The sequence below is a fragment of the Trachurus trachurus genome, assembly GCF_905171665.1.
Source record: "Trachurus trachurus genome assembly, chromosome: 18".
Lineage (NCBI taxonomy): Eukaryota > Metazoa > Chordata > Actinopteri > Carangiformes > Carangidae > Trachurus > Trachurus trachurus.
This window is the reverse complement of record NC_139909.1, coordinates 12,471,879-12,536,462: the sequence shown is the minus strand read 5'-3', so window position 1 is coordinate 12,536,462 and position 64,584 is coordinate 12,471,879. Positions and strand designations below refer to the sequence as shown.

At 41.8% G+C, this 64,584-nt stretch overlaps 2 protein-coding genes across 2 annotated transcripts; one reads left to right on the top strand and one right to left on the bottom strand.

The window, feature by feature from the left end:
* Positions 1-17,790: 17,790 nt before the first annotated feature.
* On the top strand, positions 17,791-55,765 carry pde5ab (phosphodiesterase 5A, cGMP-specific, b; the record flags this gene model as incomplete). Its single annotated transcript, XM_083992672.1, has 22 exons — positions 17,791-17,888; positions 21,096-21,630; positions 22,830-23,003; positions 26,998-27,087; positions 27,780-27,851; positions 28,117-28,206; positions 28,296-28,433; positions 31,397-31,464; positions 38,300-38,408; positions 38,508-38,589; positions 39,601-39,776; positions 41,883-41,942; positions 43,402-43,548; positions 44,607-44,732; positions 45,879-45,973; positions 46,097-46,184; positions 49,003-49,103; positions 50,664-50,741; positions 50,894-50,957; positions 54,735-54,809; positions 55,037-55,120; positions 55,319-55,765. 22 exons carry the CDS (start codon positions 17,791-17,793, stop codon positions 55,436-55,438), a joined length of 2,670 nt encoding a protein of 889 aa, XP_083848798.1. The 3' UTR covers positions 55,439-55,765.
* A 2,789-nt stretch (positions 55,766-58,554) lies between these two features.
* mad2l1 (MAD2 mitotic arrest deficient-like 1 (yeast)) lies at positions 58,555-61,952 on the bottom strand. Its single transcript, XM_083992758.1, has 5 exons — positions 61,819-61,952; positions 60,148-60,294; positions 59,232-59,352; positions 59,012-59,115; positions 58,555-58,924 (listed from the first exon to the last, which is right to left on the bottom strand). Exons 1-5 carry the CDS (start codon positions 61,880-61,882, stop codon positions 58,752-58,754), a joined length of 609 nt encoding a protein of 202 aa, XP_083848884.1. The 5' UTR covers positions 61,883-61,952; the 3' UTR covers positions 58,555-58,751.
* Between the last annotated feature and the right edge of the window lie 2,632 nt (positions 61,953-64,584).

The following is a 64,584-nucleotide window of genomic DNA, read 5'->3' as shown; positions in this document are numbered from 1 at the left end:
TTGCAAAAGGCAGAACTTTTGGTTACATGTGCAGGAAATGAAGTTTACTAAACTAACACATCACATCCAACCAAAGTCACATTAAAGAAATACATTCACATAGAACTACCTGAGGTGTTTCTGAGGACTGTGAAACTGCACTGCACTCTTCAAGATACAGTCACAAAACGTCACAGCTCATTGGTTCATACATGCAGCGTAACTACATGGTTCAGTTTTGGCCACCTGGTGGCAGTGTTGGTCAAGTTTACTCTGTAACCAGCACCAGTCTGTATGAATGTTATCTATTATTTCATGATCTATCAGTCAGTGATTGGTGATTCAGATATCACACATGGAGCCTCCATTCATCTGCTTATTATTGTCAGTGAGCTGAAACAGAATCACATTCATCACATTAATGCCACATTTTAATCATTTTGGTACCACTTGATTATAATGAAGGCTCTACTGTGTGTTTCCATGTTTCCATGGTGAATTGTTGAATCAGAGATTTATTAATGATGGTTTGCGGACATATGGTTGATTGAATGAACTCGGATCGACTTTTCTAGATCTGAAAACTTTCTAGTTTTCCGGTTTTTTAAGTCCAGTTCTGAGTTAAAGTCAGACTTAGTTAACTCTCTGAAACAGACCCCAGGTTGTGTTGATATTACAACAGTTACGGTCAAACTGAAGTAGACATTGGTTTCCCTATAGTGCACACACCCCTACACACACAGTGTATGACATGTTCCAGTGAAACAGTGGGTGTCTTATAAAGAAGACAGATGGATATACAGAACATCCTGCCAGGATCATGTGCTGTATATGTTCATGGTGATAGTGAAAAAGACAGATTCATGGACACATGAGCTCTTCCAGTCATGTTTACCTCCTAGTCTGAACGGTGAAGGCAACCAGACACAGAAACACTTACTGCTCTGGTATTTACGCTGACTGAATTTTAAACTTTTACTTTGAAGGTATGTTACTGTCTGGTGCAGCTTGTCTTTGAAATCTTTGAAAGTGACTTTGCAAAAATGTGTTTCTTAAAAAAAGAAGAAGAAACTATTGCATTTTGAACTTAATAAGTTGCACATTTCTGTTTGCTTCTGATGTTAAGTATTGAAAATGACGCCACCTACAGTTAACTGGGTGATGGAAGAAAGCTGCACTGGTGTGTTGACAGATGTTTCAATAGAAATTCATCACTTAAGATATGCAAATGTTATTGATGATTAAAAAGTTAGGCCTATGTTTCTATGAGGATTTTTAAGTTAGGACATGGTTTGAAATAATGCTAATCTAGCTAGCTAAAGTTAATGTAAGTTAGCATTGTGAGCTGCTACCCTTAACATTAGTATTTGCTCTTTGATGTCCTTCTTGGTGGCAGTTAACTGAAAATATCTTCTCAATGTACTCATTCAATTGTATATTGGAAGTATTGTTTTGTATAGTGTTAGTCGTTGGCTTGCTTCTCCAATTAGGCAATTATCAAAGTCAGACTCACTGCTTTGTGTCTATCTAAGAGTAGGCTACTGCATGGTAGATGCATGACAGATGGAGACAAAGAGTTAACCAGTCCAGTCGGCCAATCTGGGTCATCCATCCATCCATCCATTGGCCATCTCCCCAGCTACATGTTTCCAGACCAGATGAAACATATAACTCTCTAGTGTGTTGGGTTTACTCTGATGCTTCCTACCAGTTGGACACAACTAGAAGACCTCCAATAGAAGCTAACCAGAGGAGGACATCCTGACCAGATGCATGAACCAGATGCCCCATCTCATCTATTCCTGGTGCCTCGTTGCTGAAGAGCTCCTCGACTACCTCGTTGACCTCTGCTAAGGATATGAAGCACCCATCCATCGTCTACAGACTCTGCAACACTAAAAATGTCCTGGAAAGATACAGTATCAATCCTCAGGTAATCTATAAATCTTCCATCATATCCACCAAAACCATGTTATAAAGTGATAAATTTGTGTTTCTTCTGGCCAAAGAGAACATGAGGTGTTCAATCATCAAATTGCAACACCTTTGTGAAACAGTTTCAAGATCTTTCAAATTCATGCAAATCAAGAACTCAGGGAAAGATTAAAAACACCCAAGAGAAACAAACAAACAAAAAAGATAGGAGAGAATAATAATTTTTAGGAAAAAAAAATCAGGAAGGAAACAAAAGCAGGAAATTCATGCACAAGGAGGTGAAGGAGCAGCAGAGCATTTAAAGATGCTGAGAACTGATGTGTGATTCAAATGCTAAGCAGGTGGAGAGGGCTGACAGCTTTCCTCCCTATGAAATGGAAATGAGCACAGAGAGATGGAAAGTAGGGGGAAAATATAATTACTTGAAAAATGTGGAAGATTTGATTTTCTCTCTCTCTCTCTCTGCTGAATCTTATACAAACACCTCAACACAGTGGGCCAAAGTGGAATAATACAGGACTATACTGTAGATTAACTCACTGTATCAATACTGCTACCTTCCTATTCTACAAAACAACAGTCAGTGATTAGTTTTCTCATCACAATCTGCTCATGCTGAGTCAAATTAAGAGTGGAGACCTGTACATGTTAAAAACAGTTTGTTGACAAGGTAATACCAAACTGTAAGGAGGCTCAATCAGCTGCTACAGTCTCTATCTTATCTGCATTTAGAGGTTGTATTCTTTGACATTTTTATTGTGTCGTGATTGAAAACCAACCCTGGAGAAGTATTTACATTTAAGGTGGATCAAAACTCTTCAAAGAAAGGTGGAGGCAGCAGAACAAAGAAAAGATTTGTGTAGACAGTAATGGCAGTAATGGTAGTGTGGATATTGGTCTAAACAAACTGGTACAAACAGGTGATGGTCGATCAGGTACACGTCTTCTGGACTCGTTCTTCTGGTCTGGGTTCTCTGGAGGGATGGACTTGATCATGTCAAGATTACTCTTGTAACATCCCAACATTCATATTCCAAATGGGCTCAGTAAAGAGGGTGAGCAGGAAGTAAAAGACAAACAGTTGTAATGCTGCCTCTTTATCAGCACTGTCAAAACATGGAAGAATTTCGTATAATTGTGATGATGTCAGTCCTGAGGCCGCGGACAGTGTTGCTGAGTCATGCTCTTGAGGCTCATGTGCATCTATTCACATGTGAAGCTAAAACTGTGGTGTCCAACTGTGAAACCTCCAATGTGACACTATAATTGGGTTATATCGCATAAAGTATCCAATCCAATCCACTTTATTTATATAGCACATTTTAAAAACAACAAGGTTACTAAAGTGCCGCACAACAGATACAAAACAGTAAAATAAAGAAAGTTAGAATTAAATACAATAAATTAAAAGCGTAAAGTACACAGGTTTCCGATCAGCAACAAAGATTTGACTGTTGGTTAAGGTGAAATAGTTAATGATCAGACCAGACCAGTGACGGGCAGAGGCGTTGCAACAGGGTGGGCAATCCAAGCAATTGCCTATAGTGCCTCTGTGCTGGAAGGGGCCCCCCAGAGAAATGGCTGGCATTGGTCCGTATCAATGACAGTATAGCCGTGTTTCCACTGCAGGAACTTCGGGGTAATTTTACGGGGCCAGCCCCGTTGGTGCGTATTTCCACTGCAGGAACCTCCCCCACAGGGCCATTTACAGGAACTTTTACGGGGGCCAACGGAGTACCTACTCCAGGGTAGGTACTCCGTTCGGCCCTGAAAAGCTCCTGGGTGGGGCTCGAGGTTAACCCGGCACTGATTGGCTAAAGCTAGAGCAGGCTCTGACGCCACCAGAAAGCACCAAAACAACCGGCATTTTTAAAAGGGGGAGCAGAAGGGGAGCATTAGCCTAGCAGACACCGCTGTAAACAACAAGAAAACAGCAGGAAGATGTACACAAATGGACCGACGGTGATGTGCAGACATTGATTGCAGTCTACAGCACCGAGGAGATTCAGAGGGGGTTTGAGTCATCGCGGCGAAATGAAAATATCAGCGCACCTCGACACACTGGGGATCCATCACACCGCAAAACAATGCCGTCAAAAGTAAAAAAAAAAAAAAAAAACTCAAGCAGGATTACAATCAACCGCCATGTGCACACACAAACCAGAAACGCGGCTACCACCTCAGCTCCTTCCATCCTTCTTCGTTGTTGTTATGATTTTTGTGCATGTGCTTGTGATCTGCCTGGGTGACGTCATGGTCGAAACTGTCGCACAGCGATTAAGCGGTGATCGAAACTCATGACGTCACCGCGGGGTCCGACTCTGCAGTGGAAACACGGCCACTGAGAGGGCCGAGTGAGAGGACGGTTCTTGTAGAAGTTCCTACCCCCTCCCTTTACCAGGAACTCCTGCAGTGGAAACACGGCTTATGATGTTGCCAATGGCGAACATTATGCAAAAAAAGAATCATCAATGGTTTTGGATTAATTAAAGGGATACTTCACCCAAAATCGCTAATTCACCAATTTTCTACTCACCGTTGCCAGCCCCCTGGAACTCCAAAAGTGTTTTGATAACTCAGAAAGTTCTCCAAACCCTTCTTTGACATGGCGGTGAGTAGAAAATTGGGTGAAGTATCCCTTTAATAGTTAATGTTTGTGGCTTTAGTTGGGGGGGCGTCCAAGGTGCCTCTTGCCTGGGGCCTCCAGAGTGTCTAGAAACGCCCCTGGTGACCGGAGTTGGGTGAAATCAGTTCTGATACAAGCTTTACCGTCTTGACTGTAGACCATGCTCATGACAGTCTGCACATAGAGACGTCAATACCTGTTATTTGGGACTTATGAGGTTTGAAAGATCTAATTTACAATGGAAAGCTTAAGGACACATTTAGACAACTACACTGTATTCCCAGTTGAACTATTTAGTTTTCCTGGATCTGAGATCCAATTTTAGACCGCCGTCCATCTGGGACGTGAGTGGAGAGGCTTGTGATCCCTGAGGTTTGACCCAGCCTCACGTCACACCATGATAACCTTAAAGGGAACATGGTTGATTGGAGATGAGATTGTTTTTGATCCCTGTTGTGGGACAGAGGGAGCAATTAATATTATGGTCTGACCCCTCTCTTTTTTCCCTTACTCTGTTTCAAATTTGTTTTTTGTTTTTTTCTTTCCCTTCCAGTTCCAAAAAAGGATACCAGTGGAGCCGGGGGCAGGAGGGTGAGGGGTAAAAAAAAAAAAAAAAAAAAAACCCAGAGAGGAGAGAAACCTCAAGAAGGAAACCCCCTTTGGTGGAGTCCATCAGTGTCTGTTTGCCGAGGCTGCCGAGGTGACAGCAGAGCCTGGAGGACTTTCCATCAGCCATGGGGTGAGTAGTCGATGGAGGATGTGGAGGTGGAGGGGGATTTGGACCGACCGCAACCTCGTTTTCCCAATGTGTGTGTGTGTGTGTGTGTGTGTTTGTCTTAAGTAGATCGAAGCGGTTTTTGTGTACGATTCTCACAAACTGGAACTACCCAGAAACAGTCTATGTGTGTGTGTGTGTGTGTGTGTGTGTTATTGGAGCAGATCTGTTACTGTAATTGTTGACATCATGGAACAATCCAAGTGTAATTCCTTCTTGGTGACTTTCACACACCGCACTGACAGCTGAGGAGGATTGCTGCTGTTAGTGCTGGCAAAAAAAAAAAAAAGAAAGAAAGTCTCTTGTTTTTCCTCCAGTTGTGTCCAGACTGTTTATATCTCCCAGTAGCACAGCTTCATTACTCTCACACTTTTACCCAATTCCTCCTCTGGGTTGATTTTTTTCTTCTCTCTCTCTCGTGTCGCCGTTGCCGCCCACAGAGGCTAACATAAATACACACATGCCATCACTTCGAGAAAGAAAGAAAAAAAAAAACAGAAAGGGGTCCGTGCAGATCCCACCACACTCTCTGGCACCGTGCGGATCCAGTCCCATCAGGGTCGTGGGACTTGTGGGCTGAATCTGGAACCAGGTCCAGGAACTTAGGAGAATCTGGATCGTGATCCGGTCAGTTTTTTTTTCTTTTGTGTGTTGTTGTTGTATTTATCGTCTATCCCCCTGTGCTTGTGGCTTATGGTTAGGGATTAGGGTTTCTTTTTTTTTCTTCTTTTTTTTTAACCTGTCATCTGTTTCCCTGACACAACTTTCCATATAAACATCATGGTTTTCTTCCTCCGAGCGGAGGATTGTTGACACTCTCTTCCTCGGCTCATCAGTCCTGGTTGCTCATCAGGAAGTCCTAGAGAGGTCAACAGCATCACGAGTCGTTGTCTACCTGCTGCCTGAGGATGAGTTTGTTCTGTCTGAGCTCTTTTGCTTTTTTCTGCTCCTCAGTCTGAATTGATTGTGGCCTGTTTAACATAGAAATATCTGGAGGGACCTGTTTGCCTATTCTATCTGCAGAGCTCCTCTTAAATGATGTGGGAGGTGGATGTTGTAGCTCTGAGCCGTGATATGTGCATGATGGAGGATTTGTAGGTTTTTGGTGGGAAATTAATATTATATTTTTATCAGAGCATCAATGGATTGCCAATGAAAGTCTACAGTTTGTGTGGTGCAATCGCACTGGTGCTTTTTTGCTTATGGTTTAAGATAAAAAGCTCTAATCAACATTTTTACATATAATATTTTGTATTACCAATAAATCAACAACTCTGCAGGTCTTTGTAAGTTTCTAAATGAACTTTTTAGCCTCTTGTATAGACCAATGCTTTGGTTTTTCAAGCCAAAAGAATACTTTCCAGCAGACAGCAGCTTTCTGAGATGATCCCACTGGACAGCAACAAGAGCTCAGTCGGGACCGGTCTGGTCAGGACAGTGGAACATCTACGTAGCAGATACTGATGCTGGTGATGGCAAGAAACATTAGTACTAAGGCCAGGATTTTAGAAATGCTAAAGTCATTGATTCAGGACTCTTGAATTGTTTCTTTATGCAGCTAAACTTGCATTTATCAGACTTGTATTTTCTTATAAATCGATGGAGCTACACCTTGTGGAAGCTGAAAGTCCACTTTCCTTTCATTTCTCTGGAGAGAGGTAAAAATAGCATCTGAAGTAGTATCTCTCCAGACCGTCACTATAACTTTCTCTGCTGATGATGAAAGTTTCAAGACCTAATGAACCTAAACAGTAAAGTTAAGAGCTGTCAAACCAAAACAATGAGCTAAAAGAGACTACAAAGCCTTACAGAGCTGAGGTCTTTGTATATTTGTGACTTAGAGTGACATATTCACATTATACAGAGTAATTTCTTCCATTTAAAAGATAAAAATACCCCGGGCGGGACTTCCATCTTCTCAGCACATAACAATTTCATAAAGTATGATGTTATATTTTCAGCTTATTTCACTGTTCCCAACACACTGACTGACTGCAGCTATTTCGGTCGGGGATAAAAAGGTTACCTTTGGCATCTCAAACATCCATCCTTTACAAATACACTCGTCTGTTTCTACTACGAGCGGGACAGCGCTACATCCCCAACCCCTGACTGCTGCGTATAAACACTGTGGACCGTGGACAGTCGGGTCTGTTTATATAAGGTTATATTTTCTCTGTCTCTGTAGCGGTATAAAAACCCTCTGGGGTGTAACGGTTTGATTAATGGCCTCTCTCTTCGGCTCGATTTGGATTATGCCTCTGAAACCTGCTTGGAAGTTATTACTTTATAATGGGAACATTTATGCAAACGCCATGTGCTTTCCATCACTCTGGGAACGACAGTTGCGTAATGAGAAGAGAAAAGAGGATGTGCGGAGATGTTCGTGAGATGTTTGGATTCGGACAAGTGTCCACATGGGTAACAACCCCAGCCCCAATCCCAAACATCAGCCTTCAAGCCCTTTACTTACTTTCCTTTTTCCCTCTTGCATCTTTTGGTGTGGCTGCAATCACGTCTCTTATAGAGTTACATGAGTCACTTGTCCACCCCCCCCTCCGGGCTGTGACAGTGATGGAGCTAAGTTCCCAATATTTCCATTTCAGGATGCGAGTCATTCCAAGCCGTATTCGGTTAAAAATAACCCTTAAAAAAATGTAGAGATGTTGCAGAAAAATGGTGATCCAGTGGAGAGAGAGAGAGGGAAGAGAAGGAGGAGGAGGAGGAGGGGGGACGAGCAGGATGAAGCGAACAGATGTGGAAAAGCTGTTTTATGCTTCGTTTAGCTCTTCAAGATATCAGGCCAAATGAATGTGGCAGACTCTGGCGGTCTATAGACTCCCAAAGTATAGACCTTCATCTCCACATCAAGATAGAGTTCACTTTGCCTTTTATTAAACACTTCTGGCAAGTTTAGACATCAGTTCCAGAGAAAGGCCGTGTCTAAAATATATGACTTATACACTGAACAGACGGCTCTGTCCGTAGTTCCTATCAGGAGATATAATAGCAGGATAGAGCTGGCTAATGTGAAGAAACTAGGACACGTTTCCGCTGCAGAAGTGAGACGTCGGCCAGCTTACACTTCGCTCTGTTTATGTGAGCTGGGAAACTGGTTCAATAAATCTGTGAATGGGTGAGAAAAGGCAGAATTAAGGGCCGTGGGAGGACGTTTGGGTCATTTTTTTTGTTTTGTTTTGTTTTTTGGGTTTTTTTCCAGCTATTACCAGAGTTGGTGGATGGGTGCACCTGACCAGACACCAGATACCAATAAGATTTTGACTTTTTCCCCCAACTTTAAAAATGATATAGCTGTCCTGAACTTAAATTGACTAAAGTAAGACAACATTAAGCTTTTGCAGAACCAATCAGTATCAATCTTCTACCTTCTGGTCTGGTTATAGGTGATTGGACTGAACAGGTCCAGAAAAGTCCCCTAAAAGTTTCCAAAATCCTTGACTGTTCAGGTTCAGGTTCAGGTTACTCAATTATACCCATAGGTAAACTTGTTTTGCAATGAAAGTGTTAAGCTTAGCTATCTCCACTATGAAAGATCCCATACAATATAAAGGTAGATACCGCGGTACCCATGTCTTGTTTGATTATAAAGCAGCTCAAGGTTCTGTACACTGTTAAAAGTATCAAAGCCTCAGTTCACAGATCCTTAGTGTTTTCACGAGTCTTAACACAACCCCATCAGGACTTCTGTCTTCTTCCCTGGAAAATATGATCACACACAACTGTTTGTCTGGTTTATAACTTTGTCCATCAACACCAACGATAGTTTTAAACCCACATGGTTGGTTTCTGCCCAGCTCTCCACCGCTTAGAGCCAGCCGTACTCAGCACCAGCATCCAGAGCACAGACCTCCCCGGGCAGTGATGATTATGATGGATGATCGGGACCCGCTCCCCCCGCTCCAACATGTTACTTAACACCTACCGCTGCCTATTCATCATGGGGCTGCCACACGGGGGGTAATGCAGTTAACAGAGCAGACATGGAGCAGAGTGTTTGGGTGTAAATTTTCACCTAATAAAATGCCACTGACGCGTCGCTGCAGTGATACGTCAGTGGACTTTCTCCACGAAGCAACACCTGACATATTATTTATCTCAGAACCAGGGTTTTCTAGCTTGTTTATGGAGGATTGAGTTTGCCACTTGAGGCAGCATGAGTTGATTTTACAGTTCAAACTCTATTAAGTCGAGGTGATAGGAACAATGATGGACACATCAAGTTAAAGTTTGTCTAAAATCAGAGTTTCAGAATTATTTCGACGTATCATTGACTTGTAACAGGGAGAACGGTCTCGGCCGCTGACACAGCGCCCCCTGCTGGTCTGCTAGTGCACTGTTTAACTTTGAATGAACTTACTGTATGTGATGATATGAGAACACCAAGCCTCTTTTCCTTTCCTTCGCTTTCTTCTAATAACTGTTCATAATCGAATCGAGTGGCTATTTCTGGAAGTACATTTATCATTGTAAAGTTTGTTATACCTTATATCAACACTCACGTACTGCCTTGGTTGGAACTACCTGTTCTATAAACATATTCCCATATTCACTACTGTTTCTTTAGTATTTCATATTGCTAATGAATATAAAGTAAAGCTGTGGCTGATGGTTCATTCAATGGTTGACAAGCAAATTTATCAAAGAGTAAAAATGTCAACCTGATGGTGGCAGCAGGAAAAAGTGAGTACGACTCATCCTCTGGGGAGTTTGTACAAAACCTAAAGCCAAATCTTATAGTATTTGTTGAGGTATTTCAATTTGTCCTTAAACCTGCAGCTAAATATTCTCCACTCCAGATCCTTGGTGTTCATAGATGGTATTTAACTAAGAGTAGAGGAAGAAATGTTGATTCATTTTAGCCCCCATCATAGTATGAGACCAAAAAAATAAAAAAAAAATAAAATAAAGATAAAGCAAATACAGAGCAGTGAAGCTTTTCGCCTTATTGCTTTTTGTAGATAGAGAAAGAAAATCACACTATTTTCTTTTCTATAGATCCAAATCAACAGGAAGGCAGCAGTTGATGATAAATAATAATAACTCTCTCTCTTATTCGTCTACCTGTCTATTGTGTGAGGTCGCTCGTGCAAGTATAAAGAATTACCCCATGGAAACACCGTGGGGGGTGGAGGGGGATCAGTGAGTGGAAACACAGTCATTAAAGATGTTTGTGTAGGAGTGTGAGTGTGTTGTGTGTGTGATGCCCCAGGGTTGTGCTCAGATGTTGTTTGGTTACTAGCAAACACACGTGTGCTGTACACACATAGACACACACACACACACACACACACTGCGTCCCATGATGCACTTGTGTCCGCACAGGCCTGATCCGTACAAACGACTCATCCACATGGTCCCTGGTCAATAATCACAGTAGATGAGTCACGCTGAAGGAGGGAAACACTGTCAGACGTCAAAAGAGGAATATAATCTGATTATATAACTTTGGTTATAAAAACAGTGATGATGTCATGACCTCCATCTATTGTATTTCAAAGATGTAGTAAAATGAAAATGGTAATCGTGGTTTTTACTAAACTTTTGGCTGGTGGTGGCTCAGCAGGTGGAGCAGAAGGTCAGAGGTTTGATCTCCAGCCGGATATGATCCATATGACAAGATACGATACAATCTAATACAATAGGACAAGATATGATACGATATGATAGCACAAGATACGGTACGATACGACAAGGTATGATATGATACCATAGGACAACATATGATACCATAGGACAAGTTACAATCGGACAAGATACAATACGATAGTACAAGTTACGATAGGACAAGGTACGCTACAATAGGACAAGTTACGATAGGACAACATACGATACGGTAGGACAAGATACGATACGACAAGATATGATACGATAGGACAAGTTACGATACAGTAGGACAAGTTGACAAGTTACGATAGGACAAGATACGATACAATAGGACAAGTTACGGTAGGACAAGGTACGATGCAATAGGACAAGTTACGGTAGGACAAGATACGATGCAATAGGACAAGTTACGGTAGGACAAGATACGATAGGACAAGTTACGGTAGGACAAGATACGATGCAATAGGAGAATTTATGATACGACAAGATACGATACGATACGATATTTGTATATGATAGATGACTGTTGATGTAGATGTAGGTAGAAGCTCTGTGTGAGTGGATAAATGTGACGATTAGCATGAAGCACTTTCAGCGGTTGTTGAGACTAGAAAAGCACAATATAAATACAAGTTACCATCTAGTAATAACATCTGGTCGACTTCAAGTGGCATAAATGGACAGGGGCAACAGTGCTAAACATCATCACATTGCCTCTCAGCAACAAAGTTCTGGGCATGAGTTCTTCCTGGGTAGAGTTTTCATGTTCTCCTTGTTAGGTTTAATGACTCAAATTGATCAGTGTGTGAGGTTATTTGTCTCGATAAGTCGACCATTTCATGGATTGGAGTCCCGTCCAGGTGGGTTTGGCTCCAGCCCTTGCGACTCTGTATGGATAGAAGATGTAGACGATGGGTGGATGAATGGACTTTTGCATTATACAACGGAGAAGCTGTGTAAAAACTGCTGCCTTTGTTCCAGGACCAGTGGGTTGAGAAGCTGCTTCCTCCCTCAGCCGTCGACCCTGCTGAACTCGGCATCACATGTCTCCACCGCTGTGATTATATCAGACCCACAGTGGACACACACATCCATACTGCTGGTTCAATATAATTAAGATTCACCACAGTTGGACATGTGTGTAGACAGATAGGCATTGTCTGCTGCTGTGGGGAGGACGGTTGGTGTCGCCTGAGGCTGCACCATCAGAAACTGCCCTCCACCCCTGTTATTTCTACTCGAGTTGCACTAACTTTTGACCCGGTCTTGTTCTCCAGCACTGTCACTGTACTTGTGTTTTCACAGGGAAGTCACTTGTGTCACCCACTTATGAGATTTATTCCTGTCGTCCCCGCTCGTCGCTGACGCTGTGCAGACACGCGTCTGTGTTTCCTCAAACATTTGCTGGATGAAGGGAAGCCATTAAACATGTCTGCTCACAAACAGCTCTGTTTTCAAGATCCAGGGTGATGCTGAGAAGAACGCTTTTGTCTCCTCCGCTGTGTGTGTGTGTGTGTGTGTGTGTGTGTGTGTGTGTGTGTGTGTGTGTGTGTGTGTGTGTGTGTGTGTGTGTGTATGTGTGTGTGTGTCTGTTTGCGTTTGATACACTACATTAGGCACATCATCGCTTTACATAATGCATGGATGTTAATAGGTGGAGGAGACAGTGGGGTCCAAAGTCTCAGAGCACTTTTCTCATTTATGTGAATGTGGAGTTGATTTATTTGGTAGATTTCACAGCAGTTTATGGATTAAAATCACAAACAGGCAGGGACTAGGTTAAAGGGATAGTTCAACATGTTGGCAAATTGACCCATTGCCATAATATAGCCTATAGTTTGAGGAGTAGGTTCATTGCGTTTAATTGTTGGTGCAAGCCATTTTTAGAATGGCGGAGCAGAGCTGCAAGTTAATAATGTAACATTACGAGACGGAGTTGTTTTTGAGGTAAATGCAGAGACTGCTTGCTGTTTTGCATGAATTTACCTCTAAAACAACTCTGTCTCGTAACGTTATTGTATAGCGTGGTGAAGTCCACCAGAGCGTTTTGGAGTTGTTGGATTGTGTGTTTGATGAGTTTGATGAGGGAAACCAAGAAATCCCATCAGCCTCCGTAGCGTAGCTCTAAGCAGCTCGCGGCTCTGCTCCGCCGTTCTAAAAATAGCTTGCACCGACAATTAAAGGTAACGAACCTACTGCTATGACTATAGGGATTATGGCAATGGGCCAATTTTTCAAAATGTTGAAGGAAAAATCTATAAAATGAGCAGGGTCAAAGGGTTAAAGCTTCTGCAGAGAAACTGCTGAACTGAAACTGAAATTAAAGAGTAGGACCAGTGAGATGAGGTGAGTGGGTCGTAGACTCTGCACCAGTTGGTGAATGAAGGACTGCAGTACTGTGGAGAGTTGATAAGTAAATGAGCAACAGGCGAGCAGGTGAATCAGTAGGAGGAGGAATACCATGTCACACAGGAGTGAGGAGGGCAAAGGACACGCAAAACACACAGTTACACAAGTTTATGTCCGGCCCGTGAGATTATTGTGATGATCTATAGGAAGAAAACCAGATGTCTCAGATAAGTTTCTTGACAAACCTAGTTGACATCCATGTATCCATCAATGTCACATCATGGGATTTATCAGTTTGTAAATTAAGTGAGATTTGTGATTTATTTTTCCATTGATTAAGAACTTTTTTCCCCCTTTTTAAAAAAATAAATTACAGATAACCTAGCTGTGGATCAATTCCCAAAGATAAGGTTAAAACAATACACTTTAAAAAAATTAAAAATAAAATAAAGCAAATTTTATAGTTTCTTCATCACTCTTAACTTGTCACATTCAACAGTCAATAACATGTGGTGATGAGAACTATTATATATAGGAGTCATAATCAGCCAAATCATAATCTAGTTGAACAGCAGACCCAACACGTTAAACACGTTATAGATGATCAATTTTATTACCTACAATATAACATAAACAACCAGAGAATGACAGTTAGAAACTGAGGTTGGTCTAATTGGCCAGCATAAGAATCAAACTGTAAGCTCTGGTTTCACTAACCAAGGTAACACACAGCCTACAGAGGGGGCTAGTAGCAAGCTATAGAGGTATCAGGTTTTCATATGGGAGCCACAGGAAAATAACAGTAAAGACACTGATGGTGATAGATCGGCTGAATGCACTACAGATGGCATGGACACTGTATTACCACACAACAACATACCCTGGATCAATGAGCAACACAATGAGCTCCTTCTGAACACAACCCAAGACCAAGGAGATAGTGATCAGCTTCAGGAGGTTGAAGCTCAATCTTTAAACCAGTGAACAACACTGAGGTCGTGCACACGCATAATGTTCACCTGGATTACACAGATGTTATCTAAAGGAAGGGTCAGAGCTGCTCCCTTTCCCTCAGGAAGCCCAGCTCCTTTGACGTCTACACATGTTTTATCAGTCAGTGGTCAGTCAAAATATCCCACATTCATGGTTCCCAGAAGATGTATCCCACAGTATATTGATTATTAAAGCGGAACTATGCAATATTTTAACCTTAATTAAACAGCTTCAGAGTAATTGTGATGGTTAGATGACTTGTTACAGGGAGAATGGAGGCTCTCTGCCTTCCATATAGCGACTCTTGGCCGAAAACCAGCCTTGCAAGATCAGAGCCTCCGAACCAGTGCCCCAGATCTCGTCATGGCAGCACCACGACACAAACACACCCTGCAACCTGTAATCTCTTGTTTATGACTGATAAAACTACAAAATATACACATAATAACGCATACATAATATATAACATCATAGCCTGCTCCATGGATTGCTTTCTCACCGGTTTTGTTGACAACAAATTAGCAAAACAGCAGAAAAACTACTTGCATGGTTCCCATTTAAAGGAGACATATCATGCCCCTTTTCCACAAATTTAAATACTTCCCAGGTGTCTTAAAGAAATACCCCAAGGATCAAACATCACACCACATTTTTCATCCTCTCAAAACAGCCCTGTTCAGAACGGCTGGTTTCAGTGCCTGTCCCTTTAAATGCAAATGAACCACAGCTTGCCCCGCCCCTTCTACCGGTACCAGGTAGGGGTGGTTTTATGCAAATTCAAAAACTAATGACATCATTGTCAGACAACTGAGAGAACAGTTTGTAAAACCACATGGGTTAATTTTCACATTTTTGGGGGCCAAGTCAAATACCCAGATATGTTAAAGAGCCTTCAAAACGTGATATTTCTATATGTCCCCTTTAAGCTCTTGAGCTGTAGGACAAGGTCAAAAAATACACAAAGACACAATGAAGCATCATGGGAAGACTGTAATATGATTGGCTGTCTGTGCTGAGGAAGTTATGGGAGAGGGGGGGTGGGGATGTGACCCACCACCAGCAGCAGCAGCAGCATCCCCAACCCCAACCCCAACCCCCCTATCCGGGGGGAACGACCAGCCACCATCTGCTGGTAAGGTAACACCACTGGTGGGACCCAAGTGTCCAGCTGGGAGGACACTGGAGACCAGAGGAGCAGAGCGTGGCTGAAAGCCATTAGACTCCATCAATAAAAATCCTCCAAGCTCCTCCGGCTACGTGGTGATTCACAGGTTTATTTGCGAATGGCACATGAGGAATCGGCCGCTTTAATCACAGCAACACAGGGCCGAGGTCACACACTGAAGAAATGAATGATTTGAGGGAGGAAGAATTTGCCCTAACAGAGGAATTCCTCCAATTTCCTCTATAAACATCCACCTGTTAAAAAGCTGCGAGCTGCAGACGACCATGTGAATGAATTCAGAAACAATCTGCGACGAATTCAATACAGGATCTGACATTTTATTCGTCGGTTATAATTTGTTTTGTTTGTATCTGCTACTTATTGGAATGTGAGGAGCCATCTGCGTCTCTTTTCTCGTGGGGGGAAGTCATTACAGCAGATGTTTTGCAGCTGCAGTAAATCAACGTTGTATAAACCGAACATCCAAACAGAAATGAATGAAAAAGGAAAAACCTGTTTTTGTTTTTTCTTTTGAGCCCCTGAAGAAAATGATGCATTGTTGGTGTAAAAGTCAAGGAAAATCCACAGTGGACCATCGTGGACCATCAGTTTGATGATGATGATGATGGTGGTGGTGGTGGTGGGAAGGCCGGAAGAGTGAGGTCGTTTTAGGCCGTAAACTCTCGATGCCCCTGCCCTGAACTCTTTAATTGGTGGAGACTGATGCCAGACCGCGGTTGCACGCCACTCTGCTACATATAATCTTTGCGTTATGTCCTTTATTGTCTCAATAGAGACTTTGATGTAACTCGATTATGACTTTAATTTACTGCAGCCGAGCGAGGTTCCTACAGTCGGGGCCCATTAGGTTGTTTTAGGCCTAAATTTATAGCTTGTCCTTCTATCTGACAGGTGACTCTGAGGCCGAACGGTTGCTGTAAAGAGTTAATGTAAATCTTTGACCACGAGACTGATTCCAGAGGCAGAAGGAGGCGGAGAGAGATAAGACAGTTATGATGCAACAGCTACTGGGAGTTGTACAAGTCAGACGGAGCTTCTGGGAAGACCTGTCACTGGGGTTTCTACTAATGATTAAAATAAGAGATAATTAGATAATACGAGTTTTAAGACAATTAACTGTTATTAATTGTAACATGAAATTCATTGTACAAGGGCGCTCTGTTGAACTGCATTATGGGAAATCTGGGGGCCAGTGTTTTGGGAGCTATAGACCAGACTAAACTCAGGATGTTATACTCATATATATTTGTGTATACTAAATTGTATATCCTATAAGTCCGGGTCTACCTTCCCTAGAGTTCCCATAATGCTGTTCAACTGAGTGTCCTTTTTAGAGCTCTATCTATCTATCTATCTATCTATCTATCTATCTATCTATCTATCTATCTATCTATCTATCTATCTATCTATCTATCTATCTATCTATCTATCTATCTATCTTGTAAACTGTAAACTTCGTAACATCTAGCCTACTGCACGTCTGCCCTACGGGGGTCAGAGGTCAGAGGATGTTATGATGGTGTGTAAAACCTTTTGAGACAAACTGTTTGTAAAAACAGGCCATATGCTACAAATCTATCTATCTATCTATCTTGGATTTATACAGCGCTTTTGCCTAGAAAAGCGCTAAATCCAAGCCATTATTATTATTAAGCCATCTATCTATCTATCTATCTATCTATCTATCTATCTATCTATCTATCTATCTATCTATCTATCTATCTATCTATCTATCTATCTGATTGATTCCTGAGTCATTCAAATCAGTAGAAGCACTCCACACTTTTTTTAAAAACTAAATTGGCACTTTGAAAAGTCACGTGACCAGTAGCCTACTGTAACACTGATAAGAGTCAAAAATGATGAAATTGTTTTAAATTAATTTTCTTGCACAAATGTTTCATCATTGTTGCCTTTAATTCATCAGTGCTCATCTTCATATATCAACTACAGCATGTGTTTTTCTTTTTGCTTTTATTATCATCTCACCTACATAATGCGCGCGCGCGTGTGTTGTGTGTATATTTGTGGCTCTTTATCATAGGCGAATGAGAGAGAGGGTGTAACTCTCTCTCTCTCTCTCTCTCTCTCTCTCTCTCTCTCTCTCTCTCTCTAATCGTCCAACAGTTGCTTCACCAAGTAGGAAGAGCAGAGCACAGTCCCGCTTTACGATCCGCGAGCTGCACTCTCTCTCCCTCTCTCTCTGTCTCCGTACGCGTCGGTCGGTACCGGGTCCTCGGTGTCTTCATGGAGCCGGTAACCGGAGCTGCTGCACAGTAGGAGCTTCTGTTGTCGCCTCTTTTTTTTCTTTTTTTTTGCGCCATGGAGGAGTGCTGCTCCCCGGAAAGCGAGAGGATGGAAGCGTGGCTGGACGACCACTTGGAGTTCACCCACTCCTACTTTATCAGGAAGGCGTCAAGGTAAAAGGTGGAGGAGGAGGAGGAGGGGGGGGGGTAGAGGTAGGGGGTAGGGGGGGTCTGCATGTTTCTCCGGTGTGGACACGAAACATTAAACCTCAATTACTGTGTTTATGTGCAGTCTCGTGCGCGTGAGTGTCTAGTTTCCAGTGGGATTTCTCAAGTAAATAAACTCAGTTTGCCTCCATTTCCTGTGTTTTGGTTTACACTGAGGTTTTTTTTTTTCTTTTTTAATACAGGTATCACCTTACCTCTCTATTAAAGACAGGAAGTGAGTGAAACCCTGCACACATCTTCTCCTAATTGTAACCACAACCTCCTCCTCCTCCTCCTCCTCCTCTTCCTCATCCTGCCTGGTGGAGCTACCTGCAGATTCACACCATATGTCATCTGGCACTAGTTTCACTTGTATCATTCCAGCCGTTCCCTTCATAACGCCTCAGTAACAGCTCTGAGCGTTGCACCGGGCCTTTTAAACATTAACTTTTACTGCTGTTTAATACCCAGCGTTCAGTCGAATAGGTCCTCGGTGATAATTATACAGGCTGCCGCCATAAATCCAACTACTTTGCTCTGTTGCAACCTCCACCTCCTTCTCCCCTGAACGCATTTCTGAAGCTAATTAGCCAGTTAATTTGTTAAGCAAACATAAATTGCAAATAAGTCTCTCTAAAGCAGTTGCAGTGGGGGTTTTTTTTCTTCCCCAGAAGCCATATCTGGGCATTTCATCAACCCTTGGCAGCATTTCATCAGGTCCCTCAAGTTCTGTTTGTTTTAGTGAAAAACCTCCTCAGACCCATTTATCCACTTAAAGAACCATCTTCATCTTTGGATCCAGGCACAATGACGGAACAGATACAAACTCTCCATCTTGAAACCAGGCTCCATAAAAAGCGTTGTCACTGAGGAGATGTTTGGGTTTTTGTGTTTTTTGACCGCATGACTAAAGGAGAAGTTGATGGGCTCGGGCTCGGGCTCGCGCTCGGGCGGCGAGCGAGAGGTTTGCACACATCAGCCATTCTGCTATTCTGGTTGAGAGGCATTTCTTAGAGAGGTATTGATTTAGCCACACCCCCCTCCCCACCTCCCCCCCTTCCCTCTCTCTCTCTCCCCTGGATACATTAGGGTCGGCTCTGTAGGGAGGCCGGCTGCTCGATTGTGGGAGATGGAGAGTGAGTGAGTGAGTGAGTGAGTGAGTGAGTGAGTGAGGAAGGACTGAACCCGACTGGCTCCGACCCACGGTGCGTTCAGATAACAGCCCTTCTCTGTGGCTCTCCCAGGTTTTTATTTGCCTGGCTCGGGGCCTAAGATACCACGGTTAATTTCATGGCCCGTGCCTTTTACCGTCCTCTCCCAGGTTTGGGTTGCACTCAGGTTGAACAGAGCCCTTTGACAGAAAGGAAGTCACGTGACCCCCTCGGTGAAGGTTTGAAAAAAAAAAAAAGTGGAGCCGGAGCTCGAGGTTGTTGAGACAGTTTGTTGACTGATCAGAGAGCTTCTCTGTAATCGTATCCAATTTACTGCTCCCACACACACACAGACACACACCCTGTCTGACACAAACAAACACACTCCCACAGTAGATTTGTGCTGGTAAATTATCCACACAAAGGTTCATCCCAGAGACCATCCCTTTCATTATCTCTGCTCTCTCACATTTTATCTGCAAAAATGATATTTCTAGGTCAATTATCTCAACAATCACAGGCCATGTTCACTGTAGCACTGAGATGTTATCTGATGTTTCTGTGGAACATCATGTGAACCAACATCTCTGCAACAAGGGACCCATTCCTAAATTCCTGATAACTTCTCACTTTTTTAGTTTTAATCTTAGCAAATAAAAATGGTCAAAGTGAAGGGATGTTTGGTTTATTATGGCCACAGGATGCTGTTAAATTGTTTTCCACCTGTCAAAGCCCTTGAGAAGCAGGTCACCTTTTCCTGGTGCTGCATGTTCCTCTGTTTTGAGCAACATGAAGATCTTGCACATGCGAAGAGAAGGTCTTGTTGGACCCATCGATCCTCTGTGACTTCCTTTGACCTCACTTTCAGTCTGATGTAAACTGTTGTAGTGCTGCACTTCAGCCTCTTGTGGCTAAGACGAACACTACAAAAACAAACACTTGAAGACGTCATGTGACCGTGACAAAGGAGTTTAAGGGGTTTTAAGGGTGAGGGAAAGTTCTCCCAGATATTCAAGCCAGTTGTCTTACCACCTACCGCTACCACCCTGACCCTGTTTTATCTTCGGCTATAAACTTAGAGCGAAAATATGTCACTGCCATAAATTCCTCAAGTCATATGCAACAAATTCTTCCTATCTTCAAAGACTTGTTGGTCAGTGGTCAGTGGCTAGTGTCGGTTAATGTTTTCAAAGTTTGGATCGATTCTGTTTGAAACAAATATCGTATGAATCATTAATGAAATATTGTCATTGTTATAGATTTGGGAAATCCGGAAACTTAAGATTGTATTGCCCTTCTAGTAATATGAAGAGTCACTTCAGACTTTGACAATGTGTTCACTCCTTCTGTAATGATTGTATTTGATTGATGACGTCTTTAAAGCAACTTACTTGGGAATGAAGCTAAAATCTTACCATTGTGGCCTTTGCACCTTGTGGTTGAGGAAATATCGGTACCACTTTAAAGGCCACACATTAACATTGTTGGATCAATGTATCACAACTGATTGGACCGTTTGGTTCAGGGTCAGGTGGTGTTGAGAGAGTTCATCATGGATAAATTCATGCAGATTGTTTTCTGTTGGAACCAGTTGCTGCCTGTTTGGATATTTCACACAACTAGAGTTGGGACCATTGAGATCAAGTGTGAGTTTTTTGATGTCTGAAAATGTTGTCGATTATTTCATAATTCAGTTGATTGGTTTTCATGAAGCTGATTCACCTGCTGTTCTTGTTGCCCATGTCCTTTTCACTGTGTCGTCCAAATTTAGCTTCTTTAATCAGTCACTGCTGGTTGTAGTTTAAATGATCAAAGCGTGATGGATGTTTGTACTTGTCTTGGTAGTAAATGTTCTTTTCTCCCAGGAATAGACGTTCTTTGTATCTAGAAACTCTTCTTATCTAAGGGGTCTTCCATGGTAAGGCCTTCTAGAGATGAATCAGAGAGTTTACCCTACGCTACATCAGTGCAGATGAAGTATCTTCTATAGTGCATCTGATGCAGTTTCTTCTCCTTCGGACAGGGAGATGGTTAATGCCTGGTTCGCTGAGCGTGTCCACACCATCCAACCATCTGCCTCCAAAGAAAACCCTCCACAACAACGGGCCTCCCAGTCCTCGACAGACGTTGGTCCTACCGCCACCATCCTCCCACCCTCCATCAGCCTCCTGGACAGCCGCTGCCCCTCCCCGGCCTCGGTCAACAGCCCGGCGCCGGGCACCCCGACCCGCAAGATCTCAGCATCGGAGTTCGACCGCCCGCTCAGACCCATCGTGGTCAAAGACTCTGAGGGCTCGCTGACGTTTCTTAGCGACACGGACCGAGAGACTGTTCCGCTCCGGGGCTCGGTGATGGGCGAGGGCGGTGTCGTCGTCGGGAGCGGTGGTGGTAGTGGTGGAAGTGGCGGTAACGGCGGTGGACGTGGCGGTGACCGCTGTGCCAGGCTGCTGGAGCTGGTGAAGGACGTGTCGAGTCATCTGGACGTGACGGCGCTCTGCCACAAGATCTTCCTCCACATCAATGAGCTCATCGCTGCCGACCGATACTCACTGTTCCTGGTACGAGTCCAGAGAGAGGAGGGGGGGGGGGGGGGGGGCAAGTTGTAACTCAGAGAGCAGAGCAAGGAGTCTCTGAAAGCTTCTGATGTAAAAAGCTCCAGATGTTTAGTGTGGATAACTTGGTCTGTCTTGGTACCTTTCTGACCGGACTAGAAGAAAAGAACGTATTTACTCAGTCCAGTGTTACAAAAGTAGGTTAGATTAGATCATGCAAAACTATAGAAACTGCACGCACATCCACCAAATCTAAAAAACTGGGTGTCAGACAAAAGGCAGGCAAAACAAAAGGTCCCCACACCAGAAGCAGCTCCAAGGTTGTTCTTTATTATCACCTTTTTGTGTGACGTTTCGGGTACAACCCTTCTTTAGACATGAACCAGGTGAACAAACATATGAGTATACCCAAATAGGAGGTCACCTGACAAACCATGTGATACAAAAACAATGCTCTTTAAAGATAAGTACAGGTAATGTAACAGAACACTGTTTTTGTATCAAATTGATTTGTCAGGCAAAAAATAAAGAATAGCCTAACCTTGCAGCTGCTTCTGGTGTGCGGACCTTGTGTTGTTTTGCCTGGATTAGATCATGTCCAACAGATTTTTTTTCTCCCTCCGAGGCAGAATTCATTGATTTTTTTTATTGATGATTATGAAGCTATGTGTTAGCGTGTTAGCAAACAGCTGCTAATTTACCAGCTAATATAAAGAGGCTGTGTAGAGCTCAGGGACCTGAAGGGTTTGCTGCTGGTGTTTGCTGCACCTTATAATAGTAATTCTATCAAATCTATCAATTGATCATGCATATGATATATTTTAGCGCATATTTGTATATCATTATGTATATCATTTAGGATTTTTCTTATATTGGATCCTTAAATGATCTAAACCTGCAGCTGCTGGAAATAAGCCATAATTCTCTCTGAACAGGTTTTTATTACACATAGAGCCTTGATCAAGTGTTAATATAGATTATTGATTAGTGACGCTTTAATTTACCTAGTATTATTTTATTTTTTTATGTCAGGAACAAAACCTGGAACCATGACTCAGTGTAGTATATAATAGTGAGTCTCATAGTCTTTGAAACAGATTTATTCGTTCTTCAACCTATTGTCTTAACTCAGAAACTTTACTTTACACAATAAGAAGCACAATTAAGTGTATAACAATTCATTGTGTGTGTGTGTGTGGTCCCAGGTGGGTGAGGACAGCTCCAACAGGAAGTTCTTGGTCAGCCGGCTGTTTGACGTGGCCGAAGGATCCACATTGGAGGAATCGTCCAGTAGCTGCATCCGGCTGGAGTGGAACAAGGGCATTGTGGGACACGTGGCTGCGACGGGCCAGGCGCTCAACATCAAGAACGCATATGAGGTTTGGATTGTTCACGTCGGTCTCTGTCTCTGTTTCTTTGTGTTACCAGTAACGTTGTGCAGGTGCAGCTGCTGCTGCTGCTGCTGCTGCTGCTGCTGCCTCTGATCGGTGTGTTGAATCAGACTGGTGTTTGCTCTGAGGTGTATGTGATGGCTCATGCTGACAGAGCAGACTGGAGGGGGTGAGAGGGGCTTCAAAGGAGGGCAAGTGGGTCGCACACACACACACACACACACACACACACACACACACACACACACACACACACACACACACACACACACACACACACACACACACACACACACACACACACACTCGCCGCGGTCTCTGGTGACATTTTGACCCCTGACGTTTCTAGTGTATCGACCAGGTTTCAACATGAAACCTCTCTCCCACTTCAATCAATGATCAAACTCGGCAAGATGAGAATTTAAAGGAAGATGAAATACACTTTACTTTTTTTTATTTTTTTTTTCTAATATGGAAAAACACATTTTTGAAGTCTCATAATTCGTCTCATCTCCACTGTGTTTGATGTATTGTAAACACACTTCCAGGTGTTTACACATGTGTGCTGCCGCCCAGCATCAATAACTGACCGGTGGCCTTTAGAGAGCTATTTATAAACCAGCCGTTTGTTAACACCACCAGGTATTTTGTCATTGATCTCTGCGGTGTTTAGAGCTGTTACATCTCAACTGTCGGCACCCGGTTTTATCACTTATTTACATTTATGAATATTGATCTTTTTGTTTATATGATTATTTGTATGGGAATTACAGTGAAGTTATATCAGTGATTTAACAGTTCATAGTAGTGGATGCCATGACCTCAGATATTGATGTTACGGAGTATTGATATGGTTAAATATTCTGACAGGTAAATGTGACTTTAAATTATTCTAACCTTTATTTAAACTTGGAAATATATTGAGGAGCAACCTCATTTGCAATGTAGCCGAGACAAAACAGTACACAAAACATTTGAGGACAAGACACAACACGAAACGTTTGAAGCATACAAAGCATAGTCCGAAATCCGAAATACCAAAAAGTAAAGTGGCAAAGATAAATTGAGAAGTCTAATTAAAAACAGGAGCAGTTGGAGGTAAAATAAGATGCAGTTATGGATTTAAATTGTCCTAATGATAAAGGTGTGGTAAGTTTCAGATGGTTTTGCAGATTGTTCCAGGTTGCAGGTGCACAGTAAGAAAAACTGGACTTTCCAAATTCAGTATGTTGTAAATTTCTTGGATTTGTCATTAAAAACTGCTGTCCTGGATTGACACTACATTTCTCTCACAAATATTACAAGTGTGTGCATGGGCCTTCAGCTGGATATGGGTGTAGACAGTCTGTAGCTTTGGGATCACATCACACATATCAAATATATTTTACTCCAGCTACAAGCTTGTGTTCATAAATAGACTCTTTGTTTGCTCCCGTGAAGATAGTAAAAGAAAAAAAGAATGATTCAAGTTTATAATGGAAACAGTTTGTTTTCTGCAGCATCATCTGCACCGGTGTGGTTTATCATACGTGTGTGAGTTCATGCTGTGGAGCTTTCTGCTTTTGATGGCACCGCTCTGAGAGCTTCATTTGTATGTGTGTGTTTGTGTGTTGGCACCTTGTGAGTGCACTTGAGGATTCAAGTGTTTCTTGAGTGCGTGAGTGAATATGTATGTCTTTGCATGTGCATGTGTGTAATTAATGCCTATTAACGTATGAATATTAATGTGTTTGTGTGTGTTTTTCTACATAGAGTGTATGGATGTCTCGCTTTATTTGTATGTATGTATGTGTTTAGCTCTGTTATTGTGTGTATTTTCTGTGCACACAAAAATGCACATAAATTAAAACACGTGTTTAAATCAATATTAATGCATGGTTAAGTATGTGTGTGTGTGTCATGCTGTTTACTAATTGATTCAGTTAATGCACAATTATCTGAGTGAATATGCTGCAGGCTATTTGTGCAAGTGTGTATGTATGCGTGTGTGTGTGTGTGTGTGTGTGTGTGTGTGTGTGTGTGTGTGTGTGTGCGGCTGCAGAACCTGATACTGCTCCCAGGAAGTCAATCTGCGTCATCTGAGGGACTCCCCAGCTCTCTGATTGGATCTTTAACTCCCCATTAGTGTGCTCAGGATTACATTGATTTCAGCAGCGCAGTGACAGACACGCCCCCATCTGCCTGTTTACATCAGTGTAACCCACAGTGGGCCGGACTCAGTCAGCTGTTACCAGCGCCTTCACTGTGCTGCATCAGAAATAAACTCTTTGTTCGGATTTCACCTGAACTCACCAAACGTTTTTTTTTTTAGAGTCCCGAAAATAACTGTGTGTAAATTTAGTCTGGGTCTAAAGTGAGATCTGCTGTGGTGACATCCTGTAGTGGTCTGTTGCTAAGGATCGTTAGCTAACACTAGACCCTGAGAACAACCAGGACCTAAGTGAAAAAAAGAACAAGCCGCTGATTTTTGATGAAGAACAGAAGCTACAACCTTTCATAAAAATACTTTACGGTCTGTTTGTGCAGAACAATCTACAGTTTCACTTTCTGTTGCCTCAAGCTACCAATGCTGTTGACCACACTTCAATTCCAATGGGTCACACAAGTTTATTTGCTATTGGGACGATGCAGGTGCTGAATGGGAATGAGACGGTTGCATTGGATTGAAACTAGCCAAGATACTTGTGCTTTTGCTTTGTGTCATGTCATATCTTATAATGTCCCCAGGACTTTTATGAACTTCACTTCGTTCACAGTTGACGTTTATGGACTTGTTGCCAAACCAAACTGATTTTTTTCTGGCTTCTTGTCCCATGTTTTCTGGTGTAGCCTACTCGGTCTGTCCACGAGAATTCGAGAACATACGTTGTGTAAATGTATGTCCCTGATACGGCTTGGCATTGGGTAAAGTGGTAGGAAATGTACAAAATAAGCCCTTCTGACCCACGGCCAGAAGCGGTAATTAGCCGAGTCCGGGCGTTGTGGTATATGTCAGTCACAGTTGTGGCTTGTTGGACTTCCACTTCATCTGTGTATCACCCAGAGAACTGAATCTTTGCCAGAGTCCAGGAAAGTCTGTCTTTCCTGTGGACGTCCGTACTGATTGTTTTTGTTCTGGCAATTTAGATTGCATGGACTGACGCAATTTGGCCAGCTTCTATGGCCTTATGTTGGACTTGTGGGACAGTATATACTATGATAACGGTATCATCTTTCTATTTTCCCCCTGTTTCCATATCCCGAAGATTTATGCAGTGTTCCAATGGTATTACTTTGTTTTTTAGTTCAGGGTTTCTTCTCCGTAGTTCATGCAGAACCAGTGTGTGTATGAGTTCAGAGTTTGAGGTTGTTAATGCGTCCTGTGTTCTCGCTGTAAAGTAAATCTGGGACATGTTAGTTAAAGTTAGACCTTTGTTTGCAGCAGTATCTGGAGACCTTGAGGAGCCCAGTCAGTGTGGAGTTGGGGGGAGGGGCAATGATAAAGGTCTGTCTAAAACGTGAGCTTGTGTCTCAGGACTCTACAGTGTGTTGAGAACCCTGGAATACTAGGAACCCTGCCACGATAGATTCATTACAAGCTGATCTGACCTCTGAAAAACCAAAACTCAGTGTAATGCTGCTTACATGTTTGTTGTGTTTGATTTTATACACATAGAGACATTGTCCCCTTGAGTTTATGAAAGAGTCTACTGGTCAACAGAGAGATGACGAGTGTTTAAAGGTCAGCTGGTGGGTGGGCGAACAGCACACTGAACAAAACATCTCTACATCCATCAGGCCTTAAAGGACCAGTGTGTAATTACCTGAATCAAAGGACTCATTGTGTTTCAATTCTGAATATTTTGTTCATATGTTTGGCCTCAGTTTGAATTATTTGGTGTTGCAACAAGAATACTGCAACTATATCAACTGTTGGTCTACCACTGCTATTTGGTTGGTTGGGTTACTGGCCCTGAAATGTGTTTATGCTCTGCTTCCCCAGGACTCCAGGTTCAACGCCGAGGTCGACCTGATCACAGGTTACAAAACCCAGAGTATCCTTTGTCTGCCAATCAAGAACCACAGAGACGAGGTAAGACAAGACTTCTCAGAGCTGAGTGAATCCTACCATACCAGATCATCTGTACCAGATATCACACAGGGGCCCTTAAGACCTGACAACATCAATACCTAATTAATCAAGACACGTGTTGGGGCCCCTATAATGTCAGCTGATGTTATAATTCAGTGGTATGGTAGATACCAGGCTGCCTTCTCCAGAGAAATGCTTGTTTCGTTGATGGGAGCAGTTGGGATTGGGCAGCCCCCCCACAACCATACATGAATAAGTCATTTAGCCGATGGATGGATGGATGGATGGATGGATGGATGGATGGAAGGATGGAAGGATGGATTGATTGATTGATTGATTGATTGATTGATTGATTGATTGATTGATGGATGGATGGATGGATGGATGGACGGATGGATGGATGGACAGAAGGATGGACGGATGGATGGATGGATGGATTGATGGACAGAAGGATGGATGGATGGATGGATGGACAGAAGGATGGATGGATGGACGGATGGATTGATGGATGGATAGACGGATGGATGGATGGATGGGCGGACGGACGGACGGATGGATGGATGGATGGATGGACAGAAGGACGGATGGATGGATGGACGGATGTTTGATGGACAAAAAGCCAGGAGATCCAGCAGTAGAGATGGATCCATCAAATCACCTCTGTCTTTGTTTTTCTGTTTTATCCATCTCAGGTGGTCGGAGTAGCTCAGGCCATCAACAAGAAATGTGGGGAGGACGGTGCCTTCACTGAACAGGATGAAAAGGTGAGTAACGTTCAGTTTCACTCACTCTGGACAACGTTCTGTTAATGTTTAAAAAACCCAGAAACTTGTTAGCAAGATACTTGAGATACTTGAGTACTGGACTCCACCTATCCTTCCTCCTATCATCCATCATCTCTCCACCTTCGCTTCCTTTCTCTCCTCTGCCCCCCTTTTTTTCGCTGATTTATCTTTTTTCCACCCGGTAGTCCAGTTTCGTATCGTGTCTGTCCTTCCTCTCAGACGTTGCTCTGCTCTTCCCTCGCAGGACTTCTCGTCCTACTTGGCCTTTTCGGGCATCGTCCTGCACAACGCTCAGTTGTATGAGACGTTGCAGCTGGAGAACAGACGCAATCAGGTGAGTGTCGATGTGTGTGCCTGAAGGTTTGTGTATGCATACAGACATACACACACACATCTTATTTGTGTATGTGTGTGTGCGCACAGGTGCTGTTGGACCTGGCCAGTCTGATCTTTGAGGAACAGCAGTGTCTGGAGGTTTTACTGAGGAAGATCGCGGGAACCATTATGTCCTTCATGCAGGCCCAGGCTTGTACCGTCTTCATTGTTGATGAGGACTCAATGGTCAGTACACAAACACACACACCCATGTATACAGATGTCACTTTAAAGGTGTTAAACATCTGTGAGGTCTTTATTGGTGTTTGAAAAGAGCACGTTATGCTCATGAGCTGCTGTATTTCAAACTGGACATCCATGTGTCGGCTCTAACCTGTTAACATGGAGGCTGAAATGAAAACCAAGGCTGTGGTACACAATGACATTAGCTTTTTTAATCTATTGGTTGCTTTTTAGGTAAATAATATGTTGAACTAACTTTCTTGAACTGAAAACACACCAAAAATCAAAGGTCTGACTCCCTGTGTAGGATTGATAAGTGGGCGTTAATCATTTGGCAACCACTCCGATAAAACCTACCCTGCTTTATCGTCTATTAACTTTTATATGGGACTATAATTTGAAACAATTAACATCATATTCCACCGGTGGAAACTTCAAAGTAGTGATTAAAATCATAAACCCATTGGGAAAATGTTTATCAAGGCAGTAAATCAATTGAGATAAAGGATAATTTTCTTCTATAGACTCTAATACAACCAGTGGTGTCGCCCCCTGATGGCCATTAGAGAGAATGCAGCTTTAAAGCATTTCTGCATTTGCTTCATTTTCCAGACCTGCAGTCAACGACCATTTTTATATACCATCTACTTTGTGTTCATACTGTATGTCTATGGTTCAACATTTACTCTCAGACTTTTACAGGCCTTTTTCCACCATGCGGCCCCTTCAGGGTCAAATGTCTGTAGCTTCTCAGGCTGGACCCACGGCTCTGTGGACGTGAACATAACTTCACTCTTTCCTGTAGAAAAGTCTAGTAAATGACTGAGCCGGTCTTCACTGACCCCCAGCAACAATAACACAGGAGTTTTTTAAGACATTTGCCTGCGTTGGCTCACTTCAGTTTACTGCAGCGTGTGGCATCTGTTTGAAAACAGCGTTGTGTGTCCTTACCCAGTATCCTCTGTATCTTTGAGTGCGCTGACATTTTTGTGGCGTGTGTGCAGGGAAATATATTTCTATTGTGTGTGTGAGTGTGGTAGAGAGAGAAAGAGAGAGGGAGGGAGATGATGATAGGATCTGGCATGTGGCCTGACACTGGGAGTGTTTTGCTCTTCTGTGTTGTTTAACTCCCAGCAGAAATACAGTAAATCTGGAATTGGCTGCAGATTTCCTGAAACATATTAGTCAGTGTGTGTGTGTGTATCTCTGTGCGAGTGTTTGAGTTTACGTTCTGTTCATTTCTTACTATACTTGTTAAACAATCTGGATTTTTCCACAAGAACCAGAGCATTTCCACTGGCAAAAATAATCAAGTATTGTGTTGTTATATGTGAATATTTTAAATACGCCATTATGCAGATAATCATGAACTATTTGTTACCTAATGATTAATTGATATCTGTCTGTTCTTTAGTTACTCAGTATTATCTAACCTGTAGTTGTCAATTCAGGAACTAGTACGACTATTAATGGTTCATTATTTATCAGATCATCCCTGATCCTTTAAGATTTCATTTACTCCTTACACATACAGTTAAGACAGATGGGAATGGTTTCAATCTGAAGTATGACTATAAAATGAGAGTTATTACTAGTCATCATTTGGGGAACATGACAGTCTGTATCAGATTTCATTGGACCAAAGTTATTGGGATTCCGTCTCTGAGTGTTTTTACCAAATTTAAACCAACCCATGTTCAGAGAAACCTTTGACTTGTCGGTGGCACTAGATGAAAAGTCAGGGAACCATGAGGTCCATCACTGACTCACGGTTCTTCCTCCGTGGATTTTGACCAAATTTCACTTGAGTAAATCTCAGAGTTGCTGATGTGTTTCAGTCTGACCAACTCAGTAACACATTAGATGCATAATGTTGGCTGAAAGTACCAGATTGCAGTCATTGTTAAAATGATTGTACAATGCTATAATAATACAGTTCTGCAGGAATGAGTTCAAAGACCCAGAAAGTTAAAGATTTATTGTACTACACAAAAATACTCCAGTCCTGGGTTCTTTGAGCTGCTATGTCATCCCCTCTCTCACTGTCCCTATTGAATTAAAGGCAAAAACGACCTTTTTTTCAGTCAAACAAACAGTCAGCATCATAAACTATTGGCATTTTATAAAATTTTCTTCATAAAGGGGCATAGCCTGATGTTAACTGCAACTCCATACGTCCCCACGTCTTTGTAACTTAGAGATGATGTGTAACTGGATGTGAAAACCCAGAGCACCGTCCCTTTGTCCCACTTCCAGAGAACAGAAGACGACAGGTTTGTTTGAATATGCATTACCCAGTCTTCAACCTTGCCCCCCCCTTTCAAGAGACCCCAATAAATGTCATGACCTCCTCCCTTATATGTTTAGAGCAGCTTTATTACCCTCCCTGCCCCTGGATAGATCACTGATGCTACAGAATAAACTGGTGTGTATGTGCATGCGAGAGCAGGGGGAGGAAATGTTTCCAAAACGAAGAAGCCTTGTCTATCTTTAACATCCTGTCCCCACCTCTTAAAAATGGAAAAAGGATCCTTTGCGAGTTTTTTTTTTTTTTTTTTTTTTTTTTTTGCGAGAGCAGATTGTAGAGAAAACAAGTCCCTATAAGGGGGGAAAGAGGAAAAGAGCACTGGAATTTGGAAATAAACACTCCTCCTGGCGAAGGCTGGATAGGTAATAGATCAACCTTCCTCTCCTCATGCTGCATGGGCGGCGGGGGTTTGCAGCAGTGTGCACAGTCTCTCAATGCCCAACTGGGTTAGGCTTAATTGGAGTGAACGAGGAACCTGAACACAACACGAGATGAACCTCAACCAAACCTGTTTGTCTGAGTTCAATCAATGTAGACAGAACTAAACTCCTGTACGTGTTCTGGTTTCTAAGAACGGTTGCTAAGCTAATGTCACCTCCATCCACACACCTCACAGTCAAACCCACTCTTTCTCTTTCTTTTTTCTTGTTTTTTGCAGAACTCCTTCTCCAGTGTCTTTCACATGGAATACGAGGAGCTGGGTGAAGTCCTAGACGCTCCCAAAAGGTAAGGCCCCTCCCACCTCCCCCACTCTGTTTCAGATGAACTGGTATTAGATTAAAAAGTCTTACTCCAGATATCTCCACCGGTTATTGGTGCTGATGTTTCCTTGGGTTTGCAAACTGCCCTTCTTTTTCCTCTGAGATGACGTTTGCACAAAGATGAATTATCATAAGGAACAGAGAGTGAAAAGACAGTGTTTAACCCCTTAACACCCACTGGCCCGTGGGTCCTGTTGCTATTAATCAAAGCTGAGGCCCATTGGACCTTGGACGGTCCAGTTGGTGTTCAAGGGTTAAAGAGAAAAGACGAGTCAGAGCTGCTCGGTTCCAGCTCTGGTAGATTTGCTGAGCTGGTTTTTCTGTTCTTTGGGATCTTCTTCAGATGATCCACCTCCCTCCACCTGCCAAGTTCCCACACACTGCTGGGTCTTGTTCTCATTAGTCCCGGCTGGAGCTCCTTGATCCTGATGTTGACGGCTCCTCAATCACAACCTGTTTATCAGTGGAGCCTGATACTGTCTGAGAGGAATCAAAGACGTTTTTTTTAAGGTTAACATGCAGATGTTCATGTTCATATTACCCATGTGTGATGAAATGTAGTTTTATGGGCTCCACAATGAGTTTCCATTATCAGCAGCCTGAGTATCTGTACTCTATTTATACAATACAACATATTTGTTATATAGCTATATATATTTTTTTTTTCGAAAAAAAGTTATATATTTAATTTGCAGGTGTCCTCATCCCCTTTTCCTTTCTGTTGCTTTTTGTGCTTATTTTTAAAAAATTGTTGGAAATTGGTGAATTTTACCAAGTATGTTTTGGGAGCTTTCTGTTCATGCTGCCATTTTGAACTGGGTTACATGATGTCTCCTTCCATTTCTAACTTCTTCTGGAGCTTATTTAGTCATTTTTGAGAAGAAAAGATCTGCAAAAAATGGACTTAATGCAACGTTTTTTGGCCATCAAGTGTCATCAAACTCAATCTGAGAATGGAAAACGCTGGTAGCTGTAGCTCCTTCCTATTTATTCCTCGAGAAACGATCGCGTTTCAAAGGCAGAGACACGAACAATCTCATAAAAAGAGAAGCACAGGATGACACAGAGAAGCAGAGGAGACGTGGAGATATAAAATGGCACAACGGAGTAAAAAAAAGCAGAGATTTTGGGGTTTACAAGGCGGAGGCTGAGTGGAGCGGGTCAGGGTGACAGGAGAGGACTGACGGAGGCAACAGCTGCAGAGTTTCCTGACATCAACTCCTGCTGCAGCCCGGAGGAGTGAAGAAGCACTAATCTGATTTAAGATGCAATCAGAGAGAATCCGCCTCCTTTCTCTGGGGTGGCCTGGCACTTCCCACAGCAGCAGCTCAAATCCAATCTAAAACTCACTGTGTGTGTGTGTGTGTTTGTGGAGAACAATTGGTTACAAGTTACAGAACTTTACAGAGTGACGACAAAACTTCAAATCTTTAAACAAAGGCTTAGCAGCCCCGATCGTTGTGTTTGAGGACTCTGACTCATCCACAGTTATGTAAGAAAAGATTGTTATTGTGCTTCTGTGTACATTCTCACTTCACCAGGAAGATTTACAACTGCACACATTTCAAAACACAACTTTATTACTGGTGCAACTTTTACTTGCAAAACAGTAAAATATAAGTAGATTCTAATCTATTATCTCAAGGTGATTGAATTGTTCATAGATCTGTGGTTACATCTTCACCACCTTGAGTCAATAGTGCGTACACTAACATCCTAAAACACTGATGCTGTTTCACATCAAAAACATGTTAAAGAGGAACTATGCAAGATTTGTTTAACCTTTATTGAATGTAAATAATTAATTAATTAAAGAGTTTAGGAGTAATTTGATGGTTAAATAACTTGTTCCAGGGAGAATGGAGGCTCTCTGCCTTCCACCTAGCGTCTCTTGGCTGAAAACCAACTTTGCAAGATCAGAGCACCGCGACACAAAAGCGCCCCCGTAACCCATAATCTCTTGTTTATATCAGATAAAACTACACAAATATACACACTGTTACAAGTATTTGATATATAAAGTTATCCCCCGCTCCATGGATTGCTTTCTTGCTGGCTGCATTGAAAACAAATGCACATGGCCAAGAGGAGGGTTAGCAAAACAGCAAAAAAAAGCGACCAGACTTGAATAGTTCCCCTTTAAAAAAACATGTTGAAAAACTGTTAAATAATGCAGGAAAAAATGAAACAACACTAGGTCACCTTTAATTTTCTTACTCTGTGAGCTAGTGTGAAAAAATAGCTCACTATTACTTATTGTTACACGATTTTCACAAAAGCCCCAAAGATGCTGTTAGTATCTTCTCACACTCACTGCAACTGCACCAGTTGTGTATGAATCCACCTCCAAATATGGCAGCATCTCCACCTGTTGACGTAACTTTTCTTTATCTTTTACATGTGAGCTACTTTTGAAGGTCGATGCCAGATTTGGGGTTCGGAGCCAATAACACAATGGGAGGAAAATAAAATAAAGTCAATAAAAAACAGGTGCTGACAGACGGATGAGCACAGTTTCTGCTTCTGATGGGATTTTCTTTGACAGTAATAATGAAATATGAATCAAAGCCGGCGTTTTCTCTTTAAACACAGTCCAGAGGACGATCTGACTGACTGAGGAGCCTTCAAAAGCCCTGGAAAACTTCCCTTTAAAGAATCTGGAAGCTCAGAGTTGATGCTGATCCGTCCTGTCCGGTGTGTTAAACACCGATGAGGTCACACGCTGTAGGACTGTTTGTCAGCTTTTGACCGGTTCTGTATGTGTGTTCACACTGAAACCCGCTCCAGACGGCGTTACACGGCTCAGACAGACATGAAGTCAATGAAACCTGATAGAGAGCACAGTTTGTGACCCTCTTTTTATTAGCTGAGCAGATGGACCTGTCAGCTCCTGTTGCAGGGGAAAGGAGGCTTGACACAGATTTTCAAGGAGCTGAAAAAACATCAGAGAAAGAGACAGAGAGAGAGAGGGAGTTTATTATGTGATATCACATCAAATCAATGTGAAAACACAGAAAACTTTTGTTCTTAAACTTTAAAGTTTGGCAAAATTACTGATTTCTTTCTCTTTTTTTTTAAAGGACCAACTCTCACTGTTTTTTAATGCAGCTGTCATCATCACCATGGCAACCAGCTATATACACAGCTGATGAAGACTTAGTCACTAATCGCATCTTTGATCTCTATAATGTTTACAGCTGCGATGAGACTCACACAGACACAAAAACAGACACACACTGAGGTCTATTTCTTTCCATCCATTATATATATATATATATATATGTGTGTGTGTGTGTGTGTGTGTGTGTGTGCGTGCAAACAGGCGGTTGTGAAGATGTCAGCAGTCGGAGGGATGAGACAGGCCAGATGTCTTATCTTATCTCTGCATCTCGTGGCTCGTTCTCTCTCCCTGTGTTTAGATCTAATAACTGGCTTTTAAACGCGGGCTCTGACTATGTGCTGGATTTTGTTTCTCCCCGTGATGCGATGCAGCAGCAGCAGCAGCAGCAGCAGCAGAAGTCGGGCTGCAGCTCCAGCTGGGTCACGGCTCGAGGGGAGGGGCCCTACAGGATGTTAGCTTTGACCAGCTGGAACCGCAGGCACGAGGCTTTTTATAGTGACATTATCCCCAGGCTGTGGCTTCCCGACACAGTTTCTGTTTCAGCAAAGCAGGAAGTTCAGTTGAGCTGAACCAGCGGTGGTGATCCGACTCGCACCAACCACGACTGCTTTGTTTTGGTTTTTTTTAAAGGTTTTTTTTTTTTTTTTTTTTGGTTGTGTTGTGGTGCTGAACTGAAGCGATGTCGTGGTCCTGTGGTGATGCCGGGAGCTGTGACATGTCAGTCACAGAGAAGATGTAGGGTTTAGTGTGTGTGTGTGTGTGTGTGTGTATGTGGGTGATTAAACATGAGCATTAATGTAGCATCACTGTGTGTAGTGTATGTAAGTCGAACCAGTCTGGACAAGACATATTGTTATAATTACACTAAAACCAAGCAACACACACACACACACACTGTACAATACAATAGTCTAGCAATAAGAGTCCTGAAGTAAAACTACAGTATTATTAACCAAACTCCAGATTATATACATATCCTATACATAGGCTATATATTGTTAGCAGGACAACACACTTGCTGTCCTCTGGAAACGCTGACACTAGGCCGTGTTGCTGCTAAAAGACGCTGAAGCTCCGTAAGGTGATCTGCACTGTTTGCACAAATTTGAGGAGAAATGCGTTCAGGGACACCCTGGGAATTTCAGTGTTGAAAACTTGAAAATTGAGGGTAGATAAAGTGATTTATTTTTCATTTTTATTGTGAAAATCTGTTGAATTGCAGATAAATGGCATTATTTTGTGTGTGTTCGTCACTTATGAATAACTGATTAGACTCATTGTCAATTAAAGGGAAACATGATAAGTTATTTATTTAAACATGGAGGTTAAATCAAAGCTGAACGTGAAGTGAATCCTGTGTGAGTGTGTGTCTACCTGTCATTTCATCGGCGTGTAGACCGTTGATGTATGTACAATCTGATAATCTGATCAATCTGATCAACTGATCTTAACATTGATCGACTCTGTCCCACTGAGACCTGGTTGCAGCTGTGATGCCAGATGTTTGACACCACGTTGTTGTTCCTGGTGTCAGAAATGTGGAAACTGCAGAGAAATTTAAAGTTTTTTTTATCGTAAAATTCACTTTTAATCCACAAAAGTTGCAGAATTCACATTAATCAGGAGAAGTTTTGCTCCTCATGTGTTTTTCATGTAAAGTCTAAATGTAACACACCAGTGCAGCTGATGTTGAGTCGTACTTTTACCTACTCACCTTCCTTTTATTGCTTTTCTGTCTCTCCTGTTTTATTTTCATTATTCTTTCTATTCTTATGATCCATAAACAGACACTTAATCACTTCTTCTCTCTCTCTCTCCCTAACTCGCACGTACACACACGTGCAAAAACCGTCCTGTTGCGGTGTTACAGCCAAAATCCACTCGCGCTCGTTCCTGCCTTAACCTCCTATTGTGTTTATATATCCATTTTCCATCGTTTATCATTATCAGCGTTATAGCCGACTCTGAGCTTGGACTTGAAACGACCACAGATAAGAAACAGGCCCATTAAGTGCTGACAGATGTGAGTGATGGCTTCGGCGGTCAGGGTGGACTCAGGTGCAGCTCCCAGGCTGCGGCTCCTCTCGTTAATCAGCAGATGCTTTATTATTTAGTGTCGTTAATGTGGAGCTGTAGGAAGCGGCTTGAAGAACTGTTCTTCCTCAAGTGAGTCACTGATGGAGAAACGAAGAACCGAGCAGGGTCAGGGAGACTTTTAAACTCAGAATAATGAGGTAGAAGTCAGAGAAGTTCACGTGGTCTTAATCCTCTTCAGTATCTCATGTCGTTCTTCACCTCTGGGTTTCACTGATTAAGTCCAGATGCCGTCCCACTCATATTCATTGACATCTGGTGCAGGGTGGTGTGTGGTTCCTAAGAAGCTCAAAATTGATTCAGGAATATGAATCTCGACTTCATTTTCTACAAAAATCAATTCACAAGATTGATTTATGATAACGTTTTTACTGCAGGGATTATCTTGCATCGCAGCATTTTGACCTCCATAGCCAGTGACATAGGCGAGATTATGTTGGTTATATGACAGCCGGGAGGCAGCTAGCACTGTGGCTAACAGATAAAGGCTAGCTAGCTAGGCAGCTAAATATGAACCAGTTTGAAATGGAGCACCCAGTCCCGTCCTCAACAGTGATGGGAATGCAGAGTTACGGGCACTACTTTTTTCAGTAGCAATGATTAACGAGTAATCAAAAAAGTTACCGTTTACCCCATTATAATGCCATTTCCCTTCAGGACAATAAAATGTGCCATTAATCCCTGTTACTTGACTCAAGAAGTCCCGTCACAAAATAATAAACCCATTAAAGTGTAGCTACCTTATATACAAGTTTTTTTAAGTCCATCAACTAGCCAGAAAAAAACGTTTTATCTGAAATTAACCAACTCACTTAGTATCCCGGAGCCTGCCTGTGCGGAGGGATAATGAGTGAGTTGGTTAGTCCCAGGTAAACGGGAGATTATGGTCATGGTTAGGGGGCGAGTCCAAATAATTTTACATATTTCAGCAATTTATTTTAAAAAGTAACACAATAGTTGCTTTTCCTGTTAATTAGTTACTTTTATAATGGAGTTATTCAGTTACTTATTCAGTTACATTTTGGGGAAAGTGACTGAATATAGGCTAACTAATTACTTTTTAAAAGTAACGTGCCCAACACTTGTTCTCAATGGAGGCAAGAGAGTACAAGCAGGATCTTTCATTTCTTTGGTGTCTACTGCAGTCATATAGAAAAATGACCTCAAAACAGAAATGTTCAGTTAGATTTATGAATGAACCGAATGAAGAAATGTTCTTGAATCAAGAATAATTTTGAATCATGAATCGATTTTGAGTCAAAGCATTAGTTATGATGAGATATGAGAGCCAACACGGCCAATCAGATGACAGAACAGCAGCACCAATCAAGGAAACTCACATATTATAAGATCATTTTCAAAGCTGCTTGCTCACCTCTCAGTAAACCTGACTATTTAAAGACACAGTAAAGGATCAGATCTGCCCCCCAAAATTTTCCAGAGCTCTTCCCTGACCCTCGGTTCTTCACTTCTTATCTGCAGCCTTCTTGACAGAGGTTGTAAAATGGAAAATCTCTGGAGGACGAGTCTTAAGTCGGTTATGAATAGCCAGTCACAAAGTTGTTTGTGTTGTGTGTCTCCTTAGGGACCATGATGTCAGCCAGATTAATTACATGTACGCTCAGTACGTCAAAAACACCATGCAGCCTCTCAACATTGCCGACATCACCAAGGACCAGCTCCTCCCCTGGACAGTCAGTACTCTCAGTAGTCTTTTATTTATTTTTAATTCTTTTATCTCTTGTCTTCTTTTCCCTCAGTAAGAACTCTTAATCCCTCTTGTCCTCCGACAGAGTGAAAACCCAGATCACGGCGACCAGATCAAGAGTTTGCTCTGCACTCCCATCAGGAACGGCAAGAAGGACAAAGTCATTGGTACGACCTCTCTCTTTAGCGTCACCATCAGATTAGACAAATATCTCAGGAAGCTAACACTCAATCTAACTATCAGATAGAACTTGTAATATGTTAAAATCAATAAAACACCACTAAGGACCGAACCATTGCTGGTTTTATCTCCAATCTTCAACACGCAGTACCGCGTGTAACCTCTAGGGGGCTTTCAGTCAGAACAAGAGGTTACCGTAAGCTTTGTTTGGTTTGGATTTCCATTAGCCGTTCAGGAAATCAAACAGGCCCGGTTGCTTATAACTGTTAGAAACAATGAATAAATAACTTTCACATTTAAAGTCAGTGCGATTACCGCTAACCTTTATTTTGTTTCTGATTTGTTCCTCTGATAACCAGATGTTCAGCAGACGTTTACGTTTTTAGACAATGAGGAATTAAAAGGTCGGTTTAGACAGAGCATCAGCCCGACCTTAAGAGGGGTGAACACTGTAAACACTGATCCCAGATAACTTCACTACTTAAACTGTCAATGTGGACTCTGGTTACTTTTCAATGCATTACATAAGCTTTAACTGTCTTAAATCTTAGCATAGCATTACTACTTTTACTGATTAGTCATGAATAGTCCTGCCAGTCCATAAATCTCAATGATTATCATCAGCCTAATCAGCCTGTGACCACGGATGTCCTTTTATAATGACTCAGCGTAAGTCCTTATAGCCTCTCCAACCTTTGAAAATCCTGATGTTGAAGCAGATCAGAGCAGCTCATGATTAGCGTTAGAAATCCATGTCCTTAAGAGGCTCAAAAACTCATAATTATATCTTATTTTATGATTATATAACCGGTCACTTACATAAAACTGGGATCTGATTTCCCTCTAAATGTTCTAAACTGGCACAGCTGAGGAAATAGTTCAAGCCACATACCCAACGCAGCTTTACATCTAACCACATATGAGGTTTATAGGGATATCAGATCTGGACGGAGACAGGGTCAGAACGTGTGTTTTTCTGTTTCTGTGTGTCCGTGTAGGTGTGTGTCAGTTGGTGAACAAGATGGACGAAGCGTCGGGCAGCGTGAAGGCGTTCAACAGGAACGACGAGCAGTTCCTGGAGGCGTTCGCCATCTTCTGCGGCCTCGGCATTCAGAACACGCAGATGTACGAAACCGTGGAGAGAGCCATGGCAAAGCAGGAAGTCACTCTGGAGGTCCGACACACACACACACATACACACACATGCCTGCACATGTTCAGTCTGTGGTAATAATGGCTTTTACCATATTGGCAGAATTTATTGTATCATTGCATATTTGAATCCTCCTTGTTTTATGAGTAGATTTTGTCATATTTCATATAGGAGCTGTTTAAGGATCTAATGGAACAACAATATCATGATGACTTATATTCAGTGTTTTGGTTTGGGGAGGTGAAATTAGCGTTTAGATGTCAATACAAAGACCAGAACTCACCTCTATTTACCTGGCAAACCTGACAGCGATGAAACTCTCTTCTTTTCCTGAGTTCAGAACAAAGACTAAATTAATATAAAAGGTCAGGAGGTCATTAAAGATAGACCTGGAAAAGACTTGGCTTGTTGTAGAGGCAATATTTCACAAGGTATCGTCTGCATAGAAAGACATAGCAGCGCTTACATGGAAGATGTTACTAAGATAGTTTCAAAAAAGGAGTGGGCCAAACACAGAGCCTTGAGGAACACCTTTATTGAACATTTGTTAACTTGATTTTGAGTTTGACCTCTATCAGAAAGATACAAATGCAAAGTTTTTTGAAATCCAATCCATCATGTATCTGTGACTTGACATATCTATGAGTTTGAAAGATGACTTTGAATGTTTTAGGGGATGAGGAGCAGCTTGGCTAAGGGTTAGGGTTTCTACAATAAACCCAAATATTGGCAAAACCACATTGTTCACGTACTTTCCCCTCTGCTGCTCTCACTAACACACACTGTGCTGGATGTGTCAGCTTCAGGGTGTCAGAGGTGATGCCTCCTCTCAGCTGCAGCTGACACCCACCTCCTCTGCTACTCACTGAATTTTAACCAGGTTTCACTCAAACTGGTCACTACCTCTTCTCTTTATCTAGTTTAAATCAAATAGTGAGAATTGAGCTTCATGCTAACGTGTTTAACCACATGATGGAAATAGCTTTTCTTCAGAACTTGAGGTTGTACAGTACTTCTCCAAAGTATAGCTGATAAATCAACGAAAAACGCTTTCCTTAGAAAATACCATTTTTATTCCTCAGCTCTGGCAGCAGCTGGAGCTGGAGGCATTCAGAGTCCATCCAGCTGTGTCTATGTCCATATGTCTCATTCTCGAGGAAACACAATATCTCAGTTATTCATTGGGACTTAAAGACGAAACTGATTAGATTTTAATAGCTACGTTTTCTTATGTATAAGAGACGTTGTTCCTTCCATACCTTGACATGATTTGGCGGTATGGAGAGTATGGACAGAACAACCTCTTGTCTTATACGTAAGAAAACCTAGCTATTACAATTTGTAGAAATAATAAGCTCCACTGAGCCTGATTAGATTTTAATCAAAGGTCAAGATCACAACAACCTCACATATTCAGGTTTTTGGCAAAATCTCAGTAACTTCTTGAGGGAATCTCTTCATATTTGGTACAAATGTCAACGCATTAATACCCTCTACTCAATCATGATGAAATTTCATACTAACGGTAAATACTTTAAATGACTCTGGATAAACAGGGATGAAATCTGAAACTCGTCTCAGAAACAGAGGTATGCAGCCACGAGGAGGTGATTCTAATCCCAAACCAAACCGTCACTAGTCTCCACACATCAAAATAGCAGTGAAGGAGCTTTGAAGAAACTGGGCCAAAATGTGCCTTTTAGACTAAAGCTGACAAACAGAGATGACGGCCACAGCCAGGAGCCTTTGATCACACGACATCGTCTGGAAAAATACATTTATTTTGCCATATGGAGTTAAGTTATTAAGAGTCGGAACCACTGAAGTACAGGCAGGGGGAAACCATGCAGTACTTTTCAGATAGAGTGGAGAAAATATGATTTATTACAGTGTATTTGCTACAAAATAATTGTAGAAACTGTTAAGGGATAAAGTAACCACAATGGGAAGTCTAACTTATTATTGTTAAATCAAACAATCACAATCAGGAGGTGTCACAAAGCAGAGGACTGATCTGTAGCATTGGAGGAAGGAAGCTGTGTAGGCACGTTTTTGTGATGAGTGTGTCAGTCTCATGTGGTTTTGTGTGTGTGTGTGTGTGTGTGTGTGTGTCTGTGTGTATTGCAGGTCCTGTCGTATCACGCCTCTGCTGCAGAGGAAGAATCCTGGGAACTCCAGGTAACCGCGGTAAATTAAACTTTTTTCATTTAACAGCACACACATCCACATCCACATCCACACCAGTGTCCAAGAAATGCATGGGTTATTTAATACACACATATCAACACACACACATACACACACAGGCAGATGTTGTTGTTCTTCAAGGTCAGAGGAACCAGTCGTGACACACAACACCTCACTGCTGAGTCAGAACAGCAACTCTAGATGGTTGACCCTGAAGTAGGTCGAGCGGAGCCATATCGATCTGTATCAATACACTGATTCAGTGATCAACCAGTCACTGGCATTGATCCACAATGAAGATAAATCACTAAGATCTAAAAAAAAAATACTCTAAACATTGTTAAAGTTCAGGCTAAAATCCTGATTTAATCTGAGCAAATAGGAACTAAATGTTCTTTCTGTTTCTTTTGTAGATGGTGAAAATTGTAAAGCTCAATAAATCAGGATGAGGTGCTTTGTAGTGAACAAGAGGCTGACTTTATAACACTTTTCGACACATTTCAGAAAACATTGTGCCTGATAAGGGTTTTAAAAACTGTGTTTTAAAAGCCCTCTTCACGCACAGACACTCGACCGTAGTTATTTTAAAAGAAAGCGCCGCTGGTGGAGGCAGCAGAGTCACTGTGGAGGGTTCACACAGAGCAGTGGTTAATAGTGGAGTAGTTATTTTAGATTTTATCCATGTCTAACCCTGTTTAAATGAAAGGCTTTTTGATTTATTCAACATTTCATTGTCCGACAGACGTGTTTGTCTCTACTCCACAGTTCAGACATCCCAGCTTTCGTTGAAGCAAACATCTCCTGAGCTTCATCTGGCCTTGATATTCTTCTCGATACCAAACTTTAGAAAAGAAAAACTCTTCTTTACATTTACTTACATTTGAATCCAGCATCAATGCCCGTGGCTGAAAAATGAGGCCGACACTTGAGTGCAGTAACTATAATGACCACTAGAGTGCTGCTCCAACAGGGAGCAAACCCTCATTGACTCCCATTCAAACTGTCCAACTTTACAGCAGAAATAAACATATATAAAACACAAATAAAGATATTCACTATAAATATTATTCAATCTGTAGAAAAGTGACTGGATTAACAGCATTACTGAACCTTGAACGTTTGGGTATATTTCACCCCCCCCAAAAAACACAACTTATAAAATGTGTGAAAATATTGCTTTTGTTAAGCAATAATATCAGTTTTGAGATTTGAGATTTATTTATATTTTTAAAATGGGACATATTATGCATATTAATGAACATTTCCATGTAAATATGCAATATAAGATTGTAGCCGAGGCTAATTTCCATCTCCTGTCCCAGTTTGTCATATAAAACTAAATAAAAGTGATAATTTTAACAAAATATTATAAATATCCACATTCCACTAAATCTGCATTCTTTCTAAATTTCCCAATGTTCATATGTGTGTGTGTTGTGTGTGTGTGTGTGTCTTGAAGGTATCCACAGTTCCTTCGGCCCAGTCTCTGCACCTCATGGACTTCAGCTTCAGCGACTTTGACCTGTCGGACAACGAGACGACGCTGGCTACGATCCGAATGTTCGTGGACCTCAACCTGGTGCAGACCTTCCAGATGAAGTACACGGTGAGATGATCAGTCAAAGTCAATGAGAAAAGTCATAAACGATGTAGAAACTGTCCCTTTAAGGTGAAATAGTTCCATAGTGTCGCTTTAATGATGCAAGAAAACAATAAACAGCCTTAGACTATACAACGTGAGTGTGTGTTTGTGTGTGATGCATTCATGACTTTTGAGTTAAATCCAAAAGAGAGAGACCTCACACACACACACACACACACACACACACACACACACACACACACACACTGCTGTCGGTGTGAAGAGGTCCTTGTGTGTAGGTGGTTTACCTCGGCGGTGCTGGTGGTGCAGCCTCATGAAGAGAGGCTTTGATTGGAGGTGATTAGGTCACTGTGACATTCACAGGTCCGACCACCTGGGAGCGTCACAGTCCGCTGATTGTTTACTGACGTTTCTAACACATTCTACGTCCTGCGCCGATTTATTACATCTGATAAGTGTGTACAGATCCCCGCGGAGAAAATAAACCCCGATTTTTTTTCCTCTTCCGTAATTGGATCAGCTGAACAGCGATGTGGTGGAAATCAGTTTTACTCGGTGGAAGCACAGACTCAACAAAGCACAGAGAACAAGGAGAAGGAAGGAGAACATCCTGACTGTCGACATCACATTTGTATTTTTTTTTTTTAGTGCACAGTTATTTTACACCTACACAGTGTTTTTTCTTTTCTGTTATAAGTTATGGATGTCATGCTGCTAAAGAAAATGAATGAAAACATCTACATGCACAACTTTTAGTCCTTTTTGCTGCATGTATCGATACATACAGAGATGTGGAGATATAATTGGCACATTCACTGTGTGGCAATTAGCTTTTATTGATTGTTATATATTTATATACAGTATTTTGTAAAGGTAACACTGGTATTATTGTGTATAACTGAGGCTCCATATTTTAGGTTGGCTCCAAGTTATCTATAGTAAAAATAACACACCCATAGCGAGCTAACAGTTGCAGGGCGCGGATGTTGGGAGAAACCAACCGGAAAGAAGATGAAAATGTCTGACAGAAGCTGAATAAATCCCTCTGTTCTCTCCTGTAGAGTTTGTGCCAGTGGGTGATGAGTGTGAAGAAGAACTACAGGAAGAACGTGGCCTATCACAACTGGAGACACGCCTTCAACACGGCCCAGTGCATGTTCGCCCTCCTCAAGTCAGGACGCCTGCAGGTCAGTGCATCCATCCATCCATCACTTCTGAGAGCAGGTGTTATCAGGTATTAGGGATGGACCAAATCCTGATTTTTGGGGTTCTGCCGAATACCGGATCAGAATCAAATACCGAATCCTACTCCCATCATCGGCCCACACAGTAAACACATTATAAATGCAGTAAACAACATCACACAGTGTGTTCTATTCTGTAAAAAGCATTTGGCAATAACTTTCACTACTATTTTTCATTTGAACAGAATTAATGCTCACACACTGAACATTTAAAGCAGAAGTAAGCGACCCGGTCGTTTTCGCTAATGCTGCGTTCCAGGCAGGCTTTTGAAATCGTAAATTACAGCTTCAAGTCACAACTTACGACTTTGTAGCGTTCCAGGCAACCCACTCGTGTTTTTCCGACCTGTTTTACCTGTGAAAGTCACTATAACGGCCACTCGTAACTTCTGACCCGTGAACTCGTACCAGATCAAACTGATACAACTTCACAGGTCGGAAAAACAGGAGTTACGAGTTTCCTTGAACGCACCATAACAGTCCTCGTCCCTACGTCACCACATTCACGGCGTCCCTTGGCTGCACACACAGCCCTGCATGCCGTTCTCTCTCCTCATTGGATAAAAACTGTAGGATACGATAAATGTTTTCTCCTCGGCTCAGAGCAGAGCAGAGTGACTGACAAACACTCTATGTAAGTGATTGCTGTCGGAAGATATAACTATTTAAGACTTATATTAACACAAATATATCACTTACTTCTGCTTTAAGCTTCACGTCATTCAGGATCCAGGCTTTAGTGTTTAGCGTAGGGAAAACCAAACCCCAAAATTCGTCCAAATCTAAAACCAAATCCTGGATTCAGTATATCTGTATCAGGTGTCACCTTCCTCTATCTGAAAGTTGCTGGATTATTACAACACAGTAATAATTCCTGTCAAAACTACCGGGAGCCTGAAAACACACCGACTCTCAGCTGTGTGTGTGTGTGTGTGTGTGTGTGTAAACGTCCCCGTGTCGTCCTTTATGTCCACTTTACTCCACGCTGGTCGCCCACCTGTGGAGCGCTCCAGCAGCTCTGTGTAAACAGCCACCAGGCTTTTGTTTGTGGTGTGTGGTAGCTGATGTAGTTTCCTCTCCTGTGGACAGAACAACCTGAGCGACGTGGAGGTCCTGGCTCTGATGATCGCCACTCTGAGCCACGACCTGGACCACAGAGGGGTCAACAACTCCTACATCCAGAGGTACGGCCGGAGAGCATGAGTCACGTTCACGTCACAAGTGTATTATGGTTTTATATCGATGTGTGGGAGGAAACTATACAAGCGTGTGTGTCTCTGTGTGTGTGTGTGTGTGTGTGTGTTCAGGAGTGACCATCCACTGGCCCAGCTCTACTGCCACTCCACCATGGAGCACCACCACTTCGACCAGTGCCTCATGATCCTTAACAGCTCTGTAGGTGCACACACACACACACACACACACACACACACACACACACACACACACACACACACACACACACACACACACACACACACACACACACACACACACACACACACACACACACACAGTCAAACCTTCATTGTTCTAAAAGAAAACATCAGTTCCAAATGTTTTGCAACCTGATGACAGTGCAGCGCAGTGAGATGAGACTTGGCTGCTGCTGTGGTGTTGTGGTGAGGGTTAGTGGTTAGTGGTTAGTGGTTAGTGTCGGCCTCTAACACTGGATGTGTCTCTCCACAACACACATTGAGTGAGTCCAGACTTCAGCCGAGCACAGACCTTCTCCTCGTGTTGAGGCCAACACTCCCATAAGCACCAGGATGAGCTCTGAACTGGAAAATGGCTGTCGGTCTGAAACTAGCACTGAAAGTTGTGTTGCACTTTGCACCGCTTTGTGTAGTGCTGGGTGTAAGATAGAACCCCTAAAGTCATTACACCCAACTGATGATCCTCTAAATCGAAACGTGTAGAATATGAGAGAACAGGATAGAATAGGATACAATAGAATAGAACAAGATAGAATAGAATAGAACAAGATAGAATAGAAAAGAATAGAACGAAGATAGAATAGAATGGAACAAGAATGAAGAATAGAATAGAATAGATTAGAGTAGAATAGAATGGAACAAGAATGAAGAATAGAATAGATTAGAGTAGAATAGAATGGAACAAGAATGAAGAATAGAATAGTATAGAATAGAATAGAATAGAATAGAGTAGAATAGAATAGAACAAGATATAATAGAATAGAAAAAAAATAGGACTTAATATAAAATAATAGAACAGGATAGAATAGAAAAGAAGATGATAGAATATAAAAGAATAGGATAAAATAAAAAAGAATAGGATAGAATAGAATATCATAGAATAGAATAGAATATAACTTTATTGTCCTTGTTTTTTTTTTAAAACATTGTTTGGCAGTTCTTTCAGTTCTGGCAGAACAGAGGTGCAGAGTGCAGTGCAACAAATATAAAAGATGCATGTTAAATAGACAAACTATAAAAGGACATAAATACAATTCTGTTTTATCTCCATGTTTGGTCTCCACCAGCTCCTTGTAGCTTGTAAACACTGTGTTCTCCAGCTTGTTGCTGACTGCCTGTGTGCTGTTTGTTGCTCCACTGTGGATTTATGATGATGATGATGCAGGACTCTTTAGAGCTGAGGGGATAATTCTCTTCAAGTGACCTGTTTGATCAGACACAGGCTTTTGATCTATTGTTGACATAAGAACATTGCTTAACGCAGCTTTAATAAACCTTTTTTTTTTGTTTGTTTAACATCCACACTGACCCAGGTGACACTGTCTCGTGACAGTCGAGCTCCACACAGTCGACTTGTTTTGATTTTACAGCTCATTTACAGTAGGAGGCCGAGCTTCGCCACAGGCAGCTGAGCCTCCACCCGCTCACACTCACATTTAAAAAACACAAGAACAAATAGAAAACATGCCCGACCGCAGCACAGCTGTCTCCAGCCACGGTTACTCACCAAGGAAGAGTCGTCATTACCATTATGGATATGAGCGTATTGGCGGGGAGGCAGAAGGAACAAAAACATCAGGCGCATCGTCTCTTCAGACTTCAGACTTGATCCTCATCAGAGTTATGCAAAACATGACATTAGTTGGCCTTTCACAGCTGCAGCTCATTGGGTATGCAGCAGCAGCAGCAGCAGCAGCAGCAGCAGCAGCAGCAGAGGGCTGCTCTCCTCTCTCTGCTCCCCCGCCAGCCGCTGAAATCATTTCTTTATACTTTGTCCGGAAAATTGAACATCACGTCAGATCTGATGTACTGTAACAGTAACAATCAGAGACTGTTCTGTTATTCATGTGAACAGTCACGGCTTTTCTGTTCTGATTTAATCTGAAGCTATTATCCAAGTATCATCGATGAAAATAGAAAAAAAATATACACTTGATTAAGTTGGTGTGGTTGGATATCGTCCATTTACATCACTCTTGATTAATTGCCAATTGGTTTCAAAACAAATGATGAAAGACAAGAAAATGAACCCTATAACATACTGTCTCTTGAAACCTGCTTACATAACTGATTGCCTTGGATTGGTTGGATGTTTCTTGTACCCTCTGTACACACTTTTTTACAGTGGTAAGTTAGTGGGCAAAAGCTAGGTTATGAAATGAGGGTACACCTGCTAATTAAATTCAATTGAACCCTTTATTATATTGTCATTGGTGTGAAAAACCTGATGTTAGCGAGTCTTAATGGGTTTTTTGACCCTGTTTGTACAGGAAAAATTGGAACTTTTACTTTGAAACCAATTGGCAATTAATCAAGAGCTTAATTAGGTTCTCATATGCATATCTGGTTTGAATAGGTTGGAAAATGCGAGTGACAATTTTCCCCTAGACCAAAGAGAAAACTTTCCCCAGAGTGATGTTTTTGGTATCGCTAGCTAAACCGCATGCTAGCTTAAGAGCAGGACTTTGGTTTAGGTATCAAAATACACCTGTACTCTTCTATACTCTGTGCTAAAGTTACAGTATATTATTGAACATGGATACTGATCAAAATGTTATAACACAAACAGTGAAGTTTGGATTTTTTTTTACTTTGAGGCTTGAAAAATAGGAAAATTGTTTCAGTCACTCATGCAGCACACACACAACTGATTCATACATTACCTTTATTTCTGTTTTCCTATTCACTCACTGTAGCCTATATATTATTATTATATTTTTATTACTTGGAATTGTAACAACACATTTGTAAACATCTCTGTCTTTGTTTTCCCCCAGGGAAACCAGATCCTGAGCGGCCTCTCCCTGGACGAGTACAAGACCACTCTGAAGATGATCGAGAGGGCTATTCTGGCCACCGACCTGGCCCTGTACATGAAGTAGGTACCAACTGTCAAGCCCAGATGTAAATCTGTCTGGAGAGGGGTAGAGAGGGAGGAATGGAAGAGGAAAAGTCAATTTAGGCTGTTACAGCCCAGCTTGTGGTAAACGGGAAAGGGAGGCTTTATAAAACCAAATTAACCATCCAGCTCTATCCATCGTCCCTTTGTCTGAGATCCTCACCCTGTTTCTAAGGCTGAGCATGAACTCATTTTTCGGGCGCTACCTCAAAGGTCATGATCATTAATGAGGGTTGGAACGAAAACTGACTGGTAAATCTTCACCACAGTGATTCCAAGACCCGAGGAGATACTTGAACTCCTTCAGTAGGGGCTGGTTCAGACCCAGAGCCAAAACCAGTGTTTCTTAAAGGAGGCATGTTATGTCCCTTTTCCAGAAATTAAAATAGTTCCCAGGTGTCTTAAAGACATATCTGTGACATGCTTCGGTCAAAATACCCCAAGGATCAAACATCACAGCTCATTTCATCCTCTCAAAACAGCCCTGCTCAGAACGGCTGGTTTCAGTGCCTGTCCCTTTAAATGCAAATGAACCACTGCTTGCCCCGCCCCTTCTACCGGTACCTGTACTCATAGATATATATAAGAAGACTAGATGACTCACCCACCGCTGCTGCCCAATGACACGGCGTAGCCAGTACGGCGGCCATCGTGGGACGGGCAACTCTCTCCCTCAGAGCATTAAGCCTATGCTGCATGTTCTGCTATAATGACCAGAACTTGCTCAGTTTTGGTCCGATTTCAAAACGGTTTGATTTTTTATGAACGTCTATGCAGTTATGATGCAGCATAATACTTAAAATCACGGATAATTTTAATCATGTACTTTTTTTTGTAAAAGTAACATTATAGTGACATTATGCAAATAGTTAAAGTAATAGCTACATACTGATTTATTTTTCACAGAGTTATGAATCGTTTTTTTAGTGAAGATGACTGGATCACCTATCTACTGCACTGTAACTGCAGCCAGAGTCAGAGCAATTTGCCCGTTCAAATATGGCCGACTGTGAGCTACGCCTGCGTGTAGTCCGATCCACCCCCTTGCCTGTACTCACAGGTAGGGGTGGTATTATGCAAATTCGAAAACTAATGACATTATTGTCAGACAACCAAGGGAACAGCTTGTGAAACCACATGGATTTCAACCTCAGGAGCCTGAAAATTAAATTTTTTTTGTCAATTCTCACATTTTTGGGAGGCAAAAGGCAAGACAAACACCCAATTATATGTTAAAGATCCTTCAAAAAGTGATATTTCTATAATATGTCCCCTTTAACTCGACAGAAAAGGAACTGAGGATTCTGGGTAGAATTGGTTCACCAGTCCCTTGGTTAAAACTGCAACCATGTGGACTGAAGTTCTACTCATCTTCTCATCTTTTCCCCCTGTTTCACCTCTAACCCGTCTTCGTCCACCTCAGCCACTCCAGCTCTAATGTCAGCTGTCTCTCAGTCTAGACAGTGGGTGGCTGAGGAGGCAGACAGATTACATACGAGGATAATTACCTACTGTGTTGTTGTGTGTGTGTGTTGCCAGACGGCGAGGGGAGTTCTTTGAACTCACCAAGAACAACCAGTTTGTTTGGGAGGACGAACACCACCGAGAATTACTGAGGTCAGTGGGAGTCCATCAGAACTCAAACACACAGCGATGTGACATGTTACATCAACGGTGGTACAGAGGTTTTGCTTTCCAAGAACATGATGAGAAGATCAATACCTGTTCAGTCTGTTGATATCAATGTGTTGATGTGTCTCTCCCTTCAGGTCAATGCTCATGACGGCGTGTGACATCTCAGCCATTACCAAGCCCTGGCCGGTGCAGAAAAGGGTAGAGAAAATCGAACGTGTGTGTGTGTTTGTGTGTGTGTTTGCTTGTCGGGTGTTTTCTTGTAAACACTTCCCTCTCTTTGTCCCACCTCCTATCTGCTCTCTGACAGCTTGTCTTTCACCTTGATTCTAAAACAACAACCATGGGGCATTTATTATTCGGTTTCCTCAGATTTTTCCTCTGTCGTTGTGAGATCTGTGGCGCGGTGCACTCGACGAACTGTCAATCACTTCACTCCCACGGGGGGAAAAGCATTATAAAACGACAATGAACTGCAACAAAAACATTACCATTTTTAAAATGAATGCACACTGTAGAGCTGATGTGGTCTAACTGACTCAGGGATAGTGAGTTGCATAAATGAGCCGTGCCCACTTGGGGGACATCGTTATCACCCTCTTCAGTTGTTATGGCTACCACGTTAGCAAACAGTCACATATTATCACTTTTTATCACTGTTGGCAGGGTTGGTATTAGTAATGTGGAGGTACCGTCTTTCTGAAGTCCAGGCACGGAGCGGTCATTGTGGTCAGTGTGTGACGCCACAGAAGTCATATCACGTACCGCTCCTTGAGCTGATGGCTGTAACAGATTGAAGGAACACACAAACACACACCGCACACACTCACTCACCGTCTCGTCGTTCTTACCGACCGCTGAGCCGCGTCCCCGTTGTCTCATCTCCCCGGTGACCTTTGTTAGTCTGCACCTCGTTAGAAACCACAAGCACCGTGAGGAGAGCAGAGCTTCAGACCAGCGCCCTGGGCTCATTAATAAAACCAGCTGTGACCCTGTCCTCATATGACACCTCTGAAAACATTAGACATGCAAACACATGCAAATATCTGTCCGTAGAGGTTATATGTCAACGTTGAGTGACCCCCCCCCCCCCAAAAGAAAGTCCAGAAACTCACCCACTTAACTTCTCTTCAACAGGATGTAGCAGATTATTTGGATGTTAATTTAAAATCTACATTCAACAATGAGACAGGGTGGTATGAACAAATATGACCAATGTTATTCTGGCCTTGCCCTGAGTGGGTTTCGAACCCGCACCGCAGGCGATGATGCTAACCGTTTCGCCAAGAGGTCAATGACCACTTGGCAAGTTGATTAGGACCTCCGTTACACAAAGTCAGAAAGGATTTTTGACTTAAATTGGGGCTCCGTTCAGGGTTGATAAAAGAAATGGTGAAGAACTGGATTTTTTAAAAAGATTAACTGTATATTTCTATTTAAATAGGATTAACATTTTCCGTTCGTTTACAAGAACTCTTTAGAAAGAAAGAGTGGACACCAGCTACTGTATCTGGTAAGAATAACACGTGTCCATGACTAATGTGTGCAATTAAAGTTGAAGTAAATTATGTTTTCAATAAGACCAATTACCTACTGTAGTTTGGTTTCATACAGTCTGCATGTATACTTTGAAGGATTAGTCATCTAACGTCACTTTAATGTAATTTGTCATGATTTTCTCATTAGTTTTAGTTGCAGTGAGTCATCAATCAGTAAACTGAAACTTCCTATCTCATTAAATTATCATTTATGACATTTCATGAGGCATGATTAATTACTTTTATTACTTTTCTCAAGTATTGCCTTTCTTCTTCTTTTTTAAAGTATAGATGTCTGCCTTTTCTTCTAAAATGGATGGAAATTGTAGAAATCCTGAATCCAGACTTTGAGGTCACATCCAAAGTTTTACAGGGTTCCTACACATTTGGCATTTCAAAATTCCATACTTTTTCCAAACCCTAATTTCCTAATTATTATCATTATCATTATCATTATTCTGAATTTGTATGCCATTATGTCACCAAATAATTTCCAGGAGATTGTAGCTAGGTACAATAGCGCATACAAAATAATTTTCACAAATAACTTCAGATAAGACCAAACCCAGATAAGTATTAAGATAAATATATTTCCATACAATAGTTTCCATTTTCCATACTTTTCATACTTGGGTAGGAACCCTGGTTTTTAAAGGTTACCGCATGCCTCTCAGTTCTGGTCATCATATCTGTCATTTACAGTATTTTACCCACTAAAGTTGTTGTTGAGATGTGGCGACAGCACATCATCATTACCAGAGAGAGATCTTAGGACAGAAGTACCAAGACAGAGTTACAATAACCCAGACTTATCCTTCAGAAACCACAGCTCAGTCCTGATTTGGATCGGCCTTAGACGGCCTGAGAGCCGACTAGCGGTGCTTGACCATACTGAACGTGAACATATGGCCTGAACGTGTGCAGCCAGGCACCTTCCAAAATCAACAGAAAAACTCTGACAAGTCCAGTAAAAAGGTTTGTCTTGCTGTTGTTGGAAGTAATACGAAGCGGTCCTCCGCAGCTACGTGGAGCTATAAGTCGCTTCGCTGTGGACTTTAAAACTCTGGTAATTTGACTGACACCAGGGTAAGTAAATAAAGACAAAGTTACTTAGCCTCACCAATTAACATTTGCCTCATGCTTAGTGTTGGTTTTCCTCGGCTATAATAAGCTCTCTCTCTCTCTCTCTGGCTCGGTCCCCTGCAGCTCCATAGTGCTGAGCTTTGATTACAGACTCAATCAGAGCAGCTGCAGATGGCTTCAACATACACACACACACACACACACACACACACACACACACACACACACACACACACACACACACAGTGATACTGATTGGAGCTCGAGGCTGCCGTCAGATCTCATTTACCTCTCTGTTCACACATGGAGCTCATTAACGTCGACTGACTACCTTTCCTTCAGTCGTACTCCATTTTCCCTCTGGTTTGTTTTTAATGTTTCACATACCTACCTTTACTTTCTCACATTGACGTTCCTGCTTTCTAATTATTTAGTCCACGCTTCCTTTTTTCATTATGTTCTCTCACTTCCTTGCTCTTTTCCATTGGTGTTATATGTCCATGCCTTATCTTAGGGCCAGGCAGTTTGACTTCAATCAATATCACAGTCAATATTAATGTTAATCTGCATCTTTTATCTCAATTGCAGTAAATGAACAGTTACTTTGGAGGTATCTGTGTGGCGCTACCCTTTTCTGCTATTCAACACTGTCTGGTAGTTGTGACTGGGGCTTGAAAACTCTGGAGAACAAGAAGCAAAAGTTAAATTAAATTAAAAACTAAATATGTTTGAGTCTGGACATAACCTGAGACTGTAACTGGACATGAGGTTGTGTCTTTCAAGGTGATAGTTCATGAACACAGCATTGGGAAACGTGTAACCTGAATTAACCCAGTGCAAGATCAAATTTGCGAGTGGTTTTAAATGTCGGCTTTGTTGACTTTTTCGGTCAATTGCCCAGCCCTGTGTTTTGACCCGGATCAGCCTCCTGTTCATGAACCCCCCACCACCACCACCACCACCACCACCACCACCACCACGCAGTGAAATTCAGACTGCTAGAAATATGCCAGACACTGAGGTTAAGTGCAACAGCAGAGCAGAACTGTGATTTGCATAGCGAAAATGTCAACCACCCACCCACCTCAGATGAGGCTGTATCTGAATCAAACTGAGGGTTAGAGATGACATAAAAATCATGGGATGTGAACAGACTGAGTTTTTCTGTTGTGTATCAACAATAGTTGCTTTTGTCCTTTGGTCTCACACAAGTAGATGTTATTGTTTGTGAAGTCTTTGATGTATTTGGTTTTGTCATGTTTGTTTCTGCACCGACTGAAAATCCACCAAATGTTCAAATCAACACTTCTGCTTCAGGCTGAACTTATCAGTTTCTTTTCTCTTCTGTCTGTTGCAGATTGCAGAGCTGGTGGCCACTGAGTTCTTTGAACAGGGGGATAAGGAGAGGCAGGAGCTCAACATTGAGCCCATTGTAAGTACTAAAGTATCATTTCTATAGGGAGCCGCATGAAAGGAGTACAACATGTTCTGGTGTCCCTCAGGGATCTTTTCTAGGTCCTCTAGTTTTTAATCTTAATTAGGGTTAAGGTTGGGGGTTCTGAACCTCGCTGTCTGATACAGCCTTAGCAGATATTTATAAAACACTCATGTACTCTTCTGATGTTGTTTACATGTGCTTCTTCCATCGCTTCACTTTAGGACCTGATGAATCGTGAGAAAAGAGACAAGATTCCCAGCATGCAGGTGTCCTTCATTGACGCTATCTGTATTCAGTTATATGAGGTAATTCAGCTCTTCTTACTTTTACTTCTTTTGATGAGTAATGACTCATGAGTAATTGGAAAAGGCATTTACTTCCATTTGCCAAGACACTGTCAGTTTCTTTTACAGTAGAAAGTATAAACATGCTTGTATTACAAAAAAAACAATGCTCAATCAGTTCCCCCCTTTCTAAAATAAATGTCTTTGTTGCTGTTGCAGACTTTGGCTGGGATGTCAGAGTACTGCTCCCCACTGTTGGAAGGATGTCAGAAAAACCGGCAGCACTGGAAACTTCTGGCGGAGGAATTTGAGAAGGGCCTGGTCAACGGCTTGGTGTGATCCAGTTAAAAGCCAGTTTGGCTCTAAACCAACACAGATTCCCAGGGTTCTTCTACCTGTCCAACCTGGTGTCACAAACTTTCATGAAATTAGCGTGATATAAAGGACTCGAAAGAAAGAACAAATGAGATGCGATGTGCACGGAAAGCGAACCGAAAGTGTCTTTTTCCCCCACCAGGAAAAGATCCAGTGGTGAAAGTCAAGAACCAGTAGATTTGGTTTGATAAGAGGCCAGATGCATCTAAAAGCAGGTTCAAGCCCCAACTTATGCCAAACGTTTCTACAAGCAGGGAGACACTGGATGATGTCCTGAGCGTGGTGTGGTGTCAGTCGCCTTGCAGATCTAGAGATGATTGGTGTTACGACTGTTGTTACCATTATTACACCTTCCACTATAGTTTTTCTGTGTTAATTCCAAATTCCAAGCAGGTCAGCGACAGCAGCCACCACGCTCACGCAACACAGGCAGTGTGTTCCTATGGTGTTAACACTCTCCAACACATAACTCCAGATTCTTACAAGTTTGATTTCTCTGCTCTGTTGGTCCTAATAACTAATTATACTCACTGAATTAATCTCTCAGATCTGGGAAACACAGCAGCAGCATCAATAAACAAGCCACGTAACCAGCCAATATTAGCAGTAATGGCACTAAAAACAAAACCAAAGGAGCTCTGCAGATTCAAATCTTGTTACAGGAAACCAAACTCAGAGAAAGTGTCTGCTGTAAACATCCATTAAGGATTATTGAAGGGTTATTACCGACATTTCACTTTCTCTTTAATCCAAATGAAGTGGTTTTCATGTGAAGAAGCTAAATCCGGCTTGAGGATAAGGTTTCATTGCACCATCTTCCCAGATCCCAGTGACTTTAGTGAGCACATACAACAAACAGGACCTGAGCCACTGTAACCAACCCCCCCCCCCCCCCCCCCCCTCAAATCCTGACGTTAGCTTCATTTAGCTCAGCTGTCACATGACGGAAAAGGGTAAGAACAACATGCACTGTTTCAGAGAGTGGGCTCATTTCATCAAACTTTGTGAGACTTGTCTTCCTCGTTGTCACCATTGTTTTCTAGCTGTCACTCACCAGACAATAACGGAGTCAGCACTAAGCTATATTTATTACCACAGCTCTTTCTTTTATTTTATTTTTTTTTCATAATTTTTTGCACAGAGTGGCTTTCATCTTGAAGTCTCACCTACACCGTCTCTCAGAGGTGGTGGATTTTAGAGCAACACTGTATCGTATGACAGATCCTTAGAGATCGACGCCGTTGCCGATGTCGTGCTTCTACACGTTTTACAAAAGAGTCACAATAATCTGATGTGCTTTGTTAAATGCGTCTGTTCACAGCACACAAACTACAAGTTTGAGTCTTTTGTAACATTTTTTCACTCATTGTCTTAACTATTGCATATTTATTTTTTGTTTTATATATTTATTAGAGTTTCTATATTATGAGGTCATCTGTTTGTCAAGAGCACACAATTCTTTATATAGAGAAAATGTAGTTTTCATAGTAAAAACATACAAGTTCTGCATTTTTGAAGGCTCTTTCTTGAGAACAACTTTTAGAAATGTACTGTTTTGTGTCACTGAGGTGTTTTTTTTGTTTTGTTTGTTGTCCAAAATGTAAAATAGCCAAAGACTAGACCTGTGAGTTCGAAGAGAAACTGGTCTATATTCTTCCACTGCCTTGTTGTGATAAAATAGGACCAATTAATAGTTAAGAGGTAAAAATAAATAAATAAATAAATAAATAAATACAATGCACAGATTGCTGTGCACCCATGAATGCTTTCCTCTATCTGGAGGGTCTTTTTACATTTTACATCCCTTTTTTATAAGTGAATGATGGAGCAGCCTTTGGATTGTGGACAGCCTGATCGCACTGTTTTGATTTGGTACTTAGATAAGATTATAAATCTGACCAGACACTCAAAAGCCAGCTTCGAGTACTGACCGGGAACAGTTATAGCATAATATATCGTAGAATAACGATAGTTTGGAGCAAGAAAAATCGGATAACCAATACATCGGCAAATACCCCATGAAAAAGCACAGTAGGATTGAATGGTTCAGTCCGGATGAGAGTAATGCAACACATTTCAATCTTAATGGTATAAACTGTCTTATTATTTTAAGGACATGATGGTGTTACCCTTAGTTTATGTGTGGGGATCTGGTGCAATAAGATGAGCCTGACTGACCACTATCAGAGACAATACTTCTGCCAGTATAGATAGTTTATCAAATGTCCTAATCGGTGCTGATAGGACGTTAAAGTTAGGGTTTGGCCCAGTAATAGGGTCTACCTCTTCTGTTCAACTGATACCCAAACAGGTACTGAGGCTATAAATCTGCCCAACAAGAATTCCCTTAAGAAAAAAAACAGCCAGTGATTATACACCCAGTGGCAAACAGCCAAAGGTTGCTACTGGATAGAAACTGTGAAGGACTGTAGGCAAATAGTTGAGTTCAACCTCACATTTGAACTTCCACCTTCAAATGCCGTCACTCAGATCACTGTACGCACAACAGCAGGTGCCGCATTTTATGAACACAAACGGGGTCGGCCCGACCGGTCACATCTGAAGCACTTATGTAGGCGCACGTGGTCGTAAAGTTCATTCTGTGTCTGTTGTTTCTCAAAAAAAAACAAGGCATCTGTTTGTTTCAGAGAAATTTAACTTTCATTTTGTTTGGTTGCATTTCACCGGAGAGAGCATTTCTGTTTGTTTTTTAAAGATGAGATGTGTGGGTGTCTGCAGCGTTTGATAAAATGTACTCTACTGGCGTGGTACCATTGTAAAAGGTGTTTCACATCTGCATCTGTCGGCACCAGTGAACACTCTGCCACAAACAAATGGTCTGTCCCATTAAAGAATAATGCTCATTGTCTGTATGTGTCGCTGACTGTATCATTTTGAAACTACACCACACCAATCCTGTTTGTGTTGCAGTGCCACCTTGTGGTCAAACAGCAGGAATACACAAATCACATATACATTTTATTTTTATTTTTTTATGACATTTTATAAAAGTTGAACTAAACCACTAGCTTCTAAAACAGAACTTGACAAAGAGAAAGAGGAAACAACATGGAAAAAAGACAAGATACAGCTTTTATGGGGAATATTTACATCGAGGTGTCCTGAGAGGGACAGCAGGAGGACGCAGAGGACAGGACAGAGACACAGAAGGTGAAGTTGGACAGGAAGGACAGTGTAAAATGTGCTGTTTTCTACAAAGGGCAGTGGTTGGTTTTATGTACAGCTCATGAAGGTGGAGGGGATGGTTTGTTTTTCTTCAGACGGAGTCGGTCCTCTTGTACGCCACCATGCTGTTCACTTTGTGGATGGAGGTGGTGAAGGAACGTAAACGCACCTCCTCTGATTGGCTGATGATCTGCGGGCCCGACTCCTCCCACTTCTCAGGAACAACCAGATCTTTGTCGGTGTAGACCAGGAGGTCGAACGCACCTGGAGGGAAGGAAAAAGGGTCAAATGACACGTTGATATTACATTTATCTAATAATCCAAAACTGGAAAGAGTGTCTTGTTCCTCACATGGCCGGTCGAGCAGCGGGAGGAAAGTGACGGTGGCCGTTATCTGTCTGATGACGGAGCGGATCTCATCCTGAATGATCTTGATGGACTTCTCTCTGGGAACACTGGGAACCACAGGGAAAATAGTTAAAGGTGCACGATTCAGGGAATATCACAATTTGATTCAAAACCAATTCTTGATCTGAAATCGAGTCGACGAGTATAAACTGTAGCGGCTGACCTGCTCTCCTTGGCCGAACGGTCACACTCGATGTCAAACTGCCATCTCTCCAGCACCTCGTTGGTCTCCAGACATGTGATGACCAGCACCAGCTTCTGCACCGTGCACTCAAACAGCCACTCTGCAGCACAGACAACAGCACAGTCACTGTCTGAGCCCATACACTCAACACTGAAGCTATAATGCCTTTCTTCAAAATAAAAACACTAAATGTATTACATTTTTAATTAATCTAGAAAATGATTAAATACCATGATAGCATATTTAAATTATGCCTAAAATAATTCAGAAGCAAAAAAATCCACACAGAAATATAAAAAAAAGTGAACAAAAGCAGTATTCAATCTATTTTTACATGACAATGACAAAACAATGCCACCATTTAAACAAAGGGATAGTTCAACATTTTGGCAAATTATAATGTTACATAATTATTTAATAATCATGTAACATTACAAGACGGAGTTGTTTTCGAGGCAAATGCAGCCGGAACTACATTCCAGACACGGCTGCTGGGCGGAGTGATTTCAAAAGCACAAGTAGTTCAGAGTATTTGCTTATAGTGTCGTAATGTTACATAATTATTTCATAGCGTGGTGAATGTGCAGGTCACAACTTGTCCACCAGAGCGTTTTGGAGTTGTTGGATTGTGTATGTGATGAGTTTGATGAGGGACAGGGGACCTGTACTATTCACCTCCATTGTGTTCACTGAGCAGCTCACGTCTCTGCCCCGCCGATCTCAAAACAACATGCACCGATAATTAAAGGTAATGAACCTACTGCTATGACTATAATAGGGATTATGGTGATAGGAAAATTTGACAAAATGTTGAACTATCCCTTTTAAAGAAAGTATCAATTCAACCCTCCTACAGTGGAACAAAATATTTTGTGAAACAAAGCGGCAGGCTGACCTTTGAGCTGAGACACCACGTTGGTCAGGTAGTTCTTCAGTTTGGGATCTGTGGTGAGCTGGAGGCTCATGTCGTAGTTGGTGACTCTGCTGAACGTCTCTGGAGGATAGATGCCGCGCTGATACAGGATGCTGTTGATGCCAAAAGCTGCAATGGAGACAAATACACAAAGGGTTCAAAGGTCAAGAGAAAAATGACGACACAAAAACAACATAATCAAATTAATTTATATGACAAAAATATGATCTGATTGTCCTGAATTAACCTAGCTCTGACTCAGAGTGTAATGAAACATCAATCTACTTTAACACATTAATTCAACAAGTCAATAGCACCAATCAAATCAGATCTCAATACATATCATTATTTGTAGGAAGACAAAAGAAAAATCCCAAGGCACTCTCTTAACTATAAAATGCCTTTATTGAATTATGGCATGGTCGAAATGACAATTGAAAACTCTGGCGCGTTTCGGCCTCTAGCCTTCATCAGGGAGTCAATCATATCATTATTTGGAAGACACCACGCCTTTATTTTGAAATTCCCTTCTGGCACATCTAAGTGATCAGTATCTCCTGCAATTTTATAGCTATTTAATATGCAAAGATTGTTTTTGTAGCCAATTACTCTTTTTTTTTTTTTTATCTGTTGGGTCCCGCAAAACCAGGAAGCCGTTGTCGTGGCAACAGCCTGCAGCTTCCCGGGTGAAAAGGACTCGAGTTTTATCTGCGACGTCGTAAAATCGTCCTGGTTGGACTGAAGCCAGGAGGAGGAACCGACGTCGGTCAATTACTCATTTTTAAAATATTTTGTTTGAGGCTGCAAATAGAAGGGAGAAAAAAGATCCAATTACACAGTAAACAAACAGGAATTCTTTCAGTTTCCTTTTGTAGATGTTTGAAGTTGTAAAAGTCCAGAAATCTTAATATGACACATTATGGTGAACAAGAGGTTTGTTTTTCATTTAAATGTCTGGTTGGGCTCAGAAATAAAAATTGTATTTTAGATGTTGTTGATTTTTTGTTTTTTTAATGATGTAATTGGAAATGATTTTAAATCAGCTGATGATATTGTCTCATTTGGATCAATGATCCCTGAATCCAATCCGATCAATATCGTATTGTGACTCTGTGATCAACAAATCAACAAACACCACATCGATATGCATTCAATCAATATTATATAGCCTATTATTGTGATAAATACTTGTGATTTACAGCTGTATCTCTGACTACATGAGTGCAGATGAAATGCATAGATACGTAACTCATGTACATGAATAGGCTACATATTAAAAACAACAAAAACACCACTGTCCAACATAACTGTGTCATGACTCAGCTCCTCCCCTTTCACCACATTACACAAGCACATTACGATCTACACGTTTGAGTTGAGGTTTTTCATTTTAAAGTTTAAACAAACACAACGACCTGAGTTTAGTTAGTTACGTATTCACATTAGGAGTCTGCTCACTAACGACCACACACTTTAATACCTGATATTGTTGTAAATATCGCTGTAGTTTTGAGGTAAACATCATAATGGAGGACGCCTCCTTCTCTCCACAGGCCCCGTTAGTGATGTTAGCACCGCATGACTGCGGCTCCACAGCGTCAAAAACCAGGCTGTTAAAGATTAAAAAACTAAACAAAACAAAACGATACTTACAGAAGAACTCAGCTACAAGCTCGGCGCTTCCCTTCAGAGTGATTCCTTTCAGTGTGCTCGTCATTTTCTTTAAGGTTTTTTAGATTAAACAGTCGACAAACACTAGTTTTTCTTCCGCTGCTCCGAGTACCCGCCGCGCAGTTTGAAAATCTGTCAGTTGTCGCCACTGCGCATGCGTTGCGGCGCACGGTTGATGACGTATGTAAACTGCGCTTACGACTTCTTGACAGAAGAGGGCGCTGTACATCAACTAAAAATCATTCTTGAAAAACGTTCATGATTATCATTTAGAAACTCTTCAATTTTATGTTTTATCTTATTTTATTGTATTTTCAGCTTGCTTTTGATTATTACAGATGCATAGATAGATAGATAGATAGATAGATAGATAGATAGATAGATAGATAGATAGATAGATAGATAGATAGATAGATAGATAGATAGATAGATAGATAGATAGATAGATAGATAGATAGATAGATAGATAGATAGATTTGTAGCATATGGCCCATTTTTACAAACACTTTGTCTCAAAGGGCTTTACACCATCATAATAATATCCTCTGACCTTTGACCCTCACATCAACTGAGGAAAAACTCCCAAGAAAACCCTTTGAACAGGGAAAAAATTGGAGAAACCTCAGGGTGAGCAAGAGAGGAGGGATCCCTCACCTAGGACGGGCAGACGTGCAGTGGGCTAGAATGTTAAGAAAACAGTTTACAAGATAGATAGATAGATAGATAGATAGATAGATAGATAGATAGATAGATAGATAGATAGATAGATAGATAGATAGATAGATAGATAGATAGATAGATAGATAGATAGATAGATAGATAGATAGATAGATAGATAGACTACCCTAGGTCCTAACATTAGCTGCATTAAAATGTACTCTTCTCAGTAGAAACCCCTGTTCCTCCACATCCTTGCCAGCTGATGCAAGAGGTGACTGTATGAGGCCGCAGCAGTGAACTCATCATACAGAATATTCACATCCTGCCTCTTGCTCATTGACTTTTTTCCCCACCACAGGCATGTTGCCATTGTCCAACAGCACCACAAACATTGACAAAAAGGAAACACTGAAGCTCCTACTGTGGGAATCCAGAAGGCACAGAGCTGAGGTTTATACGCTGCCTCAGCTGCCCAGTAGCTACCCAAATCACTATGTGGTGCTGTTGGTGTGAAAACTATGGTCCTGAAATTGCAGCCTCGTGGTCTGCAGGAACATACCATTGGAGTAAGGAATAAACTATTATGCTTCTTCTATGTTGGCCTCAATTTTTCAGCCTGAGGAAGTTGATGCTTCCACATGAACCAGATGCACCGGCACAAATACTTTGGCGAATTGGCGTAACTAATACCAAACGTCATAAACAGAAGATCAGACACTTTGTGGAGGAGAATGGACTAAGTTAAGAACCAGTCAACGAGTGAGAGGTGAAGGAGGTCAGCTAAGATTACGAATAACTCTGCAGATCTGAAAGGACGCTAAGGTGTTTTCCATTTGTAGATCACCAACAGTCTTGCATCTGGAGTTGGACCAATAGGCGAAACCTTGAACATATTGGAGTGGTTGATCCTGTCCTTTATGTTCTTTTATTATGCATTTAATAGCATCCAAACCACCATTAAGACTGTATCAATGTAACTGTAGAAAGCAATAACCCCACCCTCTAACGGCCCCACTCCCTCTTTAGTGTGCGGTTTTCAGACATTTATGGACTAACAATGCTTTTTACATGTGCAGGGAGGAGTTGCCGCATGTGGATGTAAAGCAGTCGGCCTGACAGTGACTGAGTAACTGTATATGCTCTCATCCCACCCACCGTCAATTAGACCTTGTTTATTTTGGAGGGCTATCTGTCCATGGCTGGGGCCTGCGATGTTTAGATGGTCTCTAATGGGGCAGTAGGCCGTCGTATAAACTCACCAGCAAAAAAGAAGCACTCTGTGTCTTTACAAGACGCAAACACAAGCAGGAACTTTACTAGGAAATCCTTTTTATAGGTCGAAACAGATGAACTTCTAAGAGGTCTTACGTGACGGACACGTGAGAATTTGTTCATTCATCTTGACGCAAAGTAGATGAAGCGTTTGTCAGAATGGACAGAAGCACAAAGAAACGTTTCCCATCTGCAACACTAACATCCTTCTCTGCAGTTTGTAGGCTAGTGCGTGTATACAATATGCCCACATTTTTTTTTGGTTATGTGTATTTCCAAGAATGCAGGAATGTGTGTATGTGCTTTGCGTGTGAATGAGCGAGTCGTTTGCAGAGCTCCAGCTGTTGGATACGAGGAGCCAGGGAACATGAGGCACGGGTCCAGCTGGCTGAGCTCGACACGCCCCATCACTGCAGCCAGTGAGCTCCAAGTAGGACATAAAGTACCTACGCGGGACAGGAGCGTGCTCGTGGCTGCACTTAACTCAAGATTGTTCATAATCCGGCAACATGGAAGTTCCCTTCCCCTGGTTACGACGGATGAGGACAGACAGAGCAATTTGTGCATTTCGTTATAGAGCGAGTCGAGCCAAATATCCACATGTCTGTAAGTCTGTAAAACTGCTGCATCAACAAAGAAGTCAGCACATGTTTACAAGACTGAGATCACGACCGGTTTTGCAAAGGAAATATTCAGATTTCATCAAAGTTCAAGACTCATTAGAAAAATTGCACTCGCTAACACGATTGAGGAAATGTCAAGACCTTGATTCTTTGGGGTCACGATAAGATTCGATACCGATTCACGTTATATAAC

Excerpts from the sequence above, each read along its gene's own strand:
- mad2l1 (XM_083992758.1), bottom strand. The coding sequence starts at position 61,882 with ATGACGAGCACACTGAAAGGAATCACTCTGAAGGGAAGCGCCGAGCTT. Across the intron at positions 59,353-60,147 it reads CGTGGTGTCTCAGCTCAAAG|AGTGGCTGTTTGAGTGCACG; the intron begins GTCAGCCTGCCG and ends TCTGTGCTGCAG. Across the intron at positions 59,116-59,231 it reads CGTTCGGCCAAGGAGAGCAG|TGTTCCCAGAGAGAAGTCCA; the intron begins GTCAGCCGCTAC and ends TGTGGTTCCCAG.